The following is a 72,089-nucleotide window of genomic DNA, read 5'->3' on the forward strand; positions in this document are numbered from 1 at the left end:
GGTATATCTTGGAGAAAAAATGCACTTACAAGATGCTCAGTGGCACCAAATGAGCTACTTTGCCATTCCCAGTATCAAATGTAACCAGCTGTTACACTGTTATTGACAGAAAACTAGCAACAAAGGTAAGAATGAGACTAATGATAACAATTTGAAGACAGAGCAATTTTTGGAACAAGATGTAAAGAGGTACTGCAATATTCCAAATATATTTGTAAAAATCCCAGTAAGTAAGTGGCAAAGCAATTTTTTTTCATAAATATGGGGCTAAGGACCCTTTTGAATAGGATAAAATTTTAAAAATATATGGTTTTCTCAGTATTTCCCTGTTGGCTAGCTTAGATTGTTTGCTACTTACATTGCTTTTTGGATACTCCACTCTTAAGTGTCCAGCTTCTCTCATGGACATATATGTTCCAAAAGCCTATAGAACCCAGCAGAACAACTAGGTGTCCTAAAAGCTGAGTGGGGAAATGCTCTGTACTCAACTCACTTTTTGAAGAATTTAGCAGTAAAGTTCACTTTTTATGTCTGAGAAAACTGACAAATATACTGTTTGTGCAGTGTAACAGAGGCCATAGTGCTTACATTAAAAATGCATCGTACAGGTTGAACTCATAAAAAATAAAGGTGAAGCATACTTCAGGCCCTTTCTGTTCTTTCCCCTTTCTAACAGAGGGACAAATATGCCCAGATATTGCTTCAACTTGGAGCCAGGAGATAATTTGGAATGTGCAACTAGACCTGAATAGGTGGAGAACGATAATTTACGTATGACCTGGGAGATATGAAAAAAAAAAAAAGAACAGATATCCTCTTGTCCTCTGTTCTACCTTGTGGGTTAGATTATTGTACAAGATAAATTTATAAACCACTTCTTGTTCATTTTGTGCAGTATTTGAATACTTAACCTGTATTGGCAATAGCTGTACATCTAAGACCCCAATCCAAAACCCGTTGGTATCAATGGGGAGGTCACAGTGACTTCAAAGAAATGAATTGAGCCAATATGTTAAAAGAAAAAGTTTTTTTGGGGGTGGAAAGGGAGAAGTCTTGGAAATATTATAGAGTTGGGCACTCTGAGGTTGCTTATAGCTAACAGTCCATCTTCATAATAAGAGTTTATGCTGCCTAAGGTTAGCTTATTATCTAATTCAAAACCAGGCATAAACTTCTTCTAGTCAGCACTTCATTAAATTTACAAGCATTCACACACACACTTGTGTGTGGGATGCAGAACAGATTAGAGACATTTAATACTTGAAGGCTGGCTTTGGCACAGAGCTATTCATCCAGACCCACTGTGGGGTTTGGTTTTTCTCCATATGTGAAGGGCAAAAGCAGAAAACTATTTCATATTATAGTCAGAATTTGTCCACCTGCCCACATCATAAAACGGTTTACAATTGTAATAAATGTAGCCATTTATTCAGATTTGCCATGCTCAATGCCTGCCTCAGGCTTTGGCTAAGTTTAAACTAGAATGGCACAGTTGTTGTTGACCGGCTCACAGATTATGTGATCACTAGAAGACCAGTCTGTTATTTAAATTGAAATTTAGACAAAATATGTAAATATTTGCAATGAAAACCGAGAAGTAATTAGAAAAACAGAGGATGTTACAAACAGTTAACAAAGCAGGGCCTTAGGAGACAAGGTAGACACCATAAATATGTCAGGCTGGGTCATAACAAAGTAAGCTAGAGCAGAACCAAATTGTTAATGACACCGAACAGAAAATTACTCGAACTATGTGTGAACGATCTTAATTAGCATACTAAAAGATCCACACTCAAGCAAAGAAAGCCCTTTACTAACAAAGCCCCCTCCCCACAGAACATGGGTGGTTAAAAAAAAATAAATGTTGTACCTTTAAATGGAGTCGAGGCTTATAAGAACTGGTGAGAATTAAGTGTGACTAAATGTAATTGTAAACAATTTTTCAAAGTGTGTATGTTGTTTTGCCATGTGTTAAGAGGCGTGCTAGCTTTGTGGATTTACTACCCAGCACCCATCTCCGCAAAGACGTGCAATAAAGGATATCTCAGCTCTGCGTGTGAGATTGGCTCTTTGCACGCTGGATAACAAACTCTGTTTATAAGACAACGCAGTCATTTCTAGGATAGGGCTTGGAGGAAAGTAATTGTCTTGAAAGGCATGCCATTGCCTTATGTGCCATTTCCATGTCTTGTTACAGAGAGCTACACTTTTTCAGTGACGTCATTGGAATGCCAAGGATGTGCCTTCTGTTAGTATTTCACTTTTTGTCAAAAGTCACGCAGACTGGCTAAGTTGCAATATTTCTGTCTTGGAGGGCCACCGGTTTAGGAATGAGCCACATGAAAGGACAGGTATGTTCTGGATAAAAGTGGTGCCATATGATAATATTGAAGCAGCGTATGTCACAGCAGGAGTTAAATCTGTGCAGATATCTATTAATTTTTTTCCTACTCTGTTTGAAATCACCCTTAAAGTTACATTTTGTATATAGCGACTACAACAACCAAAATAAAGTCCTACCCTTACACATTGCTGCCTTTTTTCCCCTCAGTGGAGCAATGAACTGCTCTATAAAGTAACAAGTTATTCATATAGCTGTGCAAGGTTCTCAAATATTATAACATTGTATTGACCTATTGTGGATAACTGGCTAGCTGAAAAGGGTCACATAGACATAGTCCAGCTGGCTGGACAAAAATGCACATCGCTCTCAACTTAGCTGAAGTAAAGCAAAAATACACTGTCCTTGGCTGTTCTTGTCACACAATAACAGGAAGATCGCGGTGGGAAAAGAATGTTGCAGGTGGGAACAGGTAACTACAGAAGAGAAACTAGGGGCGGGCTTGGTATTTAGGCAACTAACCAATAATGAGCTTAACTTTTGTAATATGTATGAGCTAATTATAACAAGGCATAAAAGGTGACTGTAAGAGACAATAAATGAAGTCTGCTGATCTCTCTTCTTGAGTGACTGTGTCTTCCCTCCGTCACGACAACCTATTAGTGTCAGTTCAGGTCAAACTCACATGGAAAGTTTGCAAGAGCTTAAAGATAAAAGTGAAAAAATCCTTTGCTTTGAGATGGCATACCTATCTATGAGAGATCTTTATCTCTTCCCTCCTCTATATCAAGGGTGGTGGGAAGAGAACTAGGAAATTCACTCAGACTCTCAATTTGTGTTGTCCAAACCCACCTCACGGAAGTTTTCCAGCAATAAGTTGCAAGACCAATTAATTTTTTGCAATGATGGGCCTGTCAGTCATAAATGACTTGTAAAATTTCTCAGGGAATTAGTAGGTGATCTTGTTGTCTCCCTCAGTCTGCCCCTCTAAGAAAACCTTGTGTGCAGAATCATAGGTAACAGGGTTTCCATGAGGTCAAATGGAAAGAAGTAAATGCTGTCTGGTATCAACAACTCCAACACCCCTGCAAGACTGTTAACACAAAAGAGTGGATATTTTTTCATCCTCTCCCAGGGAAATTCCAAAAGAGATTGTAAGACCTGCAATTTTCCCTTCTAGTAAGTGCTAAAAATACAGTAAAGGACTTTTTGTAAAATTAAACTTTCACCTCTGACCTACATATTTATTTTTCTCTTCTTAATGACCAATTACACAAGCAAAATGACATGTATTTGCTAATGCTTTTTTCCCTTAAATGGTTTCATAGCATGCTCAGATTCAATTCCCCAGTTATGCTTTAATATCGTTGGACATATTTTTTGTTATGCTATAATGCTGCTGAATTATTTTGTTTTATACACTTAGCAGTTTCCAAAGATTTCCGAACAAAGTAACTCTTTTTACAAGAGTTGGCAGATGAACCACAAAACAATTTTGGCAAAGGGAACTATCTTTTAACTGACTAAAGATAAAATATATATTCAGTTCAGTATGTTGGAAATTTTTACTACAGAACACTGAAAATTTCTTAATTTGGGGTTTAAAATTAAAGCAGACCAAATTGGATTATTGTTGGACAATTTATACAATATAATATTTTCATTCATTCTGCTCTGTGACAAAGTAGCAGAAGACCTCCACTGTGTCTTAAGAGTAAATTAACTTTAAAAGTATTGAATATGTTTCAATCTAAACACAGTAAAATCTTGGTACCACTGAACTCAATGGCTATATTACTTTTAACTGCACTAGGGCCAGGATTTCACTTGATTTTTTCCTGAATAAAACGTTTACTTAGGTTCTTGTGTATCATTCCAATGCAAACCCTGAATATCTCTTATGCCTCCTCTACCTTTCTGCTAAATTAGATGTATTTTCTCATAAACCATTTCACTAGAAAGTCACAACGCAATTCCAAACTCCTGCGTTTGAAAGTGACTATGGATTTTAGCTGCTTTGATTTGAGTACACAAAAAGGTCATGTTTTCAGAAAATTTCAGTTCCTCACTCTGAGAAAGCCATGCTTCTCAAAAGGTAAGGTAACTGAAAAGGGGTGGCAGGTGCAGAAGTGGCAAGGAAAATAGATACTGTATCTAGGTAAATATATATTTAGTGGTACACAGCACAGTTAGAAGGGGAAAGCCTGTATTTAAACTGGATCAGGAAAAAAAGTTGATGCATATCAATGAGAACAAGTAAAGGAATTACTACAGTATGAACAATTTTTAGATTAGCCTGGAAAAATAGTGAAAAATATGTTCTTTTGCATTGATGGCAGATGTGACTTAACTGGATTTTTCCAACTGTAACATCTGTGACTCATTGTCTGAAATCAAAGTACGGAAAAGGCTTAGAAAGAACTGATGTCTAGTCAAAGGAATTAACAGTTCCTTTTCTTAAGGATTACATTTTCCAAAAGTAATTCATACCTTTTTCTACTACTACAGCCTAGCTAATGTTTCAAAAACATCTTTGTTGGATTGTATAGCTTTTTCACATCATAAATGTGAAATATTGCAGTTCTTGTTTATCTGCATTTTTTAACTAAATCAAGTTTCTTGTTAGGTCTGTATGCAAATTTTAATCCAATGAGCTAAACATTTTTCAAGAGAGAGTTGTGTTTTCTTACCAGTATAATGGTTATTGCTATGCAATAAAATAATAGTAGTAATAACTTGACATTTCAAAAAGGAATTGATGAGGTGATAAAGTATTTAATTAGGTAGGGATCAGATACAGGTCAAGATGTGATAGCAACTCTAAAAGATAATTAAAATAATTTATAAGTGAAATAATCCCTTCAAAAATGGTGATTATGGTAAACACATATTTCTTAAATAGAACTATAACTCAAACACACAGGGACAAGAGATAGCTAAACTTCTACCTGACATTTTCATTTATTATCATTATCGAACAGCAAGTTTTCAATAGTGGCTGAAGTCAGACCCAGAGCAAACCATAATGGCTGTATATGCATTTTTATATGTTATAAAAAGAAAACTTGTAATCCAATTATATGAAACTTCATTCTTTAAGCTTTTACTTATAACAATAGTGATAAGCTGTAATAAATAAAAGATTTGATGAAATGGTGATGGAGAGAAAATTAAACCTCTAACATCTAAAGAAAGCCAATCAATAATATAACCATCTTGCTCCTTTTTAGTAAGGACTGGGAGTATGATTCCTGGTTCTTCATCCCAGTGACTCCTGCAGCATCAGCACCAGATACATATTTTAGTTACATGATTTAGTTTTAGATAGTCTGGTGAGGAGCAGGGAATTGGCGTCAATGATCCTTACAGGTACCTTCCATGTCAAAAGACTGTATGATTTTATGATATTGCTGGCAATGGTAAACCCACATACAGCTGAGCCTATGTTCCTAACTAGGCACACACATGGTTTGTGTAGCTATAGATAAGTGCATGAATCCCTTGACGATTATCTAACCAATGGGTCTTTGATTGTACCGGTAAGACAGCAATCCGATCAGCACTATTCCCTACGTTGCAAGTGTTCCTTAGTTTTTATGCATAAGGATTTCTGAGGCAGAGGAGGTTTGTTAAGGAAATAAGCAACTAGGACCAAGACAGACTACAGAACTGCACAAACATAGGGCTCAAGGAGCTTCAAGGAATATACCTGGTTTTTCTCTTTCCCCCCAAAATAACATCCTGACAGATCCTTATCTAAAGTGCTCTTAAAAGTTTCCGGCAATGGAGACTTCACAGCCTTCACAAGTGATCTGGTCCAGTGCCTCTTAACCCTTTCTGTGAGTTTTCCACAATGTCCAGTTCTAATTTTTCTTGCTGTTCTGAAAGTCTATTACTTCTCATCTTATCCCTTTTGAAGACAATAATTAATTGTCTTATTCTTTGCAGTAATATTTTGTGTACGTGAAGATTCTTATCTGTATTATTCCTTAGTCTTTTCTTTTTTTAGGTTAATTAACCTCAATTTTCTCAGTCTTTCTCATAGGTCCTGTGTTTGATGACCTCCTTCTCATGATCCTATTCTGGATTCTCTACCATTGGTTGGATTTTGCTTCATGTTCTTCTTGAAGGTAGCGTCCACAACAGAAAACCTGAAGGCTTAATAGTGCATTATCTTGTAAGCTGTTCTCCTGTTGTTTATATGTCCCAATATGCTTCTTTTTCCAACAGCATGATCTTGTTAACTGATGATCAGCTGGTAATCTATTACAAGACACAGGTGACACCCAGGGAGGACTGTTGTGAGCCAGATGCTGTTCATCATGCAATTGTGCAATTGAGCCTTCTTGTCTGGGTAGGATCTTGCATTTGCTGTTGAATATTGTCCATTCACTTGCATATCCTTTCTCCAGCTTTGCCACCATCATTTTGAATTTCAACCTGTCTTCCACTTTACAAGCAGTCTCATTCAGCTCCAAATTGTCTGCAAATTTAATAAACACATTATTACAGTTTCATAATTTTAATGGAAATATTTAACAGATGGAACTAAGTGTGGGCTACTGCAAAATCCCACTTAGTCGAGCTTTTGCTTAGCGATGAAGAACTGTTGAGTCACTGCGAGATATTGTCATACTACTGCTTTTGTACCCCTATTTTAGCAATTTCATCTTGATCACACTTCCCTAGCCTACTACGCATCTATCAGGTGGCACAGAAGACCCTTAGAGCAGTCAAGATCTATACCATCTATTTTTTATTCTCTGCCCCACAGCCTGTTCCCCTGTAGTAGAGCAAGATAACATATTGTGTTCATGATGAACTCCTGTTTGTTCTCATCTGTCTCCTCATTAGCTTTCAAGTGTTTTCATATAGGTTGATCCATAACATTTCAGTTTGCCTCCCATTTTGAAAGAAGCAATGGTTCTTTTTTTTCCCAGAGCATTATCCTATTTCTTAGGAACAGCTACTGCAATATCTGAGATAGCTTTGCATGATTGTTTAAGCAAGAATCTCACAAATCCTCACTCTGGATTTGTAAGAATCCAAACCTTAAATTCATTGGTCTATGCCAATTTGAAAGAATACAGCTCACTGAAGTATTCTTATGCTGTCCTGTACAGGTATTGTCTTGGCCACATGCTTGCATTAACTTTGTTAGAGAATGCCAATCCAAAAATATTAAACCTTTAGATTTTGTGCGCATTATCTATCATTACTTCCTCCTTTCTGTCCTGTAGCAGAGCAGCAATTACCTTCTCTGTCTTACAGTGCTGATGTGCAGAGATACTACATGTTCCTGTTGATGTATCTGGCTCATTTTCTACTTCAGACTTTTATATGTGCTTACATAACTGAACCTAGTTTCCACCTTCAGTATGTTTTGCTTATGCTTGGTGCCAGTGAAAACCATTATTAAGCAAATTGCTCCCTTCCTACATTCCCCTGTTTTGTCTCCTTAATATTACTACTTTGCCAGTTCTCCTAAACCTTCTACTTCTTTGGCTTGTCTTCCTGATCTTGATTTTTTTTCAGTCTGGTAATCTAATTTTGCATTGCTCCATCTCTTTTTAAAAGTGTTCAGCTCTCATATCATGTCCACTCTGATCTACTTTACTTTGCACTCTCAACTTTCTCAAACTCATTGGTTAGAATCCAACTTTAAAGACTTTCACTATTTGCATACTTTGATGTCTGCATCAAAACATTGTTATTAACTCGTTCCAAGAACTTGCTGAGCAATCTGCATACTGTCCTATACCATCCCCAAAGTCACACCAAATTTCTGCAGAATATAGTTGAAGTTACCTCTGTTAACTACAGAAGATGTTTCTCCTGTGAAAAACCAAATAAAGATAATCATATAGCCCATGATCCAACATGTACACACACGCGCACACACCCCACCCCCTCCATGCAGTTTATTTGGAAGGTTAGAAGTAGAAATATTCTTCCCATGTTTGGAACTATTTTTGTTATTTCCATACTATCAGCCCTTCAAGCTGGATGGTAAGGGAACATAAATAAGAGAGCTTTTGCTGTGCCTAAAAAGCGTAGAGGTTATTTGAGCTTGCTTCCTTCCTGTGACATTTTGGATGCAAAAGGGAGAGTCCAGTAGAAAGTTTACCAAACAAACGCCTTAGATCTCAGTGCATACCATAGCCTTGGTAACAACAGCATGAGACAGAATATTTGGTACATTGTACATTCATAGGTCTGGTCCACATGCTTTAATAATGGCATATGAAACTAGACCAGTTGGCTTTCCTAACAACTTTGTAATTTACACAATGAAAATAATGAGATGATAGACCCTATGATTATTCTCTTAACTATACATCTTATTTTGTTCAGTAAGGCATGAATTTAACCTGGGGTCTGAAAGACTAATCAGTGAGCAAAGCCCTCTAATTAAAATGTACTCTTATTTATAATGTAGTTTTAATGTTCCTTAAATCTTTAGCTGGTGATTGAAATGTTTTTTTGGTAATAATATATGCTATTTTATCTAGTTTTCTTCTTCTCTAGAAACATCTGTGAAACAGAAGGGATGAGACTTTCTCTTAAAAATTGTGGGAACACATAAAATATACAGTACACTTCCTGTTATAGAAGGCTATTTATTAGTCTAAATACTTGTGCAATATTTGGCAAATGATCAAAACTAGTTTCTCCTGATGTGTTTACAATGTTCTAAATTAAAAGCAAAGCCCATTTTCAAGTGACATTTGTCATACAAACTGAAATGTTTCTCTCATGCTGCATGTGGTTGTACTTTCTGCTCAACAGGATAAGCTCCAAATGTTGAGTACAAAGTTTGCAACAAAGTTCTTGTGAGAATTAGACTTGCCATCTAGCAATTCTTCTTATAAGAACCAAAGGAGTCTTTCCCCCAGTGTAGGATTTTTTTTCTATGACTGTATGTTTACTTAACTTTCTGCCTGATACTGTACTTCATCAGCTACACTGAGAGAAATTCTTTCAATTTTGTTGCATATTCTGTTACTCTTTACCCTATTTTAATGTTCTTTCCCATAACCTTTGAGTGGTAAAATGGTCACAGACAAGAACAGAAGAGCTCCCATTTCTCTAGTGAATGCTTCAGAACTGTACAAAGGCATAAATTTAGCAGAAGTTTTGAACAGACACTGTCTTCTGCATCAAACTGTGAAAAAATAGCTTGGAGTGCTACAGAAAGGCACTTTCAGTGTTACAAAAATTACTCAGCACATATGCAAAAGGTTTTCTTTTCAACTTGTGTTCAAAACCTGTTATACAAACCTATTTTTTAATTATCATTATTATTTCCTAAGGGATTTTGACAGGTTTTGAGAGAAAATTGGGTCAATTCATAATAGCAGCTTTTGAGTGTATTTCACCAATACGTATGTATTCAAAACCCATACAACACCTAACAAGTTGCAGAGGAAAAATGTGCTTGGGTCATATTTCATGTTATAAATAGGCAGATAGGCAAACACATATACTGTATCATTTCCAAGAAAAACCCTTCATATTCCAGTAACCTGTCCCTTTTTTCATATCTCAGATTTAGCAATCTTTTTACTGAGTTGCAGACTTCCTTTGGACTTTTAGTCATCCTTGAATTTAAGTAAAAATTGTTGGCATCTGTAGTTTGGGGTTTTTTTTCCCCCTTATCTAAGTGCTTTAATAACCATGAATGATCTTGACTGAAATTCCAATGAGAGAATCTGCTGCAGTTCAGAAAAGACACCATTTGCCCTATGCAGGCAACTGCCCTGTGGATATTTTAGGACAGTAGCTTCAACTGAATCAGGGATACTTGGAAAGAGAGTGAGTTAAATAAGTGCATGCAGTCTGAAAAAAAAAAAAAAAAAAAAAAAAAAAAAGAAAGTCTGGTGTCCCAGCCCTCCAGTACCTCTCTAAGAAACACATTTCACATTTTACTTCTTGTTGTAAAGGATTCAAGTGGCAACTAAAAGGTTTTTTACCTATCAAGTAACTGCAACATAATTGACTACAGTTTTGGAAGCCAAGCATTTTCAGAGATGGTGCAGAAAATATTTAACAAAGCTGAGGCAGACAATCCCAGAAAATAATACTGAGAGCTAGTTATTACATCATGTTCTGTAAAGAAAAACTTATAAATAATAAATACGGCCCAAGCTACCAACAGTTACATGGCAAAGAATACATTGTTGTTGCTTTGCCCTTTTACATTCTTCCCATTGCCAGCACCCCTATACATTGTGCAAAAAGATTCTAGCATAACAAACTGGGATCCTCTTTGAAGGCTGGATCCAGTTTCCTTCATCTGATCTAAATATCGAGTGATACAGTATTGCCAGAAAATTTATGCCAAATTAAAGTCACAGTAAGGTAGTAGAATTGAGCTATCTCACTGCACAGGAGTCAGGAAAAAATTTAGATGGAAAGCATTCTGTGTATGCAAGAACAGACCATAATATTCAAACTGCTATTGAAAGACATAGTCTGGAGGACAGGAGTAAACAAGTAGGTCAAGTTTCTTTAGGTTCGATTCTAAATATTTCCATTTTTAAAAATTTAATTAGGATTACTTATTTATGCTTAGATAACCAGAAATGCTTTTTGAGGAGATACCGATAAATGCACAAAGATGCAGGTAACTTAAGAAAGAAATATTTCAAACTGAGCAAGGATGCTAAGGTCAAGAGAACTGGCCTTGGCTAGTCTGAGATTTTACTCAAGGGTTGCTCATGGGACTGAATTAATGACCCTGTAATTTCCTTATTTCAGTGGACAGCTTCAGCAGCTTATAGAAAATCTGAGCATCTGGAGTCTGAGCTAACTCCGACGGATGGGAAAATGAAATGGCTTCTACTAGATCATTACTAGTACTGAGGGAAGGTTTCTGAGATCTGCCCATGGGAATCAACAGGAGGGGAAAAAATATCTTAGTCAATGACTAGGGGACATGCAGTATCTTAGGCCATTATCAGCCTGATACACTCCAATGATATTTTAGGAAAAAAAGTCGTTGCCCAGCCACTAATAAAGGCACGGTGTAGAGAGAGGACACTCTGGTATGGAGTCTATGATAGAGTCCCTCTGTAATCTCTTGAGGCCACACATGAACAGAAAGAGAGTATCTTCCTTAAGAAGCATTATCACATGAGTTTTATGTGAGCAGGATTATCAGGAGAAAAATAAACATTAACAAACACTGCAGACTCCCATGAAAGCAAGCTACTGACTGAAAACATCAGATTAGCAAGTGTCACATGGACAGACTGTAACAGATACTGATAAAATGGCTCCAGGAGGCTTTCAGGCTTTTCATACTACTCAAATTCATTATATCACATCCTACGTATAAAGTAATCTTTTGAGAGCCAGCTGACCTTTTTGTACAATCTGACATGCTACTTAACTGTTTATCACACCAAGCATGATCATAATACATAAAAGTGAGGAGTTTGTAGCCTTTTTTTAAGTTAGAGAAGTCAGTTTCCTTCTCAATCATAATCCTGTGCTTCTTAATAAAATGAGACATTTCTGTCATGTTTTAACCCCAGCTGGCAACTAAGTATCATGCAGCTTCACCCTCACTCCCTCCACCTCCCACAGTGGGATGGGAAGAATCAGAAAAAAGATAAAACTCATGGTTTGAGATAAGAATGATGTAATAATGGAAATAAAATACCATAACAACAACAATAATAATAAATAATACTAACAAAAACAACAACTGTAATGAAAAGGAGAGAGAAAGAAAGGGGAATAAAACACAAAAGGGAGAAACAAAAATACCAGTGATGCATAGCACACTTGCCCACCACCCACTGACTGATGCCCAGCCAGTCCCTGAGCAGTGATCAGCCCCTCCTGGCCAGTCCCTCCAATTTATACACTGAGAACAACGATCTATGTTATGGAATATCTGTTTGGCTAGCTTGGGTCAACTGTCCTGGCTCTGCTGCCTCCTGGCTTCTTGTGCATGTCCCCAGTGGCAGAGCATGGGAAACTGAAAAGTCCTTGACTTAGAGTAAGCACTGCTTTGGAACAGCTTAAATATCAGTGTGTTATCAACATTATTCTCATCCAAAACACAGCAAGTACCAGCTACTAAGAAGAAAATTAACTCTATTCCAGCCAAAACCAGGAAAACTTCTGACAAAATAGTGTGGTTTATAAAGAGTTGAGACTGCAGGTGAGTTATTGTTCCCTCTACATGTCATCTACAGGCCACACTTTCATTCTTTCCATACCTGAAAAGACTAGTGTGTCGATACCACATAAACCACATACCAGGGACCCAGTACGAACATAGAAGGTACCATAGTGGACTCTCATATACAATGCTTTCTTTTGAATTTCCGTGTATCTCTCACTGTATTGCTAGGATTTACAGTCAAAATTGTTAATCTAGAAATTTATGTAGATTAATGCATAAACAAAAAGACTGTACCTCCCTTCCACACATGTTAACACTAGCACTGATGAGTTGTTCTATAGCCAGTTAAGAGAAATCTCTGGATTGGTAGCCCTAGTCCTTATGGGGCATTTCAATTTCCTAGACATCAACTGGGAATACCATACTGCTGTGACGAACAAGTCTGGGAAATTCCTGGAACTAGTTGAAAATAATTTCAGCACAAGCATTCGGTGAGTCAACAGGGAAAAGTGCCCTCCTAGACTTGTTATTTGTGAATAGAGAAAGACTCATGGGAGATGTGACATAGCTGTCCTGGCCACAGTGATCGTGACATGGTTGAGTTCAAAATTTTCAATATGATGAGAAAAAAGTTCACTGGAGTTGTTACCCTCTATTTCAAGAGAGCAAACTTGAAGCTACTGAAGAAGCTACTTTGCAGTGTCCCCTGGGAATCTGCTTTTGAGGACTTAGGGGTCCATAAGTGCTTGTCAGTTTTGAAGAATCACCATTTAAAAGGACAGGAGCAGGCCATGCTGTTGTGTCACAAGTCAAGCAAGCAGGGCAGAAGATGATCTTGCCTCAACAAGGAACTTCTCTTGGAACTGAGGAGGAGAGATTGGATGATCTCTAGAAGCAAGGTCAGGTTCCACAGGAAGATCACAGAGGTGTAGTTCACAAATGCAGGCAGATGGCATGGAAGGCCAAAGCTCAACTAGAGTTGAACCTGGCCAGTGGTGTGCTAAACAACAAGAAAGGATTTTTAAAGTATGTTAATACTTCAAACTTATGTTGTCTTACATCCAAGGAAAATACAGGACCCATACTTGTTGAAGGTAGTCCCCTGGAAAACAGAGGTGCAGGACTACAGACATTCAGTGCTTTGCCTCAGTCTTTCATACTAATGATAGACCCTGCACTGTCTAGTCCTCCAAGTTGAGCAACCATCAGTGCAGGAACAGTGATTTTCCATTTGTGGACACAGAAATTGTCAAGGGCCAGCTGTATCAGCTGAATGTTCACAAGTCCATGGGACCTGATGGGAACCGTTGCAGAGTATTGCAGGAGCTAGTGGATGTAATGGAAAGACCCCATTCAGTCATCTGCCAGAGGTCTTGGGAGTCTGGGGCGGTCCCCGCTACCTGGAAGCTAGCCAAAGTTATTCTGGTTTACTAGAGTGGCAAAAGGGAAGATGAAGAAAACTACAAACTGAGTAGTCTGACCTCAGCACCTGGAAAAATGATGCAGGAGATCCTACTGGGTGCTACTGAAAGGCATTTCAATGACAATGCCAGCATCAGGCACAGGCAGCAAAAGTTCAGAAAGGGAAAGCCCCTCTCACTAATCTGAGATCCTTCTAAGAAAAGGTCACCCGCATAGTGGATGAAGGGGAGGCAGTGGATGTGGCTTTTAGGATTTTAGTAAGGTGTTTGATACTGTCATTCACAGAGTCTTTCTGGAAAAACTGTCAAACCATGAGACGAGCAGGTGCACGCTATGCTGGGTGAAGAATTGGCCTGCTGACGTTAGGAAGCATTTCTTTAATGAGAGGGCGGACAAACGTTGCAACAGACTCCCAAGAGAGGTGGTTGATGCCACGTGCCTGTCAGTGCTTGGAAACGAGGCAGTTGGACAAGGCCTTTCATAATGGGCCTTAAGTTTTGGTCAGCTGTAGAGTAGTCAGGCAGCTGGACTAGATGATTGCTGCAGGTCCCTGACAATCGAGACTATTCTATCATATCCTAAATAAAGGTTTTTGAAAGCTGCTGAACCAAATGAAAGCTTGTGAAAGCTGTTGCACCTTTGGAAACCTTCGCTGTATTTCCCACTGGCAATGCTTTCTCTTTCAAGACTTGAGCGAGCATCCCTTCCCAGGCTTGTGACAGCTGTGCTCTGGGTTGAGGCCACCCGGGTCTTGAAGATGTCCAGGCTCAGGGATCCCACAGCCTCTCCAGGCAGCCCCCTCCAGTGCTTCATGATCCTCAGAAGCATTTTGGGGTTTCTTCCTTAGCTCCAGCCTGAAGCTCCCTAGTCTCAGGAGACACCACTGCCTCTCACCCTCCCCCCAGGCAGTGCTGGGAAGAGCCTGTCCCATCCCCTTGATGCCTTCCCCATGGGCACAGGGCTGTGCTGTGAGGTGCCCCGGCGCCTTCCCTGCTCCATGCTGAGCCAGCCCCAGCGCCACAGACCCTCCTTGGCTCCCTGGAGCCCCTCCGGTTTGCCTGCCTGTCTCGGGGACCCCAAAGGGGACGCAGCGCCCAGGTGAGGCCTGGTGGGTGCTGAGCAGCGGGGCTCACCCTTGCACCTTCTGGCTAGGGCAGAAAGATGGCAGAAGAGCCCTATGGCCGGAGCCAGCCAAGCGCGGCCTTTGCTGCCTTTGATCCACCTGCGGGAGGAACCGGGGGAGCCCAGAGGGCTGGCCAGCGGTGCTGGCGTATGGGGACAGCCGGTGGGGCTTTGTCCTGCAGCCTCCGAGGGATGCACAAGGTGTTACTGAGAGAACCCTCTTGCCATATGAGCCTGCAGACGTCTGCCATGGCCAGAGTGACTGGACGGGGCCCTGGGAAGACACAGCCATGGCCTCGGTGACTGGTGTGAAACACCGACGCCGAGCACAAGACGGGAGATGGGGGACTGAGTGCCGCAGGCACGTGTGCTGGGGCTGCAGCGATGCGAGTGCTGGGGGCGAGGATGGCCTGCTGCCACCGCCCTGAGCAACGGGTTCTGATGTCACCTGGCGATGGAATGAGATGTCCCCGAGCGATGGATTGTGACCTGGCATCCCTGGCAGCTTATAAGCAGGTGCCGAGTGTCACCCAGCTGGTTCTTGCCCAGACTCCAGCTGAGCAGTCTGCGAGGTTGGGAGGGCAGAGCGAGGCCTTGGTGCTGGTGTCGTGCTCAGGGAGCTGTTCCGTGCAGCTCTCGGTGCCCGACCCAGAGCCATCGGAGGGTTTCCCCCGGCCCTGCCAGGTTCAGGCAGCCGGGGCACCCAGGAGGGGCGCTCGCAGCAGCAGAGGTGAGCTGGCAGGGGACACCTCGCCCTGGGGAGCGGGGAGGCTTTCCTTCTGGGGGGGCCTGGGCATGTCTTCCACCCCTCCCCGGGCCAGCCAGTGACCGTGGCCTCTCTTCCCTTTCTAGCGTGACACCCGCTGCTGCAGCGCCAGTGAGAGGGAGCTGCTCACCATCCCCGGCTCCCCCCAGCCCACCGCAGCACGTGGAGAGCATGGCCGCGGAGCTGGAGGAGCGCTGTCCCATCTGCCTGGACAGCTGCGAGGAACCCAGCTTCGTGATGACATGCCTCCACCGCTTCTGCTACCCGTGCATCCTGCGGTGGGCTCAGAGCAAGCCCGAGTGCCCCCTCTGCAAGAGGAGGGTCCTCTCCATCGCGCACTCGGTGCGGGTGGACGATGACTACAAGGAGCATGCCATCACACCACCTGTCATCGTCTGCCAGGCAGGAGGAGCTCCCAGACACCCACCCACCCGCGACCTCCATCACCCTGGGGCACCCCAGTGGTGGGCTGCAGAAGGGGTGCTCAGGCGTCCTGTGGGCAGCCTCCAACCCCCAATCTGGTTGAATTCTTTCCGGCAGCAGCCAGGGCTCTTCCAGATCCTGCAGTCCTGGGTCCGTCAGGAGCTGGAGGAGACCTTTGGCAGCAGGGTGCAGGAGAGGGCTGCGGTGGAGGACGGGGCCAGGGGCTGGCTGCCTGGGGGCTCCCTGCAAAACCGCCCAGCGATGTTCATGCAACAGCGTGCACGTGTCGCTGCGCGGTGGCGCAGGGGGGAGGCCCGCAGACCACTGGGCTGGCAGGACGCCAGTCCTACTGGGGGGCAGGAGGGCAGCCCCGCAGGTGTCCCCCAGCCTGCTGCCTCCCGAGGGGGGGCTCCTGCCCCTGGCCCAGCCCCCTCCAGCAGCCCTGGGAGACCCAGCTTAGATGAGCTCCCTGGCACCTCATCTGCTGCTGTTGGTGGGAGCCCCCCTGCTGCCCCTGTCACCACCCTCGCAGGGCAAGAAGAGCCCCAGGAGGAGCCAGGGGAGGCTGTGCCCAGGACGTCCACCTCTGGCCGGGGCAGTGAACACTCCCCTGGGGGGCCACGGCGACCCCCAAAGAGGAGGGCTGGCAGCTCCAAGGCCTCGCCAGCCAACAAGAGGGCAGCACAGCGTCAGTGACTCTGGAGGGATGGCCAAAGCAGGACCATGCCATCAGCTGGAGCATCCACCAACCCACAAGAGCTCCCAGCACCCCAAATCCAACTATCTAAATAAAATAAAAGCATGGAAACTCCAGAAAATCTCCTGGTGTTACTAATAGTGCAGGTGGTGTTGCTGTCCTTGCCCTTTATTGCTTTTTTCCTGGGAGGGGTGGGATGCTAGCTAAAGCTGAGGGGTCCTCCTATGTGTGCCAGCTACTACTTCACTCCTCCCCCCAAAGGCAAGTGCTGCCCACCTCCAGGCCTCCATCTCTGCAGCTGGTGCCGGGGCAGATGTTTCCAGCCGGGGGCTCTCCAGGGCCACCCTGTGCCCCATCATCGCTCATCACCCCAGGCCTGTCGTCCTCCTCACCGCAGACGCTGCCCCCACGTCCCGCGGCTCTGCTCCCCTACCAGCCCGCACTGCTGGCTGCAGCCTGGCCATGGCGGTGCCCAGATCCCTCCTCCTGCACGGAGTCTCCACTTGGTGCTGCCTTCTGCGTCAGCCCGGGCTTGTACCTGCCAGGACAGGAGCCCCAGGAACCTCAGCATGGGGAAGCGCCAAGTCCTGCACCTGGGGAGGGACAACGCCAGGCACCGGCACATGTGGCGGGCTGTCCCACTGGAGAGCAGCCCTGGAGAGGTGACCATGCTGCTGCCCTCCAGCACAGGCTTTCTTCCCGCTCGGCCAGATCAAGTCTTGGTGCTGGAGCTGCTTCTCCTCTGCTCGCAAAGGACCCCTCTTTGGCAGACGCTCAGCAGATGGATGCCAAGCGGCTGAGGACACTGGGTTCATCCAGTCTGGCGAAAAGGGGGCTGAGGGGCGACCACATTGCTCTCCACAGCTTCCTGAGGAGGGGAAGTGGAGAGGGCGGTGCTGATCTCTTCTCGCTGGTCTCCAGCAACAGGACGTGTGGAACGGTCCAAAGCCGTGGCAGAAGAAACCTTCCTTTACTGCGAGGGTGGTCAGACGCTGCGACAGGCGCCCAAGAGAGGTGCTCGATGCGCCGTGCCTCTCAGAGCCTTAAGCAGAGTCATTTGCACAATGCCTCTCATAATGGGCTCTAACTTTTGGTCAGCCCATTGGTGATCTGGCATGGAGCGGTCAGGGAGTTGGACTAGGCGATTGTTGTAGGTCTGTGCCAACTGAAAGTATTCCATTCTACTATCTTTCAATACCATCAAATCAGCATTGTCTGCTTCTCTCTAATTTTTGGTTTGTTTTTGTGGTTTTGCCATGGATGTAATGTGATGAAAAGAGCTAAAAGTACTTTTTTAAATTAATGTCTTTATTCTCACAGAAAATGAGGAAACATACACTATTTGCAGCCCCATACAATATTGATAGGCCACATATGTTGTCTACCTGTTTTAATCTGTTATTCTCTCTTGTCCTATATAGTTCTGCTTATGTAAATATTTTTGCCATTTGCTTTTTCACATTTTAAACAACCAGGCTTTTAAAAAACATGTGTGACCAAGACTTTTTTTGAGAATGGGAACTAAATACTTTGTGCACATATATTGACTATTGATGTGGATAGTGTGGACTGTATTTTAAATACATGGTTTAAATGTATGTATTTTAAAGTCATGGTTCAGCCCCCGAGAGTTTATTATTTCACTTTCGTTCTCCTCTTAACTCCCTCTAGTATTTCTAAATCCTTAATGGGAACAAGTCCCAGAAAAAGGAATACTGTGTTATGCTACAATAGCTCTCATTGCATTTTATCATATTTTCAGCTATCTTATATGATATTATGCTTTGGTATTTTCTGATTGCTATACAGACCATTAATATCCTGGCTTTCATGGATGCATAACAGAAATCCTGTGGAAATCCATGCAGTTGTCCTTAGTATATTTATATACAAAACTTGGAAGAGAATTTTTAGAAGTCCAAATTGTTAGAAAGAAATGTTTAGTATCACACCTTAGAAATGTAGACATAATGGATGCCAACTTTGGCACATACAGGTAACAGGGTAGACTGATCTTTTCACATACCTCAGTTATTAACTTAGATGCCCATTCAGGCATTTGCACATCCAAGAATCTGAACAGCATGGAAAAATGTAACAAGTGCTTGACATGTTAGGTTGTGCGTCCATTTGTAGTAAGAACAAGGGATGATGGAGGAAAAATTGCCCATGTTATCTGAATGTCAGTAGTATTAGATGGCTATTTAGCTTCCCCAGGACCTTTAGACTGATGCAGGCTTTCTCAGATCACATCTCTCTCAGATGGAGTGCAGTCAGGAAGGATGCTTGTGTGCAGGAGATTAAAACCCACATAGAATCATGGCAGAATTGCAGGCCCTGCATTTGGTCTCCGTGAGTGCTTCTGTTTATAATCCTGTGGAGCTCTATAGTGTTTAAGGAGGAATTACCATAACTCCAGTCACAGCCATTGGGATTGCCACACAGATAGTAGCTGGTCAAATCATTAAAAACATAGATGCGTTCCTGCTATTTTTTGGAGTCCTAAAACCAAATGTCTTCTGATGCTTTCTCTTTCAAGCAAATAAGTACTAGGCCTCTGCTCTGAGCTTTTGATCATAATTCAGGGTCCTTTTAGAGCTGTCGTTAAATAAATAATAGTTGAATATCTGACTGCCTTCTCTTTTGTATGTGAGCAAGTTCCCTCTAACTCCATTGATATGAATGAAGTGACTCATATCACAGTGGTGTCACAAGGTAGTTAGCCTTAGAGATAGGAAAATCAGTAGGAGTTCATGCCTTGAGTGAACTGTAAAGATTATGTCTTGGTAATGTTACTCATCTTGAGTCCCTTTTCACACACATAAAAAGTCTACTTTGTTAAGGAAAGTAGAATCTAACACTGAGTGAAAAGCCTTAGGATTTAGCCTTGTATTTTTAACTTGTAATTTGGCACTGTAATGGAACAGTATGTGCTACTTGTTCTTATGCAATAAATACCAAAAATTGTTTTGTTGTATTCTTCTTGTATTCTACCAAGCTTGTATTGTGCAATGAACTGTATTTTTGTAACAACATGGTGTTAATAAAGGCCATATTAATTGGATACTCCGGCAGTTTTCTGCTAAATTCATTGTACATTACCTGTTTTCAACAGCATGTTTATGTACTAGCAAGTAGAAAAGATTTTTAGTAGTAAAACTTCAGAAATGTGTTTATGGTGCAATTTTACATTTCTGTTCAGTTCTACAGAAAATAAATGTTTTTAGTCTCATACACTGCTCACATGGACATAAGGGCCGTAATGAAAACATCCAAAATAATAAGACAATTAACCAGGAATTGTGTTACCTCTCTCCTATTCATGAGCAAGGGTATATTTGGCTGTACAGAATATTAATAAAATGTAAATATATCCCACACAATATTTAAGTTTTACAGAAGACAGAAAGTTGAGGGGATGAAGAAAGTCATAATGTATGGACTTGGTATATGTATGGGCGTATCTGCATTCAATTTTTGTACCTACCGAAATATAGATGTTGATAGAACATGAGGATATATTACTGTGTTCGTACATAACTAAGGGCAGGTTTAAGAGGACCCAATACCCACACTTCACAGTGTTGACTAGCTGCCAGTTGATGTCACTAGGAAGAAACTTACCTTGCTAATCAAGTTATTTGCCGTGAACTTTTCTTACAACTTTCCATTAAGCCCTTCCTACTAATGATTATCACAGGCCAGGTTTGGAACTAGCCAGACTAGTCTAGCATGGCCATTCCTGTGTTCCTGTGAAAAATGACTATTTATATTGGCAAGTCTCTGGAGCTCCCAGTTTCTGTGTGTGGCCCTTAACATTGCCCTTTGAAGGCACACTCTACATTCAGCTACTTTCTAATCACCCATGTTCCTTCACATGAAAAAGATTCCACTTCCAGCAAGTTTTATGTTTTGTCAGTTAGTTGCTGAGCTTACAAATGTTTCTCTAACTTGGAGGATGTGATACCAGTTTATATCCCCTTAGGTAAAGCCCATTATGTGTTCAAACCAACCTTCTGATCTCTAATGGACAGACTAGCAGACCAGTCAAGGGTATTCTCACGGAGGCTGATTCTGTTTTCTGCAGTAAGGGAAGGCAGGCTGAAAGGGCACAGCTATCTGATTCCCCAGCTCCCCTGGTCATACTCATGCGTAACTGCGTACCAGCTGAAAGCTGGAGCAGGGGAGCAGCGTCCCACTGCATTCTCTTCTTCTCCCCACTCAGAGTGACTCTCCATCTTTCCCAGTACCATGTCTTGAAGGAAAGCAGGCTAAAGGTAGGGAAAGAGGGGGGTGGTGGTGGGTGGTGTCTGAGTGAGGGGCCATCTACACCGCATGTACACTGCAGTGAAGCTGTTGACAGTTGCATCTGGTGAAAGTGCAACTGTAGCCAAGATCAGGGCTTTGTATATACCACCCACACTGCTGCAACTTCGTAACCTCACAACGCCTGTGGAAGATACTCCAAATACTTGCTGCAGAAATACTGAGTTCAGCACAGGAAGATTCGTCATCAACCGCAGCTAACACCTCTGTGTTGGACTAGGATGATGAATGTAATAGAAAGTCATGTTGTAATTAGATCTGGTTTTGAACAAAAGACAAATTATTTATTTCTTTCTTCAAATGAAGCATAACACTAAGGTATAAAGGGAGTATAAATAACATCTGATTGTGCTCCTAAGCTCCATGCTATAACTTTCTTGCAATGACATCCTTCAACAAATTAACTACATCATTACTGTTAAGTATTAATTGCACAAAACAGATACACAAAATATATAATGAGCTAGAAAGAGGACAACATTCTTCCATTATGACAAACAACTCTAACAAGAAATGGAAAAAAAACAAAAACCAATAGATCTAGGCTTACACAGATGGCAACACTGAGAGTTTTAAGTCCTCTCTTTTAACACATTACATGTGATAAATAATATGCAAAATATTTAAAGAATTTTATTGTTGCTTACAGAAGATACTTAGCAAGCAAAGAGACAGTAGTAATCACTGCCTCATGTCTCATATCCCCATCATTCAATGCAAATTTTTACATTTCATGCAATAATCCTGAGCTTATTTTCAGTAACATTGAAATGTCATCTATATTAATTACCAAATACATACAGAGCCCAGCTATGGGGTCTATTGTATTATTAAGGCATGAAAAAAGAATAACAGTTTATTAACTCTGAATGCCACAAATACAGCATAGCAGTTAGAAGGCTCAAAAAAGCTCAGAAAGTACCAGTGATTTCTGTGCCAAGGTCCTCCCAGAACGTGACTGTGAATCATCAGCTCCTGAAAAGGTACAGAATCAAATCCTGGTCTTGCTGACATCAGGGAGTTTTGCCATTGCCTTGACTGCTGGACCAAGCTTCAGAGCTATTAGGAGCGACTCAGACTCCTCTTCATATCCCCAAAAAATTGACAAACTTCCTCTCACTCAAGTCAAGTATGAATTTAAAAAACAATACCTACATATTGTTTTCTTAATTAGTATTTTAATTCTATGGAAAGGTTCCATTCATTATACAGTATGGCAATTAATAAAAAGCCTTTTCAGAAAAAGCTTAATTGTTAGTCTGATATATTAGTATGTTAAAAGAAGGGGAAGTATCATGAAAAGAACCTCTGCCAAGTCTATGTTCTATTTATAAATTATTTTAAATTTTAAAATGAAAGACTTTGGTAAGCCAAACCAAGGATGTGTGATGCAATTGTAGTCTCTGTGGTTCAATGGCTCTTCTCAAAGACAAAGAGCATCGCAGCCCTGTCCAGACATAAAGTGAAGAACTTATCATCTGCATAAATTGTAAGGGGCTAGTAGTATCTGGATTGTGCAGTTCTTCACACAGTCTTTATTTTACATGTAAGAAGTTCTTGCAAAATGCTCCATAGTGAGACAGGGTATTCCAGTTCAGTTAACCAAGCCACTGAAACCAAGGCCAAATTGGTTCTACAACTTGCTTACAATTGCATTATGTCCCACACTGGGAACTAAAACAGCAGATAGTCTCCTCTAAGTTTGCTACTACTATTGCCTGCCCCTTATATAAATATTTGCCTAGTTGAGCTCAAACTTTACAGATCCAGTAGCCTTATCCTTCATCTACAGGTGAACCACAGTCTGCCAAGGAAAGAACCATGGTATACAAGAGGAACAGACTCTTTTATGCAGCCTTTGTGCATACTTCTTTCCACATCTGCACCCCTTGCACACACAAGCCAACCCTTGACAGAGATGGTGTTGTCCAATTCTTACACTGCAAGGCTCTGAAAACTTTGCAGATGCACAAATCCAACTTAAATAACTTCATCTAAAACATCAAGTTACCATATTGAAAAAATGGTTCATCACAATTAACCATTCAGGAAACTCATTACAGTCTCATGTGAGATAGAATGACAAAAAAAGGTTGCTGATATTAGTTACTGGGTTAGAATTTGTATGGTTTTTGGTTAACTTCCACTAATAAATAAGTTAAAGAAGGCTAAGGCTATAAATCGGTACTGTTTCACTTATAAATATTCACTTTATTTCTATTCTCTTCTAAAAAAGGAGTTAAGGAAAAAGGTGGCCAGAAAGACTACACATGTTGTAAATTGTAATTTGGTTGTTAGGCTGTAAAAACCAAACGTAAGTGAAATTGAGCACAGTGTAAGAAAAAGCCAGTTTTTAATTAACAACTTATTTACAAGTTCATAAAATCAACTGAACTGGAGTAGATGTTCTGTGTTTGTCACCAATATTTTATTGTAACTGGTAACTTGCACGCTTTATAGTAGAAGAACAAAAAGAAAATAGAGTTCACTATATACAGCCTTTGTACAGGCTATTTGACTATACACAAGGCATAGTGATCATGACACAACCTAGTCTTCATAATAATTTGTGCACAAAAAGACACCAATCAGACATTACGTGAACATTACAGTGAAATGACATCACAAGTCCAGTGAAAATTCCGCATAATACAAAACATGTTGATCTACTGCAAATGACATCCTTTAAAACAATAAGCCTTTATTCAGTAGTAACTTAACCAGAGTCTGATGCAGAGATTTGTTGTGTAGTTATAAGTCTTTTAAGTGACGCAACCTCTGCAGATAAGCTTGCTATGCCCTGCTTCAAATACAGGTTCTCTGACTCAGAGACATTGTAGATATTGTCTTTTATTTCAACAACTCCAGTTTTGCAACCACTCTGAATTTTTACATTGAGTTCCTTCTGATGCCAGAGTTCTGGTTTAAGTGACCAGTCTTGGATGTTAGTCACTTGAACCGAGAAAGGAGTGTGAGAAGAATGCACCAAGTTTTGTGCACCATGCTTTTCAAGCTCAAAATGTCTTTTTGAAGACATGTCAATGGGTGATGACAATTTCTGTGTTGCTTCATAGTCATTATCCATTGCTTCCACCTTAACTTGCATGGCTTTGGCTTTAATTCGAAGCTTGTGAGGCAAGGCTGAAGAATTCACTTCTGGAACTTTAACTGTTGCATGAACATTTTTATGTTCAACTGGGGAATGGATTGGACCCTTAGGAACCTGCTGTTCATCTTCTCCATCAGATGACTTTCCAACTACACCATCATCAGTTTCTGATGTTCTGGGGGAATTACTGGAGGACCTATTAACTTGCAAGAGAGGAGGAGAATGTGAGTACACGTTAAAGGTAGCTCCCATGTAGTTTGGATATATGGATGCTTTATATGAACCTCTGTCATCTCTTGTCTCTCTCTCCAATTCCATGGGCTCTTGTTTTATAATCTGGAACTTATTTTCAGGACTTCTGCAGTTGCTTTGTATACGACTTGGTTGAGTATGCTCTGCAGATGATATTTCAGACACATCAGACATTGAGCTTTGAGGAGAGTGTTTAATGACAGAAATACAACTGCTACCGACTATAGATGGTTCATGTTCATCTGCAAATGAGTTAATATTTGATTTGGAACTCTGATAGTCTTGGAAATACACAGTTGTTGAGCTACTGAGTTTCTGTATCTCTTGGGCATAGGCTGCAGAACTAATTAAACCAAACTTTAGCTTCAATGAAAGCAGCTCTGCCTTCAAAGTGGCATTCTCCTCTCCCAGTGCAATTAGTTTGTTCTCTAAGACAAGGTCATTCAGTCGCCGTTTTTCACGAGATCTTTTGGCAGCTTCATTATTTTTTCGCCTCTTCTCCCAATACATAGCATCTTTCTTTTCATCTGGAATGAATTCTCGCTTTCTCCGGCAAGCTGAAGATTTGCTTTTTCCACTACTTGCTTCAGTAAGTAGTATATCTTCATTTGTAGACAATTCTTCAGACACTTCTGCTAAAGTTGACTTAAGTACCATGATTTTGTCCACATTGCTACTTGTGTCAACAGGTCCGTGTTCTTTTTTAAGGGTCTGCATTTTTCTCAGCTGCATCAGAAACAATTTGTAGAAGATCTACAATAAGCAACAGAGCAAGCTATTTCCCCAGTATTTCTCACTCCACTTGATAAATACAGTAATTTTAAATCCACACACATTCTTCCTTTTCTTTCATAGTCTCAGACAGAAGTGTCTAGAACCAATTTTCTTAGCTGAGGAAACAGGAATCTTCTTAAAAACCTGGAATAAATAGAGAATTTGATTACTATCTAGGAATTGCAGGTTCAGGACATGCAAAAGTAGTTTTTGATAAAAAAAGACTAGCATTTTGTTCATTAAATCTGCTGAAATATGAAGACAGCTCAACATTGAAAAAACTGATATTCTAAGCTTTATGATACCTGCACAGCAAATTACTTCCAAAAAAAATGTAATATGATCCATGCAAAAAAAAAAAAAAAAAAAATCAGTCAAAATATTTTTGAGTTTTGATCCCACAGTAATGTTGTCACAGAACTTTCCATGATAACACTGACCAACTGAAGCCTCCAACAGTTAATACCGCAGGACACCAGGCATGTTGATGAGCAGCCCTGGATAGTATCTTGTTCTTCATATTAAAGCATCTTTTCTGAAAACAGCTGTAGTGTGTGACTTAAAAATGCCATATATTTGGGTCCGTCATGGATTAAAAATAACATACACATTTATAGAAGGTGGAGTGCTTTCTATTGTCTTAAAATAACACCACTATCCATTGAAACTGTTAAAGATTTAATTACTGGTTTTGCATCCTATAAAAAAATATATCTATGCATATATAGTTATAAATACACAAATGCTTATACACACTTGAAATTTTAAAATGCCTTTTTTGATCAATCATATCAATTCAAACTAGTCAATACATACACATAATTTGGGCAAATATCTAACTATTAAAAAATACTGGCAAGGAAAAAAGTATTAGGTAATTTTTTTCTTGTCTTACAAAGAAAACTTTTAAAATCAGTATTGAAAAATACATTAGAGATGTAACATTTAATTAGTAATTTGCACTTGAAAAATAGTCTTATTACATCAAAGTAAAGTTTAATACCATTGAGGCATGTGTACCTTTAGAAAATACTGTTTGCATTAAAGTGGAAGTTTAGATGTAAAAATCTTACCATTAACAAAGGAAAACTAGCTTAACCTTTAGCTTCAGACATTTTAATGATAAATTTGAACTTAGCATTTAAATTGGTCTTCGTTCTGTTTGGTCCCTCTTAATCTAAAAATACTTTATTCTCAAAAGACCATTTAGTCTTGATCTGAGATATAGCTTCTCAATATCTCATTTTCTACAGTCAGTCATGTTTCTGGTAAAATAAATGTAATATGCCAAGTGCTTTTATAGAACTGACTATTGAGACAACAATGATTCTTGCCTGTACAGCAACAAAAACCCCTCAACAAAACAACAACAAAAACCAAAACAAAAAGAGTCAGCCACTTCAGATTAATGTCACTATTTATTGGGAATGTTTTCACAATGACTAATGAAACTAATTTTAACATTATCAGTTGGGAAAGTTATGAAAGAATTAATGAATTGTATTCTGCCAGGTTCTCTTGTCTTTCCCAGAAGGCAAAGAGGAGTGAGTGATGTAATAACAATTAAGCAGGGTCATAAAGACTCAGGTTTCAAGCTGGGTTCTGTTCCATCAGACCATGCCAACTCTTCTGTCATGAAAAATTAACACATTTAATAGAACAGCTAAGTAGAATTTCCTAAAATCCATGGTTAATTACTGACATGTAACTATTTGTCTTCGATAACACAGCCTTAATGGAAAATAGATTTAGAAGCCAGCCACACCAAAGACAGCATCTAATATTTTAGTGCAAAAGCAGCACCACAAATTGCCATGTTTGTAAAGGAGAAATGTATCTCTAATGTACAAGCAATTATATAGTTAGATCCTGATCCAAAATTCAAATCAGAGTCAAAGGGAGCTTTCTGTCAAGTTAAATAGGAGCTGGATCAGGTTTAAAAACAAAAATAAGCCCTACAACAAAGCAACATCCATTTGTCCAAACAGTCAGCATAATTTGATTTGCTGAAGAATCTGTATAGCCATTCTGCCCAATTTCACTGCTACACGTAATCAGTGGTTTAATTAATATGCATATCATTTTAAATCTAGTGCAACTCACTAGTTCTAAAAAAAAATATCATTGTTGAACACACAGAATTTAAAAATTAAAAAAGGCCACAGGAATTCTTGTGACATTTGTAGATCTCTGTAACACGACTACATTAAAAGAATAACAATACTGGGATTTTATTTCATTATCCTGTAGCACTGAGAATGCACAGCTATTGATCCATAATTGTCTTGATATACTACAGCCACTGCATTCACTTGTATCATTAATAACTTCTGCATTTCTGTACACACAGCTTCTACAGCGAACAGCAGGAAACAGTATAACATGTCTGAATACCTATGAAATCATCACTTGCCTCTTAGTATACATCTCAGCCAACTGTCACGAAAATCAAAAGGGTTCAAAACAACTTTTGTGACATTTCAGAGCCTTACAAATACAGACATCTTACTGCATTTAACAGTACTAGAGAGCTACACTCAAACCCAAATAAAAATTTATTCTCTTAGAAAACGGATACTAACATGCATTCATCACTATTTCCTGTATATTTATCTGCCATATACCCTGGAACATCTACACTTACTCATAACAGTAGCAACAGCAAGGAAGTACTTACAGGATCTGCGCATATCTTAAAAGAATGAAACTGTACCTACACAGATTTAATCCAGCCTCTTTTCCTCTATATTCCAATCTTCGATTTCCCCACAAGACTGTTTTAGGATAAGAACTACGACTTTGTGAATGTAAGAACACCTGTATAGTCTCCAGCTCAAAGTGATCACACTTTGGCATTTGTCCAACACTGTAATCTAAGAAAAATACTAATAATGACAAAAATAATGATGATAATAATAATAATAATAATGAGAAAAAAGTTGTTGGCTTGTTCAGGGGGGTTTCCTAAAGGAATGTATCTTTATAGTTTATCAGTATGACCATCTGTGTATCAGTAAAAACTCAACTGCATGTGCAAACAATCTCCTGCAGCCTAACACTGGCACTGAGCTGCACTTCACAACCCAACAGCCTGCAGAGCTCATGTCCCTTGTGTTCCACGGGACTTCTGCAGTCTGAGCCATTCCAGTATACGACCTGCTCACTGTAGCACTGGTAACTCCCGTTTTGGCCAGCCTCTCTCCTGCACACACTGTTCCTGGCACAAACAGACAGAACGTAAGTAGCATGCAAAGCTACATCAAATATTAATTGTGTATCAAAACAAGCACGTTTTTGTGTGCAGTATTGAACTTTGCTGTCTTGTCAGAGTCCAACAGTAAAGCTGTCAAGACAGATGTTTAACCCACTGACATAGTCCTACTGGTTTGCTATTTATGTAGTTAGTTCTAATGCCATTGCTTTAGTGAATTAGCAAAACAATATATCTTTACTTCTTTCTACATCTTCCTTCAGCACTTTTATCATGAGAACTGGAATTGCTGCTTAACACACAGGAGTCAAAGCCCTTGTTTATGAATATTTCTCCATGTGGATCAGCCCAATGCTGAGTCTGTAAACCAATTAAATTCCATCTGATGATAATGGTAAAATGCCTTCAGTGAAGCCAGCCATTTCCTTCACTTGCATTTTATAATTCCACTGGAAAACATCGGTATTTACACATAAATTAATGAACTGTAATGATTCCTCTGAATATATTTCAGATTCCAATATTTTCCCTTATGATTAATTTTTCAATTGCTTTATCACTCCCTCGTAAAGTGTTATAAAACCAACATTTAATACTGCCTTACATTAGTCACTGCTAAAGATATATATGTATATATTCTTGGTTGGTTGATGTTAATGGCATTGAGTGACAATTCAACAATGTAATAACACTTGACCCTATTAACTTAATTACAGACCCAGTCTTGCTCCCCCAGCAATTTTTGCCATTGGCTTCAATAGAAGCAGGGTACAATTCCAGATCCAAGTATTAATGAGACTGTTGTATAGAACTCATGCCATTGAAGCAAGAAATTATGTATGCAGTAATCATGAAAAATTAATTTATCCATGGACTTCAAAAAATACTTCAGTGAACTGATTGTGTCAAATAGTACATTAAGGATTAATCCTGGGGATTTGTGTATTCACACTCTAATAATTGAAAAGTTTCAGAAAGTTGAAGGACAGGGCCACAATCTTTCTTTTCTGTGTAATTTAATCACACAAGTAATTTCCACTTTAAAGAATGCACGTGGGCCTTCCCACGTACATGTTTCCCCACAGAGTAACTCCATATTATTCTTGGTATTTCACAAAATAATTCATGCTACCTCCACACCTAATTTTTCAAATGTATCACAGAATGAGACAACCAATTGTTTAATTCTATTGCTCTAATATTTTGATAGGGCTTTCATTCAGTTTCATAAAATCACATTTCTACCAGCTGGATGCTCAACCACAATTCACTTTTGTATCACCATGTGTCCAAAACATTTCTCAGTCCATCAAAATGGAAGAAAATAATGGCACAACTTCTTGTTTTAGGAAAAAAAAACAAACCACATGCCTCTATCACTGTCAGTACTATATGGCAACCTGCAAAAAAACAATTAAAGCTCATTACCAATACGTCTGTGCATATTTTCAGTTGCTGTCGTCCATATTTTCCATAGGTATCATTAATTATATTACTGCTACCATTCTGTCACAGGTTATCTGTTTTGAAAATCTGTCTACATACCAGAAAGGCTGGTGTACAACCTGCTCAGATACCAGTTTGCAATCCAAACTTTGAAAAACTGAAGCATATAGTTTGCACTTTATATTCAAAGTGTTTTAAAAACAGTTGCTATCTGTCTCAAGACTTCTATGAGGTACAGAAAAAATATCATCCTCATTGCACATGCAGGACAGGAGGCAGAGTTTAAGCTTAGGTCAAGAATACACAGCCTGCCTAAACACTGCTGAAATACTTCAGAGCTATTCTAACTCTACCGTTTTTCACAGAAAAAAAATATGCCATGGAATTCTGCACCTCTCAGGTCTGTCATAAGTCAGAAATCCTCTCCAACAGAGGATGTGGCCTCATTCCAACCTCCACTGAAATCCTTCAACATACTTTTTCTTGCCTTTTATCTAGTACCATTAACAAAATTCTATTACTGTTGAAGAAAAGCTCTAATGCTAGCTCCACTGGAATAGGATATTTTCCCTAGAAAAGATTTGGGGGCAAGAGGGTCTAGAGAATGTAGAGCAAAAGAACTTAAAACTTTCTGGGAAAAAACTAGGTGACTACATTTTATGCCATGACAGACAGGGTATCCACAGTCACAAAAGGGAAAAGCATTTACAGTACAAAAGTTACCATCAATTACTGCCATTATACAGTTACATTCATGGAGACCACAAATCCATTACAATAGCACTGAGCAATGCAGAACTATTGATCTTGTACACAGTTCCCCTTCCTTACAACTTCATGGGCATCTTAAATGCTTACCGTTTCAGGATCAATGTGTAATTAGGTCAGTGGAACACTGATGATGATAGCTTTGTACAAGATGACCCATTTTTGCTAAAATGTTGATCATCTTATTGAAAGAAAGTAATGGGAGATGTCTACACAATGTAGTCCACTGGGAACATAAAAAAATTATTTATTATGCCCCTTTTCAAACAAATATATATAAAAAAATGAATAAAATAGTCATGAAACTTGGAACACTACTGCACCTTCATATTACCCACCTCCAAGCTGTCCAAACCCCAGAAAGTTGATGTCACATTTAATTTTTACAGAAGACTTTCATTGTTAGGAAAACTACTTAAGTTACTGTTTATCTTAATAACTACAAATTAAAGTACAGCCTTCTTTCCAAAGGTAAATTACACATATTACACAAATAAAAATATTATTTGGAGAGCAGGAAACATACGTTAGAGGTAGCTGTTGCTCAAAAAGGTCAGTCAAGCTTAATAGGTGCAAATTTGACCTATATTTTATTCCATTTCCTTAGGAAAACAGTATGGGAAAAATTGAACAGATCTGGTAGAATCAAACAAGCTGTTTACTGCTTTGTTTTAAAGGATGGAAAACAAGATCTAACAATGTTACCCAACATGCCAGGAAAAACTCTAAAACTAAGAAGCAAAGTAAATACAAATATAACTTAAAGGAAATACATATATAACTTATGTATTTAATTATATAAGTACAATAACTGTATTTTGTGTATGTGCATATAAATCATGCCATTTGAAATAATCACATCACTTTCCAGTACTTTTAATAAGACCCCAATAGAAACAATGGTTACTGAAGTTATAGTACTATGACAGTATGTTTCTGCTCGTTCCAATAGCTACTTGACAGCAGGAAAAACTAGACAGCAAAAAGCTGTGACTTAATTAATAGTAACAATGTTCTGGAAATACAATCTCAGCTTTCCCTCAGTTAAGAGCCATAAAAAACCCAACAACAAACAAAATCAATTGTTAATTATTCTGACAACAAATGTTTTTTTATTATTGAACTATGGTCTTAAAATGCCAAGCATGGACCAGAGTTTCAGATGACCTACATTTATAGAGCGCTATTTAAAGGCAACAGAATTATGTCAATTAATCCCAGCTGATGTTCTAAGCATACATCTTGTTATATAACAGCTGAAGTACAAATATGTAAAACAAACACCACCTGTAAAATGTCGGTATCTACCACTCATTGCAAACAGAACAGAGAATAGCAATTTTTAGAGCTCTGGTTCTGTGAGATGGTCCAGGCAGGAAGATCACTGCCCATGCCAAGCACCATTTTCTTTATTGGGTTGTGTTCTAGTCGTAAGTGGAGGTCTTGCAGTATGGGCATCTATACAGCTAACGGCTGTGCAGCCACCTCTGTGGCAAAAACTGGTTAATTATTCAAATACTTCAGGACAGACTGAAAATTACACCAAGATGGAGCAACTCAAGAAAGGCGAAAAGTCCCCCAACTTTAAATAAGGTTTTATTTCTGCTAGAAGATAGATTTGTGTAGTACCTGTCACTAGACCCAGTCTCATAGTATGCTAGTTTGGGCATGGATCAATTCAACACACGAATTAGAAAAAAACACAGGTTATCTAAGGAGGTCTTAATAATAATTAATTTCAGATCCACCTTTTAACACAATGAGTTTTTAAGGCAGTTGTTTCTATCACATTTTGAGTCAAGTCCAAGTATGCCCTTGCTTACACAATCTTATTTTTGACAGTCATGCTTAGCATCACTATTAAACAGCTACATATACCTTGTTTTCTAAAAAAAAAAATATATATATTTTTTCAATTATTTTCAAACATTGTAAAATACTGTAACATGGACTGTCATTTTCTTTTAGAACAGACTGCAAGAATTGGCCATCTATTTGCATTTTTGTTTCTATTACATATCCTAAGCACATTTATATCTCATAACTGGCTGTAATGATCATGGCAAGGTCACCTAGAAGAGTCAATTAAGCTGATGAGTCAGATACATTGCTTAACAGTGTGTAATAAGACTCAAACAGAGGATTTTATTGTTCATGTTATTGCATCATAGTGATGTTATAACAGCAGCAAGATTGCTGTCTGGAAAAAAATTATTGCATAAGGACAGTTTGCATAACTTTTTTAAAATAAGTCAATTTAAAATGAGCTAAAGGTTTATTTTATTTATGAGTTTTATTTCAAGACAAAGGATTGAAAAAAGCAGCATGGTACTGATACCTTTCACAGATTCTATTTAGACTTTATTGCAATATGCAACAGAAAGAATGTCTGTATGTTCTACAAATTTCAGCCAAAGCATGGCAAATACTGTTCCTTCTTAGGATGAGATAAGCTGTGAGGAGGTCATGTAAGTTCATATTGCTCATGGGAAGACTCTAAGCTTTTTGACACCTTTCAGATCAGTTCCTTTAGGAAAAAAAAAAAAACACTAGCCGCCCCCCCCCCCAAAAAAACCCAACCACAAACAAACAAAAAAAACCCCAAACAGCAGAAATTTGAGGCTTTGAAGTTGAATCCAGGAAGCTCGATATTTTAAAAGCTAGTTAAGAATCCTTTGGAGAATGAGTTAAAAATACAGAGTAAATAAAAATGGAAAGTGGAGGCATATCAAACTGAAGACCGTTAGCACTTCAGCAGTCAAAGACATCTGTAACACAAGAACTTCTATAACAATAACAGTTAGTGCCAATGATATTAAGGATCTTTATGCAGTAATCTTTGAACTTGCTGGTTTAAATCAGGTCTTTGGGCCAAAACCCAAATCTGTATTCATTCAAGTTTCCCATCAAAGACAACATTTTGATTGAATAAGGACCATAAAAGTGATACACAGCAGTATTTTAAACAAGGGTCTGGACTGAATTAATTATGGAGGGCAAAGATGACTCAAAGTGGGTTACATACACAGGAGCAAACACAATGAAACTCAGCGCAGCCATTCAAGTTACAAGGACAAGAAAAAAAAAAGGGGGTGTGTGTGGTATTTTTAACACAACAATAAGTCTCAAGGCAGCTTCACAATCAAAGCTGTACTTGACCCCAACAACCAAGCAGCAGAAAAGTTTATGCATGTTATCAAGAATATTGCATTTTTCAAAATATGTTGCTGCCTCTACCTACAGCAGGTATACCAAACCTAAAGACAGCGTCTGGGGTACTCGGTTTGGACTTTGGAGGTTTCAGTCACAAGCACAGTGATGTTGGTTTCATCTACTTAGAGGACCATTTTAGTCGCAGGCACACACACACACACACACAAAATATAATCACCTAATCTTGAAAGCCAAGCTGTTCACCAGCAACTTCCAAGCTATGCTCCCGTTGGCGACAGGGCATAAGCTGACCCCAGAGCACAGGACGTCCAGCCACGGCTGTTACCACTGCAACGCCGAAATGACTTGGCAAAAATAACCGAATTGGGCAATGGCCATTTTTTTTTTTTTTCTGGTTGGTTGTTGTTGTTGTTCCTTACGTAAGGAGAAAGCCGAAAATACTCGGGTCACGGGAGCGGGGGATGTGCAAGGCTATCTCACGCCTACCTGCGAGCCGTACCCCTTCCGCAGGGCAGGGAGGCAGGCAACAGCGCGGGGGGGGGGGACGGGGGGGGGACGGACACACACGCACGACGATGGGACCTTTGTCTGGCGCTCCCTGCCTGCAGGCGACGGTGGGACAAGGGGGAGGACGGGTGGGGAGGTGGGGACGTTGTGCGGGGCGCACCGAGCTGCGGGGAGGCGGCGTGCCGCCTCCCCGCAGCTCGGCCCCGCACCGCGCCCGCCACAAAGGCTGCCCGGCTGGGCCCGGCCGCCCCCTACGTGACCGGCGCCGCATGGCGCCCGGCCCGCTCCCCCCTCAGCACGGCCCCGCGCTATCAGCCCGCCGACACCCACCCCCCCCCCCGCCCGCCGCCGCCCCAGCCCAGAACAAAGGGCTGAGGGGGAGCGCCAGCGCCCCCAGCCCTGGCTCGCCCGCCGCCGCGCCCCAACGGCCACCAACGGCTCCCAACGGCCGCTTGGGGAGACGGCGACCCCCGAGCGCGGCCAAAGCCTGCGGGGAAGGTGGACGCCGGATCGGGAGTCGCCTACCAGCTCCACTCCCCGCCGAGGCTGTCACACTGACCTACTTGTGGCGCTGACGGCGGCCCTCGGGGCCCGGCCCCGCTGCCCCCGGGTGCCGGCGGCACCTGGCACCCCCCACCCCGCCGCGGCCGTCAGGGCACAGGCGGGACGGCTCTACCTCTCTCCCCCGGCGAGGCTGACATCTCCTAAACACCTTCCTCCCCTAAATTAGACGTTCCTTTTTTTTTTTTTTTTTTTCTTTTAAAGAAACAGCAAGTGAAAGCCCGTACCGGAGAGATGGCTCAGCGTCTGGGCGAAATGCCTTCCTAAAAATACAGCCTTATCAAAACGTCTCTGAAGGCGTGGAGTTAAAAAATCCGAGCAAATGGCCTCGAACGTCTACGCGCACAGCTCTGGAGAAAAGACCAGAAATAGCACATGAAGCCACAATTGCTAAAATGCGATGGGGCTAAATATAGACGGACACAAATCTCGTTTTAAGGCACCCGGCACGCAGCCGGCGAGCGCGCCTTGCCTCCCCACTTACCCAGTTGTCTACTTCCCTTATTAAACGCACTTTAACGAAAACTGTTACAGTTACGGGTTTCGGGGGCTTTTTTACAAGGCGAGATTGTCCTAGTTTCTTTGTAGCGAGATTATAAAATCGCATAATTAGCTCCCTCTTCCCAGCCCGGCTGCCAGCAAATTCTGTGGTTACATAATGCAACATTTCCAGGAACTATTACGCGATCGGTCCCGCAGCGCCTGAAAAACAGCGACAAAAGTGACGAAAAGGGCTGAGGCAAGCGCGGCCCCGCACGGCGTGGGGACAGGGGCCGGGCCGCTGCCATTAATCCCGCTCGCCCGCGGGCAACGTCCCCCAGCACCGCCCGAGAAGGGGGGTCCGGCCGGCAGGCTCCGGCAGCACGCAGCGCCCGCCCGTTTGGGGGCCGAGGCGCGGCTGGCGCTCGGGGCTGTGCCCCCCGCACCGCACCGCGACCGCCCGCTCCCCGCCGCCACATTATGCAACGCGGGAGAGCGGCTCCGCGGCGGTGCCCCGGGGGTCGCTGTTGGGAGAGGCGAAGGGGGAGGGGGGGGGTGTAGTGCGGCACGCCGGGAACGAGCACCCCGGCGAGGGAAAGCTTCTGGCGGGCACGCTACGGGCTGCCCCCCGCGCCACCACCCCTCCACCGAGCCGCCCGCCAGCGCGCAGAGCCGGCCCGCCGGGCGGACCCCTCCCCGCCCCGCGGCGGCCGGAGCCGGCTGGGCGCGCATTATGTAACCGCCGCCCGAGCCGAGCCGAGCCGACGCGCAGTAGGCGCCGCAGGCCGGGCGGACACGCTAACTTAGTACCCGCGCACAGCTCCGCACAAGTACGCGCGCCTTCCTACCTGCAGCGCACCGCGGGGCGCAGAGCATCCGCCGCCCCGCGCCGGGCCGCAAGCGAGGCGGGCGGGCAGCCGTGCCGTGCCGCGCAGCGCAGCAGCGGAGCGGCCGGGCGGGAGCGTGCGGCGGCGGCGCGGAGGGATGTGTGTTAGTAGGTCAGGGCTGCGCGGCGCGGGGATCATAGCCCGCATGCCAGCCGCGCCGCGCCGTGAGTGGCGGCCGCGCCGCCCCAATCGGCGCCGCGCACCGCCTGAGGACGGCCAATGGGAACGGCCAGGGGCGGGGCGGGGCGGGGCGCGGGGCGGTGTGTGGTACAGTAGGTCTGTGTGCTGGCGATTGCATAACCGCCGGCGGGGCGGGGGGCGGCGCGGGGCGGGGGGGGGGACGGGGGGAAGAGCAGCGCGGGGGGCGCCGGCGGTTACGTAACCGCCGCGGCCCGCGGGGGGGGGGCGCTCGCCCCGCGCAGTTTCCGCAGGGGCGCAGCGCCGCGCCCCCTCCCCGGCAACGGGAACGGCGGCGGCTGCGCGGGGGCTCGCGGCGGAGGCTGAGCGCCGCCGCGCGCGGTGCCGGGGCGAACGGAGCTCGCGCAGCCTTACCGATGCCTGCGCGCGTGGCGTCATCAGATTGCATCTGTATAGCGTGTAAATAGCAGCCCCGCAGCCCCGGCGGGAGCGCCGCCGTCTCGGGGCAGTTGCACAAGAGCCGGGAGCCGTGCTCCCGAGGCACGTACCTGCCGCCTAGCCATGCATACGGGCAACCCGCCGGCGGGTCGCGCGACGGCTTCGGCTCGCGGAGAATAGTAACGACGGTGTAACAGGGCGAAGGGGGAGCACCGGGGAGGAAGGAGCCCGCCGCCGGCGGCCGGGCCCCGCGCTGGGCGTGCTCCCCGCCGGCGCCGCCCGGCACTTGGCACGGGGTGCAGCGCTCACCCTGCGCGCCGCGGCCGCTGCCCTGCCTCCGTCATCGGCACGGGTGCAGCGTCCTGACAGCGTTTCTTCCGCCGGCCTCGCCCCTGCCCTCACGCCTGCGGCGGCAGCGCCGGAACGCTGCCCGAGAGCGGGGAACGCGGTCTGGGTGAAGCGGTGCCGGCCGCCCCTCCCCCCGCCGGCGCCGCCCGCAGTCCCACCCGCCGCACCTGCGAGCCCCGCCGCTCCCGGCGCAGCGCTGCGGAGCGGGGGTGCGGTAAGAGGGGCGGGCGCTCGTTTAACCTCCGCGTTAGAAAGTGACACACGGCCAGCCAGAAGTCCGTTTCTCGCATCAGAATGCGCTTGAACGTACACATGTCTGATGAAGCGTGCGAGATGTACCTTCCTCATTTTTTTCCCTCACAGCAGGTTTGTTGCTCCTGCTCCTTTTTCCTTCACAAATAAAATTTATGGAGACAACAGAAAATTTTCTTTATTAAATCCTATTTCCAGAACATAAATGATACCTGATTTCATTCTGTTAAACGATCTTATGGAAACAGCACAGTCCTCACTAACATAGCCCTGTTAGATTACTCTGTCATCCCGTATTTATATGTCAACAGAGATAGCCCCCTGGAGCAAAGCAAAGGTAGCAGAAAGCAAATTCGGGCACTGGAAGAGTTCACTGAATACTTTTCAGTTTATCTCAGCCCTCAGTCTTTTATCACACATACCCATATCATCCCTCCACAATAAATCTAAGTGCCTTGAATTCACTTTTACCTGTCTCCCCAGATTACTTATTATCCAAGTCTAATAACCCTTACTCGCACCAATTTTCCCCTCTTCCGTCCCTGTTTCTAATATGTAGCGTACAGAGCCTTGTTAATGGTAACAGACTACGGAGCCCACCATGACTAGAAAGGGGACTGAAAAGCAGCCCGTGTCCAGGAGATCGACCACTGCCTCCATCTGGGGACTGCACAGTCAATTTTTTGCCATGCTTCTGCTTGCCAGTGGATGTACATACACACAAAGATGGTCAGTGTGCTACTGGAAATGTCAGGTGTGAGCTCCAGCAATGATCTTGAAGACCTGCTTGCTCATAAACGTTGGTGGTCTGCTTAAGGTCCTAGGCACCCTGGGAGAACCTATGTGAGGAAACCCTTGCAGCACACATTATATCCCGTACTATGCATATTGTGCTAATACAAATGCACTTGAGAGGCCCCGGACTGTCCAAAACTAATGTAAATCCCAAAACTTCAGGCAACTTTTAAAATGGAAAGGTACATGCCATTTTCACCATAGAAAATATTTATGATGAATCCTGGCTATATACTTTAAACAACTTTAAACCTTGTACTTAGAAAAAATAAACACGGTAATTCAAATTTGCCTTCATAACTTAGATTCTTGAAATATAGAAAGAAGTCTCCAAGGCAATAATATCCTTCCTACGTGGGTGAACAGTCCTGGAAATAATATTCCAGATGGAGTTTGGTAGCCTATTTGCTTATATGTTTGTCACTAATTATAATCAGCCATAAAATCAGACCTGATCTTTCTCCCAGATTAGTGACAAAGATAATTTCTACATTTCATATTACTTCTACTCTGAGGAGTTCAGGAGGGTCAAAACTTTCTATAGCAAAATCTGTTCTTACGCTCCAAACCTGAGTGTGGGTGCTCAGCAAACCCAAGCATAAGGTTAAGATAGAGGGCTGAATGCTGATGTGTGTGGCTGAAGGAACGTATTTCTCATTTTTCCTCCTCTCCTGAGGTACAGAAAAAAAATAGCACAGATGAAAGCCATAGCTAGCATTCTGCACAAAGGGAGTCGAAGGCTTTCGGGAAAACTCTAAAAAGAGAATCTTTCTGTGATTATCCACCTCTGCTGATTTTCCTACTGGAGGGATGAAGTAGGTCATGAAGATCTTTAGCTAAATTCTCAGCTGACTCTAGCATGGTAGGATTTAAACTCGCTTTTGGACAGCACAATATTCACTTCAGCTCCTTTAGGTTCATTGGTTTTTATTACTACACAAAAATTATTTTAATCTACCTCTGATTTTGGCTTAATGAGCACTGCTGAGCCTATACTGAATCATAGTACTGCATGAAGGGTCTAGAAAAGGGGTAATTGAAAAGTGATTAACAAAAATATAACAAAGTAATGTCTGTCACCTCTAACACTGATTGACTCCTTTGCATTCACTTGTATCCATGCCTCTTGGGCTTTCTGTAATAGAAGCTCTAGGTATGACCCAGTCTGAAATTCAGAATCAGTTTAAGTCAACAGTAGAAGTCCCAAGTAGAAGTCTCCAAAGAAGAAAGGCTTTAATTCCTCAACTTTATTATAGTCCACATACAGTACAACATAATAATTGAAATAACATAGAGCCTGGAGCAAAATAAGAATAAAATACTTTTTAAGATTATGATCTATTAAACATATTTAAATAAGTTTTATATATTTATATCATTTTTTTTTAATATGTGTATGTGTGTGCATGTATACACACATACGCACTGGAATTACTGAAGATATGGCGGCTTCTGCTACAATCCTTTGTTTCCCTCCATTACATTCTTTATATCTGTAGGAGGTTCACTACATATCAATGCAATCACGCAAAACTATGTTCACCAATCTTTTTATATATTTAGTGTGATCAGTGCTCAAAAATGTTTAATACTAACCAAGTCCTCCAGGGCTTCCTGCTCAAGATGAGTAGTAGCACAAGTATGATAAAATAGATAATATTTTGATTTTATAAAGATCAAAGCCAGAAATAAAATACATTAAAGAAAAAGGCAAGTTATTTGACTGCAGTTCAAAGTATTAATCAAAATATTTCCATGCATCTGGGAACATTTGTGGAAACTGTACTGGAAAAATATTTGTGCTGTAATGTACTCTTGCTAAAAGCAAACCCAAGAGAAATAGATGTTCACATTGTAAATTAGGCAGACATAAGTGAGGCAATGTTTACTGGAGCTGTTAAATGTGAAGAAACACCAAAAATTGCACAATAAGTGCACAGACTAAATAAAGCAAATTTACATGATACTTTTGCACTGCAAGAGCCAACTTCAGATTGATGGGTCATTCATAACCTTCACATGACATGAAAGTGCAAAAGCAAACTCGATGACTATGAATGGCTTTCATATTCTCAAACAGATCTACAACATAAAACCAAACAGTAAGAAAGTTGTATTAAAATATTTTAGATGACTCTAAAAGAAAACAGAAATGTCCTGTTTCTTAGGACACAGATGGCAATTCTGTCTGCAGAGCCACTAGCAAGTTACCCTACTTAGATTCAGAGGCAATGTAGAGAACAGCTGTATCTTCAGGACTAAAGGAAGTATCTGATTGCACCTGAATATTTTAAATGCAAAGAGAAGTATTTTCAAAAAGGTTCTTTTAATAAATGAACATATATGCCACTACTGAAACTCTAAGGTAGTGCTGCCGATACTGTGGAAAGTAGAAACATGCATTGCCATTCATTTTTCAAGATTAGAGTGGAAAAAAAATCACTGGAAAGCCCTCAAGAACATGAAAATGTGCCATTTTATGAACCATATAGTATGTATGTAGAAAGTGGGAAATGCTATGAATATCCCTGGAAAAAAAAAAAAAAAGTCCAAGCTTCCCTCTACATATGAGCAGCAGACCTGATGAGTAGGAAATCGGTAGCACACCACATAAAAGCACTGGAGAAGGAAAAGGGCAGTCACCCTGCAGTGACTGAGAAGGCAAGGCACACCTTACGCCCACATACGTTTGCAAGGAAGGGGGAGATGACACACAGGTAGGGAGATCAGCAATTTCTCACGGCCAACAGCACAGGAGGGAGGCAAGTGACATTGCAATCGGGATCAGCTCTTTCCAGCCTGTGGTGAAATGGGCTCACCAAGCAGCACACTAAGTTCCAGCTTCATGGCACCTTGCTCAGAGGTTGCCATGGACCAGAGAGGTTTGAAATGTGTAATTACTCAGAGCTGCCTCACTGCTGATATTTGGATAATTCCAATTAAACAATACAGGCCAACAGTTTGCAGGATTTTTGATGTAAAGCGATAATTTCTTGAGAAGAAGTAAGTTCTACTAAAGAGGACCCAAAAGTCCCTCATGTCTAGAGGATCTGCTGGTCTTCAGTGACCGAAGCAATTTGTGACAGGTTCTAGTCTAAAGCCCCAGCAAATTAAGCCTTCTGACCCAGAAGAAAAAATAAAAATCAAAACAAAAAATAAACAACCAAAACCACTGCACAAGCAAACAAACACCCCCCCCCGTGTTTTCACATTTTCCCTTTAAGAGAGTTTCTGTCCAAATGAATATGAACAATCTTATGTCCAAAACAAAATAAAATTTTCTTGCATACAAGTTACCCAAATGACAGTTAACATAAACCTGATTCATCTAGATGAGATTACTCAAAAATGATGAAACAAGTCAAAAACTTCACTTCCTGGTCTCCCAGCAAAGCCAAGACAAGGGAAAGTCAAAACTCTTAGGCAGAGGTTTTTAGATATGACCTAACACTATTCACCACCACGTTTCCAGTCATCTATTTTTCTGCTTGATTTGTCATACTCTAAGGTGAGAGATGTGTAAAGAAACCAGTGGGATGGTTTTTTACAGTCATTTCTTATACACATTTGAGACTTGGTCTTGCCATTTAATCTTTGTTCATATTAGTCATCCCACTGGCTTTGATGATTTACATTTGTGAGTAATCCTTACTTAAGTGACAGCACTAAATCTATAAGAAATGTACCTCACTTGATTTTCACTAAAATGTTTGGAAGTCTAGTATGCTTGACTACTGAAGGCAGACAGACAATGAGGACAGATATTTTTCTGTGACGTTGTGCTTTGAGGAATGATGCTAAGAGCAAACATCGCATGACGGATTTTTACAGCCACAATAACAACTAAGAATAGTAAAATGCGTATTAAAATGCTGAGCAGTTGGCTCTCCTATGACAGTAATTATCAGTGAGTCATTTGTTGAAGCCACTATGCTTTGCAAAATCGTTGGAAGTGTGTTCTATTGAAGTGAAAATTGAGTAGTAAACTTAAAGACATCAAGAGCTATAAAAAGTTTGTCACACAGCAATGAATAGCAGAAAGACAAGAAGAAGCCTTTGTTCTGTGTAGGGGATGTCTGTGCTACTGTTTTATGGTTATTGTATGTTAAAGCTGTGCAAGCACTGGGCAGGCTAATTATAGCCTTGTAAGAGAATGGAGTATAATTCTTAGTCTTAGACCCTCGCTCTCAAGGACTGTGGAGAGTCTGGAAAACCCCCTTAGCAGGGATCATTGAAAAGCATGCTCCTGGTTGTTCAACAGCCATTGTTTCATGGACTTCAGCACTTACAGTCAGGCAGACGGCTTAATTCAAACTTTTGCTCCTGAAATTCTCTGCTCAGCTACTTGGTAACCTCGGAGGACTAGAAATAACATTGCCATCATTCCTTTTCACCTTTATAGTGCTCAGATAATTACTTTCCTTCTATGCATGCAGCAGGGAGGTGGCGCCTTTCTTGCAGATGAGTCCAGCTAGTACCTACAGATGTGGGGAACTGGAACCTCTTCTACTCAAGTCCAGAGGAGGGCTTTGTCTGATAGACATTTGGAAAAATCTCTACCAACCATTGCTGGTATAAATCCCTGTTGCACTGTTGGTTTCCTAATTCCTGGACTGCAGAGCTCTAAAACTGGTATCCAGAAGGGTGGTTAACATGTGGCTTAATATGCAGAAATAGAGTTAAAAAGCTACCAGAGCAGACACAAACAGCAAAAGTGAGCTTGCCTTTACAGCATAGCCATGGGGATAATTCACCATGGGAGAAGGGTGCCTGTGTTTCTGAATAACTTCAAGGACAGTTTATGCGTTAACAGGGCTAGACCCAACCCTGAAGAACATCCTGTGTTACCTGGGATAAAGAGATAGTGATCATGGATTTATGCAAACACGTTGTATTCATTCTGTCCTGAACCACCCTGATTCCCTCATAGAGTACCACATGCAGAAACCTACTTATTAGCTAGTTCAAAAATAGTTGTCTAAAAATAACTATGATGGAGACTTACACAATAATGTATACACAGTTTTCTTCATTGTGTTTCATGCAAGAAACAGATGGCAAAAGCAAAAAGGGATCTGAATGGAGTAAGAGAGTGGGGTTGGAGAATATGTAGCCCAATGAAGCCAATAAGACTCAGCAGTCTGTAAACACAGCTATTTCAGAGGTATCTTATCTGTTAATGCCTGTGCCTTTCCTTTAGATAGGAGATGGAAGTATAGTGTGTTAATCTTTTTCTACTACCATACTTTTGTTCTTCATGCATTAACACCAATCCCTCCACAATGTTCAGTACAAATCTTTTCTGTTAAAACAGGTAGGCATGGATAAAATCTACTGTGAAATTAAACTGGAAGTAGAGAAAAGGAAAGCCTCATTTAGTGTTCCATACACCTATGTGGCTGCAAGACTTAAAGGGGTGCAAGTATCTTGTCTCCAGAAAAAATTAATTAATTTGTGACTTCAGAACTGCTGCTAACACAAGTCATAGCAACACAGAAAAAAACATTAGGCTTAACTGTAATCCTGCTTTTAGATTGAGCTGTCTGAAACACAGGGCAAAAGTTTGAAATAATGCAGGAAGTTGAGTAATGGTTTAAAAAGCCTGCAGTGTTAATGGCAAGCTAGCTTTACCTAGTATTGCTAGCCATCCAGTATTCCGGTGAAATATTTTTATGTTAAAGCAACTAGAGAAATTATTTGAATTAATTCGAAAACCTGAGCTGTGGCAGGCTAAGAAGGAAGGGGACCACAAACTAAAAGAATGGAGGCTTTTTCCCTGCCATCCCATTATTATTGCCTGCACATGACACACACCCTTGCAAGCCACCTTCAGAACATGGCAGAATCTGTCCCTTGTGTCTACTAGTGATGATACACCCTACAGGAAAATTTTGGCAAGATTTGTTAAGTTAGATTCTGAACTGCCTCTCCTCACATTTAAACAGGGAAGGAGACACCAGACAGGAGAAGGACAAAGCTGAGAAGAACTGATGTGTGGCCAGGGGCAAAACCTGATGTAGCTGCATGGGTTTGTGCTTGAGGTGTGAAACACTAGCTGTGAACTTCTTAGTGAGCAGTGAAAGAACCATTATCTAGAATTAGGTCAAGGGGGCCAGGCTTCCCACCACTGATGATGAGTACAAAAAGATCCAGGAACTAAATATTATCTCAAACACCCCCTGAAAAAAAATCTGAGGAAAATAAGGGATCAATGATGCAAGACTTTCTGAGGGTATTTAACAGTGAGCAAACATGGAAGGAGTAAAAGATTGTTTCTTTTTCTAAGCCAAATCCCAAATGCTGTCCATGCAATTGGTGAAAATAAGCCTAGAATTTCTCTCCTATTCCCTGTAAAGTTCTAAGGACAAGGCCATGTTTTTAATTTGATTTTACTTGTGTTTGGCTCAAAACATGGGTGAGAAGAAAAATGTTATTTTCTTGGTACAAACAGTCTTCTCAAACGTGAGCCTTTAAAATTGAGTATATGTCTAGAAGGCATAACACACACCATCTTGAGCTACACAAACTTAGGAAGACAGTTTTGATACAAAAAGTGGTAGCTGATGCAGCTGTGCCTAGTGTACCTAAACCAAACTCTGCTTGGGCGAATTAGCTGTAAACAAATGTCATCAAGTCTCAGAAGAATAAGCATGGACAGTCCCTTCCAGACTGATATTTTATTCTCTAACAAAAAGCTGATTTAGTTTTCTGTCAAAATTTCTCATGGAGATGAACTGGTGTTAGTTCCAGTGGGCAGTAATCAGAACGCAGTAAAATGGTCAAGAACATTTTTCATCCAGATCCCAAATTTGCCATTTTTGTTTATTGTTCCTCAGATATTATTCTTAGAATAAAATCTGTTCTCTCACAGAATAGAAAGAAGACAAGGAAACCTACTACAAAGAAAGGTTAAAGAAGTGTTTAGCAAGACCATTTTCTCAGCCACAGGTTCTCAGTCCTCATTCCTACCCCAGGTCAAAGATGACCTCTTCACACAGTTTGTGAACGGGTTTCCTGTGGAAAACTTCAGATCAAGCACACAGCAAGCAGTGGGGAGCTGAGTAGTTTGAGAGCTGACAGAAACTGACTACTGGTCACCAACCGTTATGGAGGTCCTTTGTGTTCTCTTCCATTACATGACAAGAGTGCATGCTTTAAAGAATGAAGGAAGCAGTAGGAGGCCCCAAAGTTGCAAATAAAGATAGAACACCACTTCCAGAATGCCTTAACCAGTATATGTACTATTCTTTTTGATGTTCCTGAGTTGTTTTTGAGAAAATAATAATGGTAGGAACAGTTTGTTTGAATTGCCACTAACACTTGGGATGTTTCTTAGGGCAATTGCAGACCTGTGCAGCATAGCAGGTGCATGGTTAGTCCTCTGAAGACTTGGTCTAACTACCTACACGCAATGCAGCCACTCTACAGAACATACAGCAAAGTGGACTTGGTACAAGCCCACCATGTGACAAAAAAGGGGCTCTGCTGCTCTGGCTTCCCCTGCACAGAAAGAAGATAAACTGAGCCTAGAAGAGAAAAAGGTTGAAACACTTTGCATACACAGACACTTTGATCGATGTGAATCTTCAGGTAAATGAGCCAATTTATTGCACCCATCCTCGATGGGTTTTGGGTCCAGAGCTGGAACTCCCCCAAAATACAGTCTGTTGCAGGACTAACCAGGCCAAAAAGACATGGATATTTTGCTGTCCTTCTTGCAGTCTTACTCCTCCTCACTCTTCATTTACTGTTCCTGTTACAGAAGTCCCAGGCAAACATCTTTCTTGCCCTTCTCAGGGCAGGCAGCCCTGCTCTTGCCTGCCTTTAAGGCTGATAAACAGTCCAGCTTTGTGACAGACAGCCTGCAAGCCTGTACCCTAGGGCTGAGGCGCTTTGTTCAACAGGCTGCCCTAGCACTGGGAAGTCTGAAGGCCTGGTATTTTGTCTACCCAGGAGACTGCTGGGCAGACTGCTAAGGAGCTGGGTTGGCAAGCTGGCATGAAACCGGGCAGGCTTTTGACTGAAACCTGCCTGGCAGGCGAGTTTGGAAATGTGCCTGTGTTTTGTCAGAAGACTTGTTAAAACAGACACATTCCCGCAGAATGAGATTAATCAGCATTTCAGGGTGGGTATGGTTCCCCTGGAACATTTCTGACCATCTTCATGGACAGTAAGCTGCACGTTTACAGCATACCCCACTGCAATGAACCTTCAGTGCTTCCCACTCAAAATGCTCATGCTGACAAGAGCCTGAGTGCTAGGCTGCAGGAATGCTAGGCTGCACTGTGCCCATTGTGAATAAGGGCATGGTATGACATGGGCAAAGACTCCAGGCCTTGCTGTTTGACGTTAGAGGAATATTTTGCAGACAGGCGGTGAAAGAAAGCCCTTCCCATGCATTAAAGTACATCACAGATATTCATAATTATGAGTTGCGTTGCTCAAGTTAGTACGTCTCACACAAACCTGCTCTCAGTTTGCAATTTATTATTGTGAATTACGGGCATTAGAACTGCTGAATTAGGAAAATAAGGACATGGAAAACATTATGCAGGTTAAAGAAAAGTAATTCCTATCATTCTGTGCTTTGCTTTCTCTCCTCTTGCCTCTCATTAACCCTCCTCCTGCAATGTGTCTGCTATACATTTTAAGAGCCAATATTATAAGATTTCACCCTTGTCTTTTTGAGAATAACGAGAAGGTTCTGCTTGCTCTGATGAACTGAACTTATTCTCAGGCCCTCTATTTCAAAGCAGGATTTGACACACAGAAAACCCAGAAGAGAATAAGCCTGTCACACTTGTTTTTCTTTTTGGTTTAACTGATTCATTTATTTTCTTTTAAGATATTGTAGGGCATGTAATGATTCTCCTGCACTTTCCTGCATCTGTGACTCATGAGCTAGGCTGGGTCTAAGAAAAGGGCCAAGCCACAAAGTTCACATACAGAATCTTGTTTGTCCAAGGTCTGAGGAAGTTCAGATTTGAGGTTTTGGGTTTGGACCATGTAAGGAATGTACAAGGAATCAGTTCCTAGCTAAGTAATTGGAGACATTTCTCTCTCCTTTGCCTTCAGTCTTACCACTTGGGATTTTATTTCACTGATTACGTTAACCACGATTGGGAAAATGAACAAAAAAATGCAACTATTACATGGCCTTTCTGCCATGAGAGGCGGGGCGGGAAATGGTGGAAGGGAGAAAGAACAGAAATCTTCCACTGAGTGATAATAATATTTCTGACATATGCAATTATCTGTGGCTAAGTAGTTACTGATATTGCTACCTATCAATAATATCTGAGTGCCTCACAAGTAACATCAGTGGCAATGACAAAATCCCTGATGGACCACATAAGCAAGGATTTTCAAGCTCTTCTTTTTCAGGTCTGTTACCTCTTTTGTTGGGGAGTGAGGAACCTATTAGAGTTTGGCAATGAAAATATATATCTGAAAGGAAACATTTGTGACAAAAAGACTGCCTTAATGTACAGAGTTGTTCTTGTTTCTGAAGACTGTCAGTCTCAAGGTTTTCTCATCATCTCTACTGAGGACAGAGGATAACAGAGGATATTTTGTTCCTAGTTCTCAAGTGTTTATCTTGGACGTTGAAATCAGTATTGTCCAGAGGTGCACAGCTATATTGATGCATGGGCAATTTTGACACTACTTTGAGACACAGCGGAAGCAGATAGCCTTACACCAGAATTCCTGTAATGCTTTCTGTCCAACGAGACTGGGAGAGCAGCAGGTGTAACATTTCCCTCTGGAACAGCCCTTGATTTTGAAGCTCTACAGAGATCCATACCATCTCATAGTATCCATGTAAGAATCATGGACTTGGTGCCCACCTATAGATCTTTGACTAATTTAAATATGACCACATGTAGAGCATTAACTGGTTTACCAGAAATCAGGCTTTGGATAAAGACCAGCTGGGGTGAGCTGAGATCAGGCAGGAGGGGTACTCTGAAAAGGTTCATCTGAAAGGCGCACAGGTCTCTCAATTAAAACAGTGAGACACCCTGGCATTTGCATACCATGCAAGGCCTCCCAAATGCCATCTTCCAAGTTCAGTTGTGTTAAAAAAAGTCATCCCTCTCTGCCTGTGAGGAACCTGTCCATCAGGAGATTCATGCTGTCATCATATCTAGATGGATTACTGTAATATGGAAGATAGTGTTTGGGCTCCAACACTTATCATGGCTGCCTGCCCTCTCTTTGACTCAGGCCAGCATAGCCAAATTAATCTAACATTCAAGTTCTTTCTATGGTTTCCACTCAGTTTTAAATGCCGATTTCAGAATTTGGTTAATTTGTGGATTAGGATTCAACTTCATCAAAGACTGATTTTTTGAATCAAGGTTGATTTGACTCTGTTTGTCTCTAGTTTTTGTTGTTTTCTGCAGCAAGATATTAGAATCCTAATTCACCATAAAATGTGCAAGCACTGCTAGCTCTTCACCCTTTTTATTTAATTTTCTGTATGTTACTATGTAATACCCTCTGCAATTCTTTCTCTTAAATATCGCAACTCTGCATGTACACTTCTGAAATATGTAATGGATTTCTTTAGGCATATTTCCTTTTTCACAAGTTGATGGAAAAAACATTTTATGGCAATATAAAGCTTGGCCCTAGTATATAAGAAGGGAAATAGTGGTAGCTGGGAGTTTGGGAGAGAAGAAGTGGAGCTGCATGGAATCAATTTCTTAAAAGACAACTTCCATGTTAAAATCAAGAGAGTTTTGATCCTGGTGGCTCTAAAAAAACAAGTTTTGTTTAGGAAAGGGCCAAAGACCATGTTATATTTGGCATTTAGCGTTAGTAGAGAAGTACCAACCAGTTTTTATGGCTAGAGGTAGCATCAGTAAGATGGCTGAGGAAATGAGGAGCTATGAAGAGTATAAAGACTGTGTCTGTAGTAAATGCACAATTTAGATCTGCAGATTGTGACTCAAACAGAAACATAACCTCTTTGAAGTAAAAGATCACACTATGGACTATTATGGTCAGTATGTTGACAGTCCACGTCAGCAAAAGAATCTTAAGGGAAAAGAAGGCAGCAACTCCTGCATACAGATGACATGGCCAAGAGGTAATCATAAAATAAATAAATAAATGAATGAAAAAGAAATACAGGAAGTAGCAAATTGATGGTAGTAAAACAAGGAAACGGGCATAGGAGCAGCATGAGTAAACAGAGGTTATGGAGGTCAGTAAAGATGCCAGAAGGAAACTGGATGCACAGATTAACGGGGCTGAACTAAATGAGACTGACTAATGCCACTGGTTTGGGCAGGTTACAGAAGGCAGAGAACTTTACCATGAGACAGTCCAGTCTTGGGAGTGCAGGAACAGCCTGGAACAAAAATATCAAAGACATGGTATAGGAGAACCATATGCCACCAGCCAGTGGGCAAGAAAGCACTGGACGTGTTTACTGTACATCTTGACCTGAGTTGATGGGACACAATGAACTAGTTTTCAGTTAAATTTTCTCAGTATGGAAATGAGATATTCTTTTCATGTTCATGTTTCACAGCTGTGCTTCATGCTGAAAAATCACTCAGTTTATTCCAATCATAAATCTTGTCCATATCCTTCTGTAAGTTGAAAAGAATTAGCCATAGGCATTCTATGAAAAAAAAAAAAAAAAGTTCCTTAGTAATAAATAATATCACTGGATGTAAAAATAGCATTTTGTTTATTATTCTATTTCAATTTACAGAATAACAGTAACATAAAAGGGTTTTTTCCTCCCATTCTGTTCCATCTCCTTCCTTCTTTCTATTTGCAACAAATAGGAGTAAATCTATTTTAATCAATTAAAAAATGTTTGTCACACAACGCTTTTCTACAACAAACTAAACAAACCATCAGTGTCAACACTGGTGCCCTGACTGACTCTACCAACCAAGCCAGTATATAACTCACTGTTTAAATGGAGTCTTTTTTTTATCAGCCTTATGCTGTTCAGTGTGCAACAGCAAGAGAGAAAGAGGATCCTATGTTCTTTGCAGAATGTGGTGGCTCAGTAGCACACATCAGAGAAAACTTCATTATTACAGAGGGTAATAATCTTTTGACAGGGGTATGCCCTGGTACCCCAGTGACTGACTTGTCACTTATTATCCAAGAACATGCTCTGCTACTCTTCAGTGCACAAGCACCCTCTGAGTGCAGCAGAATAGCTCTCATACTTCTCAGTAGTTTTTATTTAATTCCTGGCCTCTGCAGAGCAACGACCACACCTCTTCAGTGGAACAAATGAGATCAGGCTCCTCTGTATCACAGGGTATGCCAAGGTTTAACTCCAAGGACACCTCATGGCTAAAGAGCAAAAATAAGCTTTCTTAGATTTGCCCACCTCTCTGTAGGCTGTGGCTTAATAAACCCCGTAACAGCTTACTTCACATAGATCAGATGGGGTTCTAGTTGCCCTCCATGTGGCTAACCTGGGACCGTTATGTCTGCAGTTTTCATACTTCAACTTCTAACAGGGGTTTATGCAGTGAACACTGCAGTCAGCACAGCGTGTTTTTTACTCATCTGAACTACGCTAGAAGCAAGCTGCAGTGCTCAGTGCTATCATTCAAAATAGCCATGCTGTGTACATAGGGCTGGGCCTCACCCAACCAAAAATGTTGTGCGTTCAGTGCTGGCTATGGGCTGAGCCAGTAAGTGTTTCACATCCGAGCAGAGCAAGCTCCAGTTTCCCCTTTGTGAAGCACCAAGGTTTTTATTACAGACTCATTAAAGCAAATGCTCTGTGGGTTGGGCAGCCATAAACTAGTTCTTGATTACTGTTACTCGCTGCTGGTTAAGTTGTTGATGTTCTTACTCACTGCAGGCTGAACTTTGGAGCTAAGCCCATTTGGTGTTTGTACTTTCTTCTTCAGATACAAGTTTCTGTCTTTCCGTTTCTGATATCCCTCACCACAAATTCAACACCTACTCATCCTTTCAACATGTCTGAAGGTGATCTGTCTATGGTTATTGTCATGGCTCACCAAGCAGGGCTTTCATGGAAAGGGACTCATGTCAGAGACATGAAACTTGTCCAGTTAACCTGTAAATACCTGTATGCTGCTCCAGATCAGAGGGAGTCACTAGTATCCAGCTTCCTAGCAGGTTCACAGCAAACTTTGCAATGGCTGGAAGCTGCAAGTAACTCCTTGACTTCAGGAGTTTCAGCAGATTAACCTCCAAGTTACAGCTAGAAAAACCTCCACAGCACCTGAGGGCAGCAGCACTGGTTCATTGGCAGCTTCTTCATCTGACATGTTTCTACATCCTGCCTCTTTGTATAATACATGCATCTCTCTGAATATCATGGGTTTAAGCTTCTCGATTTAAAAATGTTATTTGCTGTCTAGAGTAATATCAGGTGTATTTCCATTTCTGGAGTCCGCTTAAGTATCTGATTGTCACTCGTGCATGGATGCCAGCAGTTTCTATTTCCTTTTGCAAAATGCTCAAACAGTTCTGGGCATTACCATCCATCTGCGTTGCTGAAGCTGCAGTAACTTGCTATATATGGTTGGACATTACTGGGCAAAAAGTCTCCAAGAAACAAATTCCTCTTTGTCAAGGACTGGCCTATCTTTCCTAAAATGGTACAGGATTTGCTTACAAAGTGTCTTGCTGCTGTTATGGAGCAGGTATCAGAGCTGTTACTGCACAGCCAAAACTCAGCATTGTCCTGGGCAAAATGTTACGATTCCCACATTGTTTGGCAAGTGCAAGGGGGCCTAGCCAGAAGATTTTTATTTTCTGAAGCCTGAGGTGTGTACAAAGCCTGCGTGGTGTGCTGGGCTGGCGTCAGGTGACTTCCTGCCCAGTGCCACGCTGTGGCTGGGATGTGGCACATCGTGCACCCAGCAAGATGGGATGCTGCCAAGCAACAGCTTCAGTGCAGCTTTGTTTTTTAATAAGGTATGTCCCACACGGTATTAAGAACTGTGAGGAGATGCTCAGCTAGGAAAAGCCAGTGCACGGTCCTTACCACTGAACTGGAACTACTGAATCCTGAAGGATCACTTGTGCCACTGTCTCCTTTTTACTATTTCATCAGCTTGTTCAGCTTCTTCACTCATCCCGTCATCTTTCTTCCTGACCCTCAGCTAAGTATTTGTAGCATAAGGTTCATTACAGTGGTTTTATATTATAAATTTTATTTTAAATTGCAATAGTTCTGGGTTTGATAGAAATTTAGATAGGTGAAAAACTGAACAGTAACACAATAAAACGAAAAAGAGGGAAGATGATGTAGTCAAGAAACAGCTGGGATGGTGGAAAGAGTTCTCTAAATCTGGCTGCACAGGGAACACACCTTGCCCAAACCAAGCCTTGGTTAGGCGAGGTATATATTGATACATACACACACTCCACCGGTTCTATTCACCATGTGGCCTGCAGCAAACTTGCAAAGTAGTTGATATCTATGGAAAGGAGCTTTGAATGTACACAGCCTGCTTAAGTTCACTGTACTTTCTGCAAACCTAACCATCATGCTGGTGAGCAATAATCTAGATCCAGTTTCAGTGGGAGGACACTGATGTAATGGCATGCATGATTCAGGAACCTCCTGCAACGATAAACTGCCATTTTTATACACCGCTGTGACAACTGTAGTGGGGGAAAGAACCTTGAGATGACAGAAGTGAGGCTTGAAATTTAAAAAAGGTTGTAGGAAGTTTTGTTTTGTGATAGCATGGTATCACAGTGTACAAGACTGTGTTTTCCTGTCTCCACAAGGAACATGTTAGCAATTTTGACCTTCACACCATGAGCTGCTTAATATTTCTACATGTTTGTGTTTCTTAAACATGGCCATACTGCTGATTGTGATTTGCTGTGAACCATTTGTTGTTAGTATTAGTACTGCAGCTAGATTAGATGCACAGAGCCATTGAAGCTGTTTAAGTGACAGCAAAGCAAGTAACTCCTACTCTCCTCCTTAGACCAAACAAAAGCTTCTAGTAGTCTTGCAAGTTCTCTAGTTTTAAAGACACACATGAAGTGCAGCCCTCAGAAATGTCTTCAAAATAGAGGTAAATTTAAAGAAATAAATTGGATTTTCCTTTACCATTTTCTGTGTTCATAAAAATGAAATTGCCATAATAGGAACAGCAGGGGGAAAATAAGCAGTGAAAGAAAATCACCATTAAAGCACTAATCGTGAAGCTGATAAATGTATTTTCATAGTATTATTTGAGCTCTAAAGATAGCTCTGAAAAAGGAGGTCAGCCTGGAATTGGGGCATTAAAAAAATGTTGGTTAAAGACAGGAAAGGTCACGACTGTTTGCACAGTGCTCTACTTTCTCCATTTAAAAAAACACAGTTAAGGAGAGATGATGATTCAGTGCTGGAGGAAAAAAAAGCAATGTGTGTGATTGGTGAGCACACTCGCCCCATCTATGAAATCATCTACATGCGTGGCTAGATGAACATCTGCTGCATAAAGTCAGCGCTGGTTTCAGTATGCCACAAAACAATTTGGCTTTTGCTTATTTTTTGAGGAATGGTACAGGAAGAATGTATGCTTTACCCGAGTAGCTAATAATGTAGCTTTTAATAATGACAGCAGTGAGCAAGCAATGCTAATAAAATTCAGTATCTTTGTCTCAAATGTGTTGTTAATTCAACATGATTCAGAAATGGATGAACGGGGGTGGGAAAGTAATCAAGCATACTTGTTTACGTTATTTCCTCTATTCTTTATCAAGAAAACTAAATGCCAGCATGTGATCAGCTCTGACTCCAGCACACAGTGCATTTGCAACCATTATTTTAATGGACTGCTCAAACTGATGGCAGAATGAGAAAGATCATCCGAAAAATTCAACATATACATAGTGTCATAAATCCGGCCTGTATTTATCAGTGATTAAGTATGACAGGGAGTAGTAGCTTATCCAGGAAACTCCATATGCTACATGGGCCAGATCCTCAGCTGGTATAAACCAGTTTAGCACCAGTGAAGTACTAGCAGTACAGTAGGGACGGTCGTAGCTGCCAAGTTTGATGCTGCACCATGTGTGATATTCTATGCCAATTATTTAACAAGCTTATTAGGTATTTGCATCTAATTTGCATATAACCAGCTTCCTTTTTGAAAGCCTGCACTACTGCTGTGGGGATGGAAAACAGTCCTGTTGAACAAAACCCTCAGCTTAACTACTGAGCCAGACACCAGTGGAGGTTTTCACAGCTACGCACGTTCCTGTACTCCCTCCCTGTGACCAACAGACCTATACTGTGTCTTCTAGTAACTAAAAATGATGACAAGGAATGTGTGCCTAGGGGCTGCAACTAAGAGTCCTTGCCTCTTCCATCCTGCTTCCTGTCCCCAGCCCCCAAACCCTGTGCCTTATAGCAGCCACAAAGCATCAATTACATGTGAGCAGCTTTAACTCTACAGATCCAGGTAAGATTTATGCTGGTAAACTAAAGCCAAAAGATTATAATCTACAATGCTCCCAGGCAGTTAGTCTTGTAACAGAATGCTAGTAACCTCCAGGAGACAGATATCAGGGGTTCTTGGGAAGATCCCTCCTTGGGAGTCATGGCTGAGATTTGGGAGCCACCACTACACAGGCACATATTATTTCAGACACTCTACCCCACCCAGTTCCTAAAAAGTCAGCTCTCATCAACCCAGATATCAACAGCAGTAGACTGTATGTGCAAATTCACCTCTCTCATGCAATATTTATATCACAGGAGTATGTGTTAGGATGCTGACATTTACACATTTTTTTCTTTGACATGGCTTTGGAATGATAACCTAGGAAGGCATTGCACAGCCCTGTATTCTTCCAGCAGAGGAAGTGGTGGAGAAAGTCATGTTGTTATCTGCTGGAGAGCAGCCCTCTGAGTGCAACACCCTTTGGGAGTTCAAATGTTGGGTTTCAGGATTTCCTGGGTTCTTTCCTTGCTTCAGGAGTAGATTGTAATTTAGTGGTCAGAGATGCTTTCAGGTTTAGGTTGACTGCAGGAAACTAAATTGAGGTTAATCTTCTTCGATTCATAGATCTTATCACTGGAGATAAAGTATCATAAGCATTGAAATGAAGACTTATAAACTGCCATGCATTGTCCAGCCAGCTCAAGGATAAAGACCTATCCTGCATCATCAGCTTGGCTCCTTATTCTGAAAGGCTGCATGGCAAAGTCAGGGAGAATGAAGACTACAAGGTCTGAAAAATAAATCTCGTAACTTCCTCTATAATCTTACTGTAAAATATATATGAATATTTTCTGGTTTCCTGATTTGGAGCAGGATCCATTGATCAGCAAGATCATGAAGTGCTCAGGAACACAAAAGGTTGTCTTTAAAAGCTGTAGTTTCTTTGCTTGTGTCTCATTACACTTTTTCTTTAGGTTACAGAAGGCACGGGAAGAGCCTCAGTGGCTGAGTACCACTTGCAGAAGAGCTAAGACACACTAGGAAAATGTGAAGGTCATATAGGGCCTACAAGTTCTAGTAGTTTTGCTGAAGGATCAGGCTTTGATATACTCCTCAGTAAGCAAGAACATCACAACTGACCTGGATGGCAAGCCTGTCTGGGAGGATACAAGACTGTTGATAATTTCCCAGTACAAATGGTTACCGGCAGCGTGAACTGAATGTCATACAACACATTCTCTGAAATAGCAAATTAAAATAAGACGAATGCATCAGAAATTTTCTTCAGCTGGTGCTGAGACCGTCTGTTGCACCAGCTTCTCCCTTTGGAGCTCTCTAGAAGTATCCTACAAAGCCTAGGTCTCAGGCAGTATTTCTCCTTGTCATCTTGTTTAATCCTTTTTCCTTTGCTGTGTTAATTTTCACTGTGCCCCTTCTTCTGGCTCTTCATTTATTTGAAAGTCCAATATCAACACATTTTGGCACTTGCTGTGCAAGTACATGCCCAAGGTGTGCTCAGTGTGATATTAGCAATTCAAGCTCCAGTGCTGCCATTAGCTTGCTCAGTGCAGACATCAAATTGCAATATATAACCTTAATGCAAAGCTGTCAACCAGTTACTTCATTATACCTACTGTATAGTATTCCCAGGCCAAAACTATATTAACAGTAGAGTTAAGACAGAGACAATAAATTAAAAACGTAGACAAAATAAGCACTACAATAATATTGCAATTATCCCCAAAACAAATATGAGAAATGCTTAAGATTCAAAGTTCAATCTATACTAATAGAAATTTGCAGTAAGGTCATCGAAACAACCTCAACTGCAAGTTGTGACAGCCCACAATAAACAAGCAAGTTAGTCTTGTAACACCAACAGTTGCAGTAGCATGAAATATTTCTACAGATTTAAAGCAATTATTTCTCCTTCTTTTCTTGCTTTCTTTATAGTGAACTTACATATGAACAGCAAATACATGTAATTTTGCTTAGCAGTGTATGTGGTGTGGCTTTTGTCTAAAATAGAGTGGAAAATACAGGGAAAATGATTGTTACATTGGACATACAAGCAGCTTTGAACAGAACCCGTGTGTCATAATGCTAACAGACTCAAAAAAAGTTTAGCTTTAGCTATGATATAAATTAGATCACCTGCTTTTATAACGTATATTTTCTGTTGCATTCACAGAGTTCATGACGATAAAATAACACACATCCTTGGCATGTAATTACATGTTCAACTGCCTACAGTGTAAATAGTGTGCCCTTTAAAAACAGTTACTGGCATATAACTAATTAATGAAATTATTCAGGGTTATTGCCCACATACCAGTGATATTCGTTACAGAACAGTTTACATTCACGTTTAACCAGTTTGCAGTCCCACTCATTTGCCACATTATTTTCCATAATAAAGCTTTTATCTGGTTTACAAAAACCACATTTTAAGGAAAGAAACCCAACAAACTATGGTACAAAATAAGGCTGGAAATAAACAACACTGAGAACAAAATCCAGTCTTGGCGTCATGAAGCTACATGTAGCTTCAAGGGAAGAGCCTGTAGCCCATCAGGCTGCAGACAGAAAGGGTAAGAGCAGCTGCTTGGGGAGGAGGGGGGCTAGAGGGGCACACGTGCTTGGCAGCATGCTTTGGGAAGCTGCATTTGATCTTCCTTCTGGGTCCTGTTGGGAAAGGAAGCCCAGCCAAAAGGAACCAGGACCTTCCTCCATAACCTGGCAGTCAGGGGAGTCCTTGGCTGAAGCGGACCCCATTCCCCTATGTGTTGCTCTGCCCCTTCTCTCTGAGTTCAGACTGGCAATTTTTTCTCCCTTAACAACTAAGCCCCAGCAATGTGAGCTGAGGTTATGCTGTTGGCCCTAGAACTGTATTTCCTTTGTTTGCATCCATTTAAGCAAATTCCTCTCAATCACTTAATGTAATTTAAACATATAGTTGTGGGCCACAGGGATGTAAACAGGCAGGTACAGCCCCAGAAGCGTTTGTGGAACTGCCTTTGCTTACGCTGAAGACTGAATTTGGTCCAGTATTTTTGCACAGAAAGGCAATGTGTGATGTTACTGCAACACATTTTCTGTGGCACTGTCTCACTGCTGCTGGCACAGACACAACTCTTTGATATTGAGTAGGTGAGTGATTTCTCCTGCCAGCTTTCTATCTGTAACTTTGACTCCCAGTAATATTTGCTAGCTGCCATCAGTATGGCAGCTTTTAAGTTTAATTGCAGTCGTAGGCCAGCCGTTAAAACAAAGCTAGAGGCAGTGCCTGTCCTGACAAGTCATGATATTCTGTGGTGATGCATTTCTGTGTCATCTTACCATGACAATATGTGCCATGAGGAAGAAAAGGAGGAGGGAACAGGCTTACAATTTAGCAGAAAGCACAAATAACATTTCTGTCTTTATTCCTGTGAGCAAAATCCATCCACAGCTCTTGAGAAAGAACAGACTGCAACATTGTAAAGCAGTCAATAACATTAGTTGAGGGAGGCTGGTTTTTGGGATGGGAAAGGAAAAAGGTGATCTGTGATGAAATAACAGATTTCACCTCCTACATCTTAAAAATTTTAAGACATTAAAGGAGGGTAGTTTCATACCGACAGCTACCCAATAAGCCACAGGAACTAACTTGCGCTTTAACTGCAGCTTGTCAACTGCAAGGTATTTTCTATCAAAACATCAACAAATGTGATTCAGCCTGTCAGGCTAGCTGTACAAATCCTATGTAATTTTTGCCTCCCTTCTCTATGCTGACGTATTAGTCTACATATGTGCAATACGGCACTGCAAATCACATTGGATAAGGCACTCCTTAAGTGCCTAATAATAGAAATAATATTCTAATAGTATTCAAAAGAAAATTTTAATCAAAACATGGGAGCTGAATTAGAAAGGTGCAGTATTCCCCACCTATGGGGAAGAATGTGCCTCACCAATGGAAACGGTTGCTGCAGGAGAAACAGGGAGGATATTTGGCTCCACATATACACATGCCTTGCTTGACATGCGGTTTCACACCATAGCTAGCTGAATGCAACGGGAAGATTTGTTCAAAGGATGTCCTGCTCCTTGTCCTCCCTCCCCTGTTTGTTCACTTTCTCCTGTGCACATCCCGTCTTAATCTCAGGAGTTGCAGGGCTGGCCAGTGATCAGCTCGGACAGATGGTGGATTAGCCCCTGTGTTGGTTCAGTGAACTGATCCAATGCACCGTTTGGCAGAAAGATCACTGGATCTGATGTACTTCTTATGCCTGTGTGTGTGCCAGAGCTGCAGCCATCTCTGGCTCCACATCAGGGACGTGACAGATGAAGCGCCTTGCAATACTGTTCCACCCCAGGCAGCCGCATGGCTTAGCTGGCTCCTTACAAAGTGCTTTGAAGATACGTGGAGAAACAGAAATACTAGTAAGTGTTGCGAGTATGAAATATAACTTTCATCTTCTCCAAAGCAGCACAAAGGGACCTAGGCTAACCCACCAGCTAGATGCCAAAGGGGGACAGTGCTGAGCCTAGGCTGAAAGGCAGTGGCAGGGCATGCTGAGGAGCCATGGGACAGCTGCAGTTACCCTGAACATCACCTAAAGCCAAAGAGCTGACTTGCATCTGTGGGGTTGACAATCAAGCAGCAATTCCCAGCCCCTGCTAAATTAAGTTAAACAAAGACAGCTAATTTTGTAATTTAAAGTGACGGTGTTGATGTTACACCCAGTGCGGCTTTTCTTTGAATGCTGCCCGTCAGCCTGCCCTACTTTATGAAAGTTGTGAGGATGCTGTAATGAAAGGGATGCAAATGTGTCATAATACTAGCACATCTTCATAAAGGCACTATTTCTGAAAATTGCCGATCATCACTTGGGGCCTGTTATTGTGAGCAGTGCTCAGGGCTGGCAGCCCAAGGAATGTCACTGCTGCTGCTTCTCCTTCACACGACTTGTTTGTCGTGTATGCCCCACGTCCAGAACGTTCTTTGCAGGTCAGATTGTAATCTCAGGTGAATTGAAAGCAGCACCATATACCTGGAAACGTCTGCAGAGGTACATGATTATGCATGCTGTGTGCCCAAGATTAGAGCCTGGCGTGGCACCAGGAGTTAGGAAACCAGACCCTACCCAGGGGTGAAGAAACTCGCTTACATTTGTTGTGTACTATTTTAAACATAAGAACAAAGAGGAAAACACTCTGCACTGATCCTTGCTGATGTGGAAAGTCAGACTAAGACACCTATTTATGTTTCACAATGTTGAGGAATATCTATTACTTCAGGATGACAGCCGCACTAAACCTGTTGTGCAATAGGGATTTACAAGAACTTCTGCAAACTTACCCTCTTAGGTACTAAATGAACTTAAGCCTCCCCATGTTTACTACACAAAGTTCATTTTAGCACTAAAATAGTTCATGGCACTGTTTGTCCCATACTTGCTTCACACCCTTCAGCAAGGGGCACGCCAGGCAGAGTTGGAGACTGATCCATGCTGATACAAAGGGGATGGTCTTAGAGCCAAAAGCAGGGTCTCTTTCCGTAGGATTTTTCCACTTTGAAACCCCACCCCACTGCTCCCGCCTTCCCATAGGGAACAGAATAAAGCCAATACAGCCTCAGGGTCTCCAGGAATACTGTTTAAATGGGACGAACACTCTCAAGCTTTCCCTGTCTCACATCAGAGGCTCAGGGGGGCTCTGGGGGTGGTGCCCAGTGGTCCCAGGTCACTCAGAGGCAGCTAATGGGGTCCAGGGAGGGAACTGGGAGCCTGGGAGCAGGCAGCCCTCAGTGCAGCCAGCACAGCCTGGCAGAGCCACTGCCTCCGAATCACCAAAAGCAGCTGCACACTGGCAGCCCCAGCTCAGGTGCCTGGCTGAGATGCTTGATGAAGGTAGACAAGGTGAACCCCAGCCTGCCAGAGATAGTTTCCCAGGATGCAAACAGCAGCCAGGGCCTCCACTCGGGTCAGCGGCGAGTGCAAGCCAGATATCCAGCTTTGAAAGGTTTCTGTGCAAAGCGACATTGAGCCCTTGTAAAACTAGGTGCTGAAATTGGGCTCTTACAGCAACAATTAGTTGCTTATATAAGTGACCTGATTTTTCAAATGTGCTGAACATCTGACAGTTCCCATGGACTCCAATTAGGGCTGCTGGCTGCTCAGCAGTTTTGGAAATCAGACCATGTCTTTGGATGCCTAAACATGGGCTTGGGGACACTGGCCCTAGCCACTCCAACTTACAGATTCTGGTCATGCTGTTTCTGCAAGAGAGGCAACCCCAAATTAAGGTGAGCCAAGTTAGAAGTCATTTTAGAAAAAGAACCTGACCACACTTAGAAAATCTGTCTGGTCTGCTGATATTATTAAGAAATTAAATAGAAATTCATATATTACTTATTGATAATCATCTATAAAAGTGCACATGTACTTTATCCTTTGGTATTTGCCATTCTGCTTGCACTTGAAGAGAAACCACAGAACACTAGAAACTGATTTTGGAAAAATGTCCGTTTAGTATACGTTCCAGTTGCCCATCACGGCACACAATGTACTTTACCATGGGGAAAGACTTTGACTTCCTTTCATAACAAAGAAAAGAGAACAGCGATAAATAAAAGGACTAGCAGGCAGTGGTCAGTGTTGAAAGTTGTTCTCAGGTTGTTCTGCAAGACTTCCTTCCCTCTGCCCCCTCCTCCTCGCCCTCCACAGGGAGAAATGCTCAGGGTGACAGAGAGCAAGAGGCTTCAGAAACATTCTGACAGTTATGAAAAATTCTGCGTTCCCCTTCAAACTTCAGCTGATCCAAAGGAAGTTCTTGTTTGTCATCAGTAACATTTAACAGTTATCTGACAGTCAGGTTAGCCAGGAGTGAAAGTATGCAGTGCAATCAGAGTTTACTCAGGTTCCTTGTAGCACTGGTGTGTGTTAAAGCTCTGCTAGATATGTTTGTACCTCTGTCCCTTTAGTAAGCCTTTTCTAAATACCTCTTGACTTCCCAGAAACTCTGCCAGCTCTCTGACCACTGTCTGTTTAATGTGCCTTCATGAAAAGCTGGAAATGTGAAAACGAGGTTATGAGCCAAAGCAAGTTGTCTGAACAGTGATGGAAAAGTGCTCTTGCTAGAGTATTTGGCTTAAGCTTCTGTAATTGGGACCCCAAAATAGGTATGCTTGGAAGGCTTGATGTTAAATGAATTACTAATACTGGCTTTCAGCAAATTTCCTGTAAGGCTTTTACACTGATTTATTCTCCTGGCAAGATTTTTCTAAGTTCTGAACACATATTATCACTAACTTATGTAACACTTACAGACAGTATGGAACAGGAGCTAATTTTCATTTGTATAGCTGATAGAACCACGTAACTATATGTTTGCCCATGGTCTGTTTGCATGCTGATTCCTGTCCCCATAATTTTAATGTAATTATGTAGAACCTTCACGATGACTCACATAGGAAACTTCAAAGACAATGAAGTTCATTCATTTGTGTGCTATGTATTTCTCAAATTTAAACAGGAAAGTTATCATCACAGCATCCCCCAAGGGGAGGCTAAGTGATAACAGTTGCCTTCCCTTTCCCTGTAAGTACTGCTCAGAGTATTAAGTAACTTTCTCATGGACATTCCAGAGAGGGTAATGTATAACCTATGCCTTCACAGAAGGCAGAGAAATCCCTGCTCGCCTGCTACAATGGATCTCTGCTGAATAAAGACAATTGATTCTTAAACATATTTACTTTGAGGTCACAGGGGCATTTCATAGCCTGTAATAGCAGTTTCATACAAATATCTGTTTGCTCAGGAGAGTTTTCCCTGCGATACAGGAGGTAGTGCTGCTTGTAACACTATTTCTCTTTTTCTTCTGTTTTTGTTCCCCTTAAATGTCTAAACACCAATTTCCCACCTTCTGGTGGGTGTTTCTTTTAAATAAATAGAAGAAGAAATAGTACTCTGGGGTTGGCTGGCTTTATGCTGTGCTCTTTGAGAAAACCTCCATCATTCAGGTTTTTGATCCTCTGGATGAACGGCCCTGGGCATACCACAGAAGAATTGGCTGTACAGGCTGCCTAGCAGCTCTGTTGCAAGGGGTTCAAAGGAAACTCTGGCTGTATGCTCTGGAAAAAGGAAAGATTTTTGTTTCAGCACTGAGTGGATCTTACTATTCAGAATCTGTATTTTTTCTCTTTTGGACCCTGTCCCATCAGTGCACCAAGGCGTTACATTTAGAATTTAATTTATTGTTCCTTATTACTGGTGGGAAGGGGAAATTTTATTTTTTAATCAGAAAATAAGAAAGAATGCCCACTTTCACAAGGTAGCAAGAAATTGGGTTGCAGAACCAGATCCCATCAGTGCTACACATATGCCTGTAACTCACCAACAATGTGATGTTCTCAGGTGGCAAACTTTAGAGACTGAGCCGCTGACGCCTGAATTTAAAAGGCACCTTCACTCCCAGAGCTACCTTCACCTCTTTTCGAGTCGGTCCCTGACTCCACCCTAAGCTCGCTGCTGCTCTCTTGGTTCAAAGGAGGCCACAGGTGGTGTAAATTTCCGGTGAGTGGGTAATGGAGGTGCTGGGGGTGAGTATGGACTATGCTTGAGTACAAGAAAAATCTCAGCTTTGATTGGAGGCCTTGAAAACACATCAATGGAAAAATTACTATTTCTTCAACTCCTGTATAGATCAATGTACTTAATTTTAATAAACATATTAATTAAATATAATTCCAGATAGTGTTTAGAAATAACAAGGTCAACCAAACTCATCCTAATAACATTTTTCTGTCAAACATTTAGCATATATTTTGTCTGTAGTTTATACATATATTACTCACAGAAAGCCCACCTTAGTACTGTTCTTCTAAAAGACAACAAAGTTAAGCCTTCAGGATTTAGGAAATCCCAGAACTGGGGCTCCTTGCACAACCTTAATTCAACCTCTGTCATACATCTGTATTGTCATCATGTATGGTGACACAGTCACAAAGAGGTTTTGTCTCTCAAGACCTCTGCCTCATTCAATTGCTTAGGAAGGACAGTGCCTTGTAGATGTTTAATATTTTATTCTTTCCTTGTTCAATACACTGTTGCCTAATGTGTTATTCATTGAACACTATTCAAGCCTGCTCTGAAAAAAGAATATAAAATTTCCTCAAGGACTTCTCTGTGGTGCTTACCATAATAGTGCTGGAGTGATACGCAAATATTAATGAATCATTTCGCAGATTAAGAGGAGAGGCAGAGATATTCAAAGCTGGTAAGCAATTTCAAATGTCTGTAACCTGTTTCTCATTATTATTTAGCATTGTATTTTCAAAGCTCAGCTTCCATGAACTATAGCTGCAGTTGTGAGCATTCAGCATTTCTGCAACATGGTCCTACAGCCTCAAGTCAGAAACCAAGTAAATATGGGAAAATAAAATAGTGGCCAGGCCTGAGCAGTCACCTGGAAGTTGCCTAGTTAGGGATCCCTCATGAAACAAGCCAGGTTTACAAAACTGGTCTGAACCACTGCTAAATAGAGCTTCTTATGATAAAGATTCCAGTCTGGGCTTGAGAAAAGTTTTGTTAAAACTGGAATGTTTACATGAATGCCTTGATTTTGGTAGACTGGCATTTTGTGACAAAAAAAAAAAAAAAAATTGTATAGAAAAATCCCCAAACAGAGTTAGTTGCAAAGACACACCAGGAAATCAAATTAAGGTTGCCCCAGCAATGTTCATTTTTTGGTATTTCTTAGCTTTTTGATGCTTTAAAGTGCATCCTTAATAATATTTTACCAGTGTGTGCACACAGTCTAGTTCCATATCAGTGATGCAGACAAGTTCATATTTACGTATGCGCATAGACATAGATGTTGTTGGACACAGTACTACATAGACTGTCAGTATTACTTTCATTTGCATACTGTGATTAAGCAAAATAGAAATAGTATATAAACAAGCAGATAATCTGCTACTTCTGACATTACTTTTTTTAAACAATGACATGAAACTGCCTCAAGCTTTAGCTTACACTGGAGGATCTGGTTGTTGTTGATTTTCACAGCTATAAAAGCTATATAAAGACAATAAATAGATTTCCAAAATATTTCTGTCTTCATCGTTGCTGCTGTATTATTTACATCTCTAGACAGGTTTCTAACTCATTCAGGAAGGATATTATGAGGGGGGGTAGGAGGTGGAGAGGACTTTGTAATGGGAATAGGCTATACTTTTACCATAGATGTTATTCAGAAAGAATTTTAATAAAACCACCAATTGTATTACATCAGTGCATCCTCTTAAATCCCATGGAGATTTTCCTAAACAGAGCTAAGCCATTTGCCTCAAACGTCTTATCTATTTCTGTCACTACACAAATCCCCTAAATATTTCAGTCACTGCAAGGCCAAGTGAAATGGTAAATTACCTCGTATACTAAAGGGAAAACTGTTGAATAGTGCTAGGTTTGGATCCTGCTAAAAATGAGGCTGCTGGGATTGAAGACAACTGCAGGAAAATCAGAATTACAAGCAGTATCATCCCCATCCAACAATTACACTATTGCCTATTAGTAACATTTCTTTATACTTCTCTTTGCTTTTCTTTTGTCTGGTGAGACATTCTGCTATTTTCCTAAGCACATGTTGAAAGAGAACTGACAAAGGATGGCCTCACCTATTATTCTTTGTAATGGAAGTGTTTGCAGACAGGTCACCAGAGGCTACTGCAGCTTTTGGAAAAGCTGACGGTAATATAATGAAAGCATTTCTAAACCTAAGGCTGCCACTACTGTACTTTTACTTCTCCATTTTACAGTGCCAAATGCTTTTCTTAGTGCCCCTTAGCTAATTCTGGAAGCAGGGACTTTTATTAGGTGGATGGTTTAACCTGGGAATAAAGCTAGTGGCACCAGGGGGCAAACCCAAGTGTCTCAGATAAGGTTCAAATTCATTTACAAATTTATTCATAAAATTCTACAATGAAGGACAAATCCAAACAACAATTAGATTCTGCCACCCATGAATTATCTTTCTAACCAAACCACCAGAGCGTTAGCTGTGATCCCAGGAACTGACAATTTATAATGATGACATCAGCCTACAAAGGGAAAGCAGAAAGAAATGCATAGAAAGTATTATTATCCTCCCTTATTCTGTAGGATTATTATTTGTGGTTTGCAGTACCATCATGCTTGTGACAGACATTCAGTTGTAAGCTTTACCACTGGCTTTTTTTTAGGATGTCCTTATTGGGAAGAGACATAAGGATTCTATTTTCAGCAAAAATCCTGCATTTTGTAGTTTTTCCACAACCTTTATAGGGAACTCCGAAATTTAAGGGCAAGTTGGGAAGAAAATGACATCTTTACTGACAGAGAGCACACACCAGAATGCATACCTGTAATTCTCATGTACTTTTAAAGCACCTATGGTTGCATATTATTAAATACAGAAAGGACAATTCAGTCACAGAAAGCTGATTGATCTTTCCAGTTTTACCTTATTTACACTAGTAAACGGCATGCTGGCAACTCTAGTGTAAAGCGGGCTCTGCTCTTAAGTCACGTAGGACACTTTCAGGCAAAGGCTGGGTGTGCACCTTGCAGTACGCCAGCAGGTGTACATTATTAGTGCAGCCCTACCCCAAGGCCTTGGAGGAGGTCCCAATGCTCTGGAATCTTCAGAAATCAAAACTACATTGACACCACACTAGTTCTGGCACGGACATCCCTTGCCCCTGACCACTTTGAGGACAACTCTAAGTCACAGTGGAACCTCTATCATGCTCCCCTTCCATTCCTTTACCCCACCCCTTGCCCCACCAGCACTGGCCCCTGCACTGCCCTGCTCCTGAATAACTCTGGGAATTTGGAGTCTTCCTGTTATGCCTGGGAGGTATCTTCTCCTGACCCAAACAGCTCCGCATCAGCTTGCTGCAGTGCCCTTCCTCAGGACAAATGCATGCCTCGGGGCTGCTCGCCTCACTAGTCTTAATACAAAATTGCTCACTGTTTGCCAGGGACTGGCCTTGAGAGCTTGGAGTTTTGCCATCCTGCTGTCAAACACCCCCCACTGCCACCCCTGTCTTTGTTTTCATTGATGTCTAGTACTTTAAAGCATTAAGTCTGCCCAGATATGATCGGATGTCAAGTGGGATGACGGTGTGGCAGCGCTGTCACAGAGAAACATTAACAGCATATTTCTGTTTTGGCAGAGCCTGGTTTCTCATCTGGGACCGGAATCTCACTGGGTTGTGGCTTGTGCTGTTTGCACCTTAAGCAGGCAGCACAAACAAGATGCCTGGTTAAACACACATGTCTGCTTAGCATCTAGATTTTAAGATGCAGCTACAACTGCACTGGCAGAAATGCATATTTTCCTGTGAACTGACTGTGGTGCATGGATTCAGAAAATTCCCTGCTGGGCTTTTTAAAGAGGCTGTCATATTTACATGCCTCCAAGAAGGAAGTTCAAAAAATTAAAAATAGCTCTCTCTCATACAATGATGACATGATAATACCAGTTTTTTTCCTGTTCTGGATAGAAACTTGTGCTTAGGAGGAAGGGGAAGGGAGCCTTCATCTCTCTTTTTTTGGAACTCTGTTGAAGGCTGACACCAAAATGTAGTTATATGGGTTGGGCACATTTTTTTCCTGAAAGAGGTCATAGGGTTGAAATCCCAATTTCCTCTGCCTTCCCTGTGGAAAGAGGCCACAGCATATTTCTGCTGAGCAGTACTCTGAATGTTTATACTTTTCTTGGGAAATGTCTTTCTTCTTTAAACAATTTATGACGTTTTCTGGAAAGCAGGGGCAGCAGCAGTATGTTCAGACCAACTTAAAAAGCCAGAGGTTCACACACACCTCTGGACAACAGTTCTCCAATTTGCCGTTTTGAGCCAAAGTCAAAGAGGGAGGTCTAACCCCAGGTTTGGGTTTTTTTGGTTTATAATTGTTCGGAAAGCAGTGGCAGACTCTCCTCAAGTGAAACCTGAGTAGAAGATGAAGATAAGAAAGGACATAATTTTCATATGATCTGTGTGCACCTGGATGCATGCACACGCACACTGTGTTTTACAGATATGTGGTTCCAACTGCAGCATACCAGGTACAGCACCCGAGGACTGCTCCTGGTCTGTGCAGGCCAAGAGGAGGAAAGAGGCAGGTTTGGTGTTGCAATGAGCACACACTCTCCTAGCTGGCAAGGGCTGCCCCATGACCTCTCTTCTCCTTCTGGCATGACTGGACTCCAGTCTTCCTGCTGTGGGGCTCTTTCTCAATACTGTAGCCGAGCCTCAAGCCTGGAAAGCGATGCTGTGACTATTAGAAAAAGCAAGGGTGTTGTTGCCAGGTACTGCTCAAATCAACTGCAGAAAACATTGATGTTTGTTTGAATGAAAAAGCACACTGTACCTGTATGTAAAAACTAATTGAAGTCAGCAATAAAAGAAGGATTAGCTGATCTGTGAAGTATTTACTGCACTCCCCCAGCTGCAGTGTATAGTTTCCTTGAATTTAGGATCTTCATTGCACCCACAGTTTTTTTGGGCACAAAAAGAGAATGCAAGACTACTGTATACCCTGGTGCACAGACTGCTGTCAGCTGCCATCTCTTCATTTAACCCTCATAGTACACAGCAGTTCTTAGATATGGGAGAAATTTAGAAAGAATTGATTAATACTTGAAGCTGTTCACTAGTTTCCGTCCTCCTGGCAGAGGCTGTAGCAGCAATGATCAGATCAGTGCCAATCTTCCTATGGTGTGGTTTGCGCAATCAAAATCGCCAGAGGTTTGGTGCAATCTGCAAAAATCCTGGAAGGCTGAATTTGAACCATTGGTTTCTGATGTTGCCCATTTCTGATATTGCCGTTGGCTAATCTGTTTATAAATGAAAGCATTCACTTTGGGTTTTGTTTTCAACAGGATCATTAGGAGTTAATTTCTCTCAGTGCAGGCTGTGCAAACACTAGAACCAAAACTCAGCCCAAATAGTTATCATTCTAGTGCCACCTTCTAGTCAAAGATTTCAAACCACTTTGCAAAACACTAGTGAAATAGCCAATACTCACAAGACTCCTTTGAGCTCAACATATTCACTCTTACTTTTTCTGATGCTTCCTTCCCTCATGAAGAAGACACACCACACATAAGTAATTTGCCCAGATTTTGCAGCTTAGGACAGTGGAATGTTGTCTGTGAAGAAACATTGCCTAAAATGGCAATAGAGCCCTATGCTCCAGATACCATAACTCATGCTCACTTGTCCATGCATTAATTTTAACTTATTCCTGATAATTATTACTTGCACACAGGTTCTAAACTACAGACCTATAGAACTAGATATGACTCCATCTCAGTTTATTCATGCTGGGTTCCTCTCTACTTCAGAATAAAGTCCATGTTGTTATTTTTAGACACCCAGCAACAACGTGCTTCAAGTATTCTATCACCACCCAGATGTCATTAAAAATGGCTCTTCAACTATTTCATTAGTGACTGATGAGTCTTAAAAAAACCAACCAAACCTCAAAACCAAAAGCAGGGCAAAACTGTTCAGCAATGTCAAAAAAAGACAGCAAGTCTCTCACCCAATTCAAAGAGGGAGATTTCTATGGAAAAATAATAAAGCAGACTTAAAAGCAGACTTGACAGTTTAGAAAGAAACAATTGCAGTTAGGAATTCTGAAATACAACAAAGAAAATACAGCACAAGAACCAATTCAGCTAACGGGCTATCAGACTAAACCTACATGTTGCACAAAACCTGTATTTTTTCCACTGAGACAAATACATCCCTGCATCATTTTTGATGGGGAAAATCCCTCCCAAGTTAGATGTAGCAGCATAAACAGGAGGCAGAAATTCTGTATCAGGAAATTAGCCAGATAATTAAGTATTTGTCAACAGGAAAAAAGCCACAGGCACAGATGGATTCCCAACTGAGATTTTTAAGCTTTTGGAAGTAATATCTTCTCCTAAGCTGTTTAGAATCTTCAATGATGTTTTTAAGTCAAGGGCAGTTAAAACTGAATGATTCTCATGGAAATATTGTCACCTTTAATGAAGACAAACCAGTAGGTCTGTTGCCATTTGCCATGCCATTTCAGTATCAAAACTACCTTCAAATAATTTGGCAAACAGATTGGAAAGCTGCATAAAGCTTTGATTAGCAGAGATCAGGTTGGTTTCAGTACTGGCAGGTGGATAACATCTGGCAGCTTGTGGATTGAGTCATTAAAGGAATGAAAGTGACATCATTAAATGCCATAAAAGTTTTTGTTACAGTCAATTGGGATAATTATTATAAGCATGACAGATAATGGAGGAGGAGCAGACCTGAACAGCTAAAGCAGTGAGATCAGGCCAACCATTCTGCATGACGGAAGAATTTGTGCACTTTGGAAGAAATGTGTAAGCAACAGTGACCTCTCCCTTACACCTCTGCTGTTCAACCTGTTAGGAGAGGACAAGTATAGCAGATCCAGATAGTGATAAATGAGGAAACAGCAATAATTAGCTAAGCCAGAGGAATGGCTAACTGCATCAATGCAGGCATTATAGGTAGGTTAAATTAAAGTTTTGAAGAATCTACAGACAGATACCTACTAATAGCTGACAGGAAGGTTAACACTGAGGAATAAGCAAGCTGCCTTTTCTAGAGTACTAGCAAAGGACATGAGTGTGTCCACAGCCCTAACACCTGACATGGCCAAACTGCTCCAAATTGTTTTAGGCTGATGTTATCCAAGATACAAAACCACACTGGTGACTAACTTACTGACTATCTGGCAAGTACATCTTGGCTGGATGCAGCAAATATTGTCTCCATGACCATATATTTTGCCTACTCATATTCCCAAATATTTTTAAGAGACAAAAATAATTTTTAGAAGTGCAGAAGTGGTGAAAGAAAATACCAAACGTTTGCTAAGACACCAAGGACTCTTCAATCACCTTGCTTTAACAAGCAGGAGAATCCACTTGTGGGGTTTTCAGGCTGTCTCCAGAATCTGTCAGAGGGAGCCATGTGGGCAATAATGCTGAGATACCAACTTCTACTTACCTCAAACATCTCTGCAGGTGACATGAGTGATACAATTCACCACCGAGATTACACAACACATACCATTACAGAGACCTCAACTTCAGTTCTTCTGAACTCCTACCAAGTCAGATACAGACAGTGCACCTCTGCTATTCGGGTACAGAAAGTCCTAAAATATTTCATGTAGAACAGATGATATTAACCAGCATTTTCTGAGAAGCCCAATGGAGTTAAGTGCCCAGATCCTATGAACATTTCTGCCTAACTGCAATAAGCTCTAAAATTCCAGCCATTTTTACAGACAGATGAAAATGACTGTTTTCCTAGCTTCATTTAAAATTACATTGCATTTCAAACCCTTCAGCTGAAGTTCCCCTCAAAGTTGAAGAACTTTACAGTCATTCATTCAGCATTCAATTTTCAACAAGATTTAATGTTAAAACACTAACATTACATTAGCTACAGTTCAGTTCTTTCCTGAATAAATTATCAGCACCAATATAATGAGGATATCCAGGATTTTTTATCAAGAACAGTGAAAGAAAATCCTTAGAGTAAAATCTTTTATCTTGGGTTTTTTTTTTTTTTGGGGGGGGGTTGAGTTTGTTTTTGTTGTTGTTGGTTTTGGTTTTTTGTGGCTTGGGTGTTTTTGTGGTTTGGGGGGTTTTTTTTAATACTTTTTGGGGATTCAGATGTATGAAACAACCACAGAAGGACTGTAATCCCAACTCTTCCTTTTTACCTTGACTACAGGGTGCAACAACCTCTTCGGCAACTCCCAGTTCCCAAATTATACTGGGCATTCTTTTTGTCTGTAAATGGAAAAAAAGCAGGCCTCCAGAGCACAAGAGAATTAACTGAAGGAAGGAAAGTCACTGGACTTTGAGATATTACAAAAGCATTCATATAAATTTAATTTGAAAGAGTTATTTCAAACCTCTGAGAAAGGGTAGAATTTGCAGACCACATGCAGCGGCAAAGAGGTGATAATGGATTCTATGAAAGGTCTAAGGGCACAATTTCAAAACACAGCAGTGAACTTAATAAGCCTGATACAGAAGATAAGAGTTAATTATATGAGTAAGCAGGGGAAAGGCTTTTGATAAAGAAATTCCTATTGTGTTTTGGTCACCTAAATTGAAGCATGGTGGCTTTCTCTTCAAGACATTTTGCTAGCAGTAAAAGAAAATCATTAGAAGTTATTAATTCAGAAGTACTGCAACAATTTCTTCTTTCAAGATAACTTACAGAGATGTATCACTGGCCACT

General features: G+C 41.6%; 1 protein-coding gene across 5 annotated transcripts; it reads right to left on the bottom strand.

Annotated features, from left to right (window-relative positions):
- Nucleotides 1–21,487: 21,487 nt before the first annotated feature.
- On the bottom strand, nt 21,488–37,157 carry NFIL3 (nuclear factor, interleukin 3 regulated). Of its 5 annotated transcripts, none has more exons than XM_055699293.1 (3): nt 36,366–36,548; nt 35,265–35,387; nt 21,488–25,514 (listed from the first exon to the last, which is right to left on the bottom strand). In XM_055699293.1, the coding sequence occupies exon 3, from the start codon at nt 25,326–25,328 to the stop codon at nt 23,952–23,954; it is 1,377 nt and encodes a 458-aa protein (XP_055555268.1). In that variant the 5' UTR covers nt 25,329–25,514; nt 35,265–35,387; nt 36,366–36,548; the 3' UTR covers nt 21,488–23,951. The 5 variants fall into 5 exon arrangements, with proteins under 5 accessions (XP_055555268.1, XP_055555269.1, XP_027656818.1 ...); XM_027801017.2 differs by lacking the exon at nt 36,366–36,548 and adding an exon at nt 35,522–35,979 and having other exon boundaries at nt 23,642–25,514; XM_055699294.1 differs by lacking the exons at nt 35,265–35,387; nt 36,366–36,548 and adding an exon at nt 37,091–37,157.
- Between the last annotated feature and the right edge of the window lie 34,932 nt (nt 37,158–72,089).

This window comes from Falco cherrug, chromosome Z (genome assembly GCF_023634085.1).
Source record: "Falco cherrug isolate bFalChe1 chromosome Z, bFalChe1.pri, whole genome shotgun sequence".
Classification (NCBI taxonomy): Eukaryota; Metazoa; Chordata; class Aves; order Falconiformes; family Falconidae; genus Falco; species Falco cherrug.

Coding starts and splice junctions, on each gene's coding strand:
- NFIL3 (XM_055699294.1), bottom strand. CDS start 25,328: ATGCAGCTGAGAAAAATGCAGACCCTTAAAAAAGAACACGGACCTGTT.